This window comes from Cupressus sempervirens, chromosome 4 (assembly GCF_028749045.1).
Source record: "Cupressus sempervirens isolate cs-2001-9-10 chromosome 4, ASM2874904v1, whole genome shotgun sequence".
Classification (NCBI taxonomy): Eukaryota; Viridiplantae; Streptophyta; class Pinopsida; order Cupressales; family Cupressaceae; genus Cupressus; species Cupressus sempervirens.
The window spans coordinates 10100748-10172836 of NC_143121.1; the positions used below are offsets into that span (position 1 = coordinate 10100748).

Sequence of the window (72089 nt, forward strand, 5' to 3'; positions counted from 1 at the left end):
ATTAGAGGATGATCCTTTAGGAGTGTTTTCAATGTTCCACATAGTGTATTGTATGTAGAAGACATTAGAGTGTACATACATTACAAGTTTGAGAGCGTTTGAGACAATGACATACATAAAGACATAGACATAGTATGTAATAGTGACCTATAATTGAAGAAAAAATTTGCACGTTTGAATGATTTGAACATCATTAAGCATATGTTTATGGACTTTGACAATCATGAATGGAGTAGAATCATTTTGAGCAAAATTCATGAAGGAATGTTCTAGGTGAGAGACATCCATGTGAAGATAGAAAATGACATGATCCATAAACTCACTATTTTGAGTAATGAATGTAGCAATCTAGTAGATGAGTAGAATGTAAAGAAGTTGGTTGAATCTAACTTGAAAATAAAGTCTGATGGAAGAAATATGAGGATTGACTTGATAACAGAAACTGATGTTAGGGTAATCAGTAAAATTATTGACTACAAAATGAACCATAGTTCCAGAGTAAACTCGGTACCTTCTAGATTCATCCATGCAACATACTTGATGACAATAAAGAAAGAAAAAGTTAATATGTGTGAAATTGTAAAGCAATACTTACTTGATAACATTGAAGATTGAAGAAAACAAAGAATGTTGTATTTAGATTTGAATGCCTTCTAACACATCTATTTTTTCAAGTGGCCGGACAATTCCTTGGTATGCTAGACTAGGAATGGGATATCAATTAGTTCATGATGAGATTGATAACTCATCATTATAGGAAGCAATCGAAAGAAAAGATAACAACAAACATCTCAAGAATGATGAAAAGTTTCCAGTCTAAAATGAAGCAAAGATTCAAAATTCCACCTACTCTAGTAGAGAAATATAAGAATGACATATGTTTCATGGTTGAAAGTGATGTCACTTGTATGGAAGCTGTAGAACCTAGAGTAAAGTTCATAGAATATGGGCTATGAAATGAGCAAAGAGATATTTGAGGGTTATGTGAAGATTTTCTTTGAATCAAAAAAAGATAAGGAATATCCTAGATAGGGGACATATGAAGAAAAAGTCCAGGAATTTTATAGTGAACTTTGCAACAAGGACATCAAGAAGAAATTTGAGAAGAAAATTGATACAATCCTTAAGGAGACAAACATGACAAGAGAAGAATACATAGAGGCAATGGGTATAACTATGGAAATGAGAGCAAGTGGACAAACTGAGATTTTAGTAGCCACACCTTTGGCAGTTGTAGGAGAAAAAAAAGGAGTCATAGTAGCTAGACTCTCCACTAATATATCGAGTTCACCTTATGCCACAGTAGCACAAGTACAACCCATCCTTGTACAACCTATTCAAAAGAAGAAGGATGACGAAGAAGTGAGGATAATAAGAGAAAAAATAATGACTCCTCCCAACATGAGGAAATTAGAAAGATTCACCAAAATGAAATGAGAAGCAACAAAGTCACCTTCCAAAAAAAGAATAAAGCAATTATTGAGTGGTTTGGACAAAAGGAGGAAAACATTGGAAATGATTGAGTCAAATGAATCTAAGGAAGAATCAGAGGATAGACCTATTGAGAAGGTTGTGATTGAAACAAAGAAAACTTCTAGTAAGAAGACTTGTATAATAGGTTGATTAATAGAAAAAGAAGAGTGGTACATGAGGATAAAGGAATAAGAGAAAATCAGATAAGGAAACTTTGTGAAGTGAACATTGATGAAGACATGAAAATAATAATGAAGGGTATTAAACCATTGTTGAGAAATAAAAGAAGAATAATTCTATTGATGGGTGGAAAGTATGAAGAGGTGAACAAAAAAACTGAATTGGCTATTGTCAAATTTATGACCTCTATACCCACTATTGCAAAATAAAGCAAGGACTTAGGGGGAGTAATCCCTATGACAAAAGAGAAGGCTACTTTACCATTAGACACATCAGCAACAAAGGTAGCCAAGGACACTGTGATGAGTGAATCATCACCATAGATTACAATTGGTACTAATACCATGCAAGTGGGTAGTACACATATAATGATTGATGATAAGGAAGATCCTTTTAAAATTTATGGTACAAACATTGTTGGCAATATTACTAGCTACTCTAGTTTAGAAGAGGAAGCAAATGAAGAAGAGGAGAAAAAGAAAGAAGAAGAGGAGAAAAGAAAGAGTGAGGAAGAAGAGAAAAGAAAGAAAGAAGAGAAGAAAAACAAGAAACAAGAGGAGAAGAATGCAGAAGAAAGGAAAAGAAGATGAGGAAAAGAAGAAGAAAGAAGAAGAGGAAAAGGAAGACAAAGAAGGAAAAAAGAGAAAGGAAGAAGAAAAGAGGAGGAAAGCTAAAGAAGAAAAAGATGAAAAAATAAAGCACAACTAGAAAGTTGTGATGCATGAATCAACATTCAAAGCCCAACTCAAACATGTCACAATAGGATATGACAAAGTTGAGTTCTAGCATGAGGCTAATATTCTATTGCCTACATTTGAGAAAGGAAAATCTCCCGTGATAACAACACTATCTATTGCATCAGATGATGATGATCATAAAGGAATTATATCATCACTGAGAAAGTTGTTGAAGAAGAACAAGAAAGTCAAAAATCTTGAGAACACCTTGGAAGATGTTCTTGATAAACGACAAAAAATAGTCATGATAAAGGTGATAGAGTAGGACCTACAATTGAAGGAAAAGGAGTTAGTGAAATTCTTTGATGTAGAATTCACTAATCTATCAAACATTGCATTGGTTCAAGCATCAAATCAATCATGATGCATAATTTTTTGGTACAACATGCAATAATGTAAGAAATTATTTGCAGACTCTTGAAACTAGCATCAAGGAGTTGCGAAAAGCTCTATAGGAAGGAAGGAAATTGTATGAACAATTCTCTATGTCATACACTTATTTGAAAGATATGAATGATGAAATCAGTTCAAAGGTAAGTAAAATTCAAACATTGACATCTACATTGCTGTAGGGAGACACCAATACATAGGATCTTGCGGCAACAATATCAAAAGTTCATGATGACATCAAAATTGTTGAGCTTAGAAAAGAAAGGGTGATAAAATGGTTCTCGCTACTCAAAGAACACCTAACACTGAAGGTTGGCAATGTGCAAAAGAAGCTAGAAGAATGTCTTGCAACCAAGGTATCTTATGAGAAATTTGCATATACAAATTTGAATGCAGTTGAAGTAGCCTCAGATTGACTATGTGCATTACTCAGCACAATAGAAGGTAGTAAGAGATACATAGAAAAAATAATTTGAGTTGTTAAAGAATTTTTTTGCAGATTTTCTATCTAGAATCTCAAATTTAGCTTGAGAAGAGGTAACAAATTTTGACTTGTACATAAATTTGTGCCACCTTTTTCATTGATGTCAAAACATAATGTAAGGGGGAGTAACAGTAACACAATTAGTATATGATGTATGTAGAAAGAGGTTTACGAGTAGTATTGTAATATGATATATAAGGAAATATGGTTATAAATGTAATGATCCACAAATTTTGAAGTTTTGTAAATTTTGCAAAGGCTAAGTTTTGAAGAAAGTTTTTGAGCAACAATTTGGGACTTAGCCAAGTTTACCATATGTTGTCATCAATGCCAAAGGGGGAGATTGTTGGGAATAAGGCTAAGTAGGACACCCTTAGTATTCCCTATTTCTAACATAATGAAATTTATTTTTCAATCAAGTTGAACACCTTGTTCCCCTCCCCATCTCTTCTTAATATATAGCACGCCCTTCATCCTTGAGTTCCACATTATTCATCTTTTTGCTAAAAGTTCTAGCTACAAGACTTCTAAGGAAAATTTGAAACATGGAACTTAGTGTTCACGTAGAATGTGACAAATGAGTTCTTTGCATCCAAAGAAATTATTACTAGAGCTTTACATTACATTTGGTGATCATTACTAGTTATTATGCTAAGAGTCATTTTATAATGGTAAGAAGACATTGAGTGTGTACATAAGAATCAAATTATAGTTCACAGAAATAAATTGAAACAATAGTCAATGTGATTAAATTAAAAAATTATAAAATAAAAGTATTAAAAAATTGCATATAAATATATGATATTTACTTCTGTTGTGAAATTATAGAAAACAGATTAATTACTGAAATGATGAATAGTGACTGTTAAAAAAAAGTTACATTAAGAAAAATCTTATATAAAATTAAAAAATTCAATTATTTATAATAAAATAAAATAAATACTAAAATATTGATTTTTTTTAATAATTTTGATGTGTTTAGGATGTTTAAATTCATGTACACCCCACACACACATTGGAAAGAGGCCTTAATCTCAGATAGTTTGGTGTTTCAGCCATGCACTATTCTGTTCTATGTCAGAAGAGGTCATAGTTCAATTACATTAAGAAATACAATAAAGACCAAGTTTTATTTGGGGCAGTCTCTTATCAGCTCAGCATAAGAGGTAGAATGCAGATAGTAACAAACCTACAGATGGTTCTTTGGCTTTTACTACCTCCAGTAAAATTTATGATTGCTCAAGGAAGAAACCTACATCAGATACGAAGCTCCATCAGCAGAGTTCTTGGCCATTATAGATAAGTGATATGGTACGTCCCTTTTTGCCATTTTCAAACATGATCATTTGCATTCCTCCAGAGAAATGCTTGCTTATATGAATTGTGGTAAATGTTTCTTGGGTTAGTCTTCAATGGCAAACAAGATTTCAGTGAAGGATTTTTTAATGGTGAACATATACTAAGTGAGGATACTTCCCAATCCTTAAATATTAGTTTCCAGATGATTTGTGGGTATCAACAGGCAGCACTCCTCCTGTTGAAACACCGAAGGGCAATGTGGATACCATCAATCATAGTGCAAAAACTTGACAAGTAAAACACACAATTACTGTTATCTTGATTTTATTTGGAGCTACTGTGTTCATTTATCTATGTATTCAGCCTATGAACTTCAGCTGCTAACCAAATTCCTCAGCAACTTGATAATCATACTCCTTGTGTTCTGCTTAGACTTGTTCAGTAGCTCGTATATTGGCTTTCCAGGTCTGTGACTATGGAGTTATAATTTGCTGTGTAATTTCATGTTCAGTTTAATCTATGTTTTCTTTCTTTATTTATGTTATTCTCTTTTCTTTTGAACAAATATACAACCTGAAACTATGTTATCTAAGGGTTTGTATCGAAATACTGGTACAAATCTTTTACATAAAACTTACTATCATGCAAGTTTGTTTGGAGTATGTGTGTGTATGTGTAAGCAAATAACTTATAGTGGGTCAGTTGTGGAAGATTCTGGTTTGTCCTATTGAATAAACACTAAAGCCTGGCAGTATAACTGGCTTCTTCGCTGAAATCCTCATTTGCGCTTTTTGGTTATCCCCATGTATTGATAATTTATATTCCCAATCTTAATTTGAAAGGATACTATTGGGTGTCTGGAGGGCAAGTGGTTCGTTGGTTTTCTTACCATAAATGGTTCCAAATCCAGCTGTCACGATTACCTGTGATGACTGATGTGCACATTAGATAGCTCTGACATCTAAAAAAATGTAGACAAACCTCTTTGGAAAATAAAAGAAAGAGCAAGCATTTGAGTAATCCATTTTTAAAACTGCAATGACATTGATGAATGGTTGAATTTTCTTGTGATAAAGTTTTCAGCTACAAGCGATTCTTGGCAGACTAAATGAAGCAGATTGCACTTTAAGATGGTGTTTGAACATAGACGACTAATGAGGCATGGTTATCATTTGAGCCTTGAGTCTGATTATGTGAAATTGTTACCTGCGTCAGTAGTCCACTTCTGCCCATGGTGTTTCTTTCATTACAGGATTGGTTGAACTGTGAAACCAAATCTCAGAGTCTTCATAATCAGTGGAATCATTAGTAACCTGATCAAAGAGGGCGAGGGAACATACTTGGTCACCAAACCTAGAGATTAGAGCACTTATATCATAATCTTCATCTGTCAGGTAGTTAGATTCATTTTCTTGGACACATTTTCTCAATTGACTATATGTAACTAAGTCTTCAAAATTCAATGGGCATTGAGATGCATGGAACTCATCTTTCTCAAGGAGAGAATTCATCATTTGAATTTCACTTTCAGATTCAGTTTCTTCAAGTTTCGGAACCAGAATTGGAACAGTTATTGGTGATGGATCTGATATAATTCCGAAGGGTTGAAGGTGAGAGGTATCATCCAGCACCCTGTATTCAAGCTTGTTCTGTTCAATTTTTGGGGCTGGCGTCGGATCCGTAATCAGTTCTGTATCTGAGAAACATGGAAAGTGAGGCAGGCAATCATTGCCAACATAACCAACTTCAGGCATTAGATAGGACTTGCAACCTTGTACCATTCTATAATTGGCATCTCTATATTGATCTTGAACTGCAATGCTATGTGAGTTGAAATGATCTTTTCTTATTTCCTTCTCAGTGCTTAGCATGTTTAGCCTTGGATCGCACTGCATAATTTTTTGATAATGCCTATTAAAAACTCCTTGAGCAAACTGCAAGCAATGTACCCTGCATGGAGACAGAATTCAATTTAGCCTGGAAAAATAATTGATGGACAATATCAAACTTATTAGGAGCAAATAATACAAAGTTGTTAATCTAGGCATTTTTTATTGTGACGGTAAAGACTTGGTTTACAAACAAGACTTCTTTTCAAAATAAAATTGTGAAAAGTAGTATAATGCTAAGTTCAAATTTCAAAGTACTGCCAAGGACATCACTGAACCCTGAATGCTATAAGTAGCAATTTATTGGTAAGTGTAGTATAATAGTAAATTTTATTTTCAAAGTACTGCTAAAAACATCAGTGAACCCTGAATTCTATAAGTTGGTCAATTCCATCTGCAGTTTGTTAGAGAAGAAATGTTTGAGTCAGTTTGCAAATTTTCCATGATTTTCACAATGTCTTTTTGCATGTGGATTCTGATTCAAAACCAGCATCTTTTGTTTAATTACAAGCAGTGCTTTTCAAGTACAGAATCTTTTAGAATAAGATGCAAATCTGTTTGAGCTTTGTTCACTTGTGAAAAACAGGTTCACAAAAAATCTGCAATTTTGAGTGGCTAAAATCATGAAGTCATTTATTTTAAGGGCAATCATTAAACAAGTCCTAAAGATTTGTCCTTCTGAGAAGGCAAAAAACAAAAGATACAATTTGTTATGTTAAAGGATACTTGGAGGTGGGCTTTAATATGTGGTTTGCTTGATTTTCTGCTTGACTTCAGTCATGAATTAAAAATATTAGAAAATCATTTTGTTATACTCATACAGTAAGTATTAACAGGGGATACTAAATCTAATTTCATTTTTCAACCACGTCATAAATCAAAGTCAACATAAATTTTAATATTCTTCCCTATGATAGAAATGATGGCCTTGATAAATTAGCTTACCAGTTAATGGTCATTGGAAACACAAATGCTTGAAAGGAAGTGAAAAGCTAGATAATCTTATTCGAATCTTGAGAAGTATTTAGAGTGACTATACAACTCAATAAAGGCAGTTAATTGGTAACCGCTAACAGTTAGGACACGTATAACCACAGTAATAGGCAGTAATAATGTGTTACGCCAACATTCTCAACGCCCTCCTCTTAATGCATTGATCCTAATAATATCAAATTTGCCTTGGGGACGACCTCCTTAAGGCTTGCATATCAAACTTGCTGATTTCATAATATAAATACACAAGTTTTGAAAAGATCTCATGAAGAAGAAAATCGTGAACCAAACAGGGCTCCATCAAGCTATCTCTTGACCCTCGGAAAGATGTAGCATTGAGCTGTGTTCTTAAGCTCTTAGTCTTGAACTCTCAAGTCACAGAGGCTTGATCCCTAATAGATAGGACATCTCTCTATTATAGTCAAAGGATTACGAGAGGGTATAATTCCTGATCATATGTTCATAACTTTTCTGGCAACAATCCATATTGAGCTCAACATCAAATCCCAAGCCTGCCTCTGAAACAAAACCTTCACAATATATGCATTCTTCAGATTTGTCAGCATCAACAAAGGAGGCAAAATAGAAAACAAAAACCAAACATGTCAAAAATGCTTCTCATGCTAAACATTTCAATGTGAGAAGCTGACTTGAGATGATGGACATTCCTCCATCCTCTGATTCCACAAGCCTCCAAAGACATATAAGGAACTAGTAAACGATTTTTCTTTGAAACACACTCGATCTCATTTATAAGATAGCTCGCAATTGTTTTAGTGATTTGAAATACACTTTCCCACACACTGGTAATAAAATGATAAAGCACTTGATTGGTACAACTCAGGAAAAATATATTGCCCGTTTTACATCTTAAATACTCATAAAACTAGTTTGAGTTACATTCACTCTCGAAAAATAACTTGCCTCTGATTTATCACTATGTTGGAAATGAATGATTGTCGGACTCTTTATTTCATCATCTAGTCCAAGAGACTCGATCTTATCCCAAGGTAGGAGTAAAGCCAAATTATTGCATTGCTTTCTCATAATGACTTGATTAGGAAATTGAGCAACAATGTGAACCTCCAAGTAAGAAATCACGTTGACCATCCAATCCATTTGATCTTTCTAGATAAAATTGTTCTCTATGATCTCTTTAGTGCCTTTTGCCTCCTCATTTCACCAAATAAAAGCTAAGCATAATCAAACATATAAAGAAAGAAAGGTGCCCAAAACAAACTTTATCATCAGTTATTAACAAAAATTTTACCTTTATTCCAAGATAAAAATCATGCAGAAGTGGATAAAAAAGTGTAGCATTGGATCAAATTATCACAAATTTCACAAGAAATCATTCTGCTTTCCAATGCCCTTGCAAACATGAAAACACCTCAGAATACAACCTCTCTCATATCACACTTCTGTTATGTATCAATTGCACTTCTAACACCTATATACCAATGGTTTCTATCACTGTATACATGTGTTATTAGAATGCACAAGCATTTTCATTCCAAACAGATTAATTGCCATGCCTTATTTCTCATCTTTTGATGAAAAAAGTCTCCAAATTGATTACTATTCTCCCATCCATGAGTGGCTCTGATACCAAATAAAGGTGGTGAAAAGCTAGATAATCTTATTTGATTGTTGAGGAGTATTTGTACAATGCAATGAAGGCAGTTAATTGGTTAAACAAGTAACAGTTAGTACAGATGTAACCGCAGTAGCAGGCAGTAATATGCCATAACAAATGTAATACACCAATATGTTTTACCACATTCCACTAGAGTAAACAAAGTTATTTTATTTTTTTCACAAAAGTAAACCTTTAGGGAGAGTAGAAATGAGGAATACAACCAATCTTCCAATATACTCACATGACTGAAGGACAAATCATGGATGCAGTTAAATGAAGTACTAACACGGTACACCCCATTCTAGAATACATTGAATTCGTGAAGAATGGATGAAACTGAAAAGCAAGGATATTGACAATGAGGTAATCTTAGAGACAATACATCACTTTCATATGTTAACAAAGAAAAAATAGAAAAAACTGACAGGCAATAATGTTTTTGACAGCAACTCGCAGGAAAAAATGCAAGATGTCACACCATGAGAACCAAAACTTAGCGTCCAACTCATCCGAGCAAATGAAAATTAGTTTAATACTAAACCAACACCTATGTCCTCGTGATCTCTACAAAAGAATATTTGGTTTTCTCATTCATCATTTGCTAATACAGGATCACCAATAACATAAGAAGTGTCAAGAAGTTCAAGAAATAAATGAGTTCACAGTACAAGAAGAGAATGATAGAACATTTAAAGAAGCATAAATTCATGCAAATGATAATTTATTTTAAGTGGTTAAAAGTAAACCAGATAATGTGGAACTCCTTTTTCCTGTTAGGATATGTTTGATTTATGACTAATGAATGCATAACATAATGATTCAGAAAAGAATACTATATTTTAAATCTACTATTGACCAGTTATTCTTGAAGACAAAACCATGTTTGTAGTCCAACCCACTAGGTTGGAAGGGAATTGGTACATTTCAACCAAGTTGTAGAGACATACTTCCTTTTATTTGCCTGAGGGACCTAGGTGTTACATTCCAAATTTTGACCTAATTTAAATTATTATAGCCATTGAGTTGAATGAACTTTTCTTTCCTATTTATGTGAAAAGGGTAGTTAAATATAACCGTTGTATCCTATGGAATTGGTTGTCATCAATTATTTTGTATAACTATTTAATGATGATGGTTGTTATCTGTTATTTGTCATATGATGGTGATACTAGTTAGTAGTTGCTTGGTTTCAGAATTATGGTTATTAACTGATTTCCTTTTTAATATCTATGTTAATTGTTATTATGGATTTACTATGGAACTTGTTATTATTGTGGAAACTATTGCACGAGTGATTGCAGGAGCAGACGAAGGGGAGAAGCATTGCTTAATGGGATCTACGGAATGGGGTACTACCTTAGTCCATTTATCTGATAGACAGGTATGACCTCTAACTACCTTGGTAAGGATGTAGTGACTTGTATAACATTATACAATCATTGGACACGCATGAGCTATTGGATAAACATTAAAACATTAAACATTTTAACTTAATTAAAGTACATACCTTTAATGGCTTATAGTTGACATTCTCATCACTTCAATATAATACATATTTATGTACGTGCACATAGATATAAAAATAAGGTGACATCATAGTATTAATTTATACAAAATTATATCTATTAAAATATGTATATTTAAATGTGTGTACACCATGAGAAGATAAGGAGATAAAATTAATCTTCCAAGTGAAACATGTATTTAGATATACATAGCTTAGTAGGTACAACCTTGGATAAATATTAAATATGATGGCATCATAATAAAATATATATGTGTGTGTGTGTGTGTGCAAGTATATATATATAACTAACTAACTTTATAAATTATCCTTTTGATTATGTTAACCTTCAAGTTCTCTTGCATATTTATTTTTTTCCTTATAAGAGGCAAGAATGCAAGAATGTACACTTGGCATTTTTTATTGGTGATTCAAGAAGATGATTCTTCTTCTTTTCTTATAACCGATCATAGAGTCACTACTTCTCGGAAAGCCTTTCTTATTTCAAATGCCTCCTATATTTATACAAGTCGGGAGAACCAAAAACAGATATTTGCATGTTATACCTCTACTCTCCTACATTTTTTCTTATTTCTATTTTGCTACGAGTGATTAAGGACAAGTCTAATTCATTGTTACCTTGAACTCTGCACTTTGGATTGCTCACGTCAAGAAGAGTCGGCTGCATAGAGTCAAGCCAAGCCCACATCTTCCAGACCAGGTTATGTGGTCAGATTTTCCAATTATAATTATTTATATATATATATATATATAATTAATTAATTGCATTCGAATTCACAGCAGTAAGAAATGTGTCCATGAATTCCATACATTAATATTTAATTGCAATATCGAATAGATATTTGATGAGTCCATTCTTTCCATGTTGAGTCAAGATCAGATGTATTTGGTATGTTTAGATGTCTCTATTACTGATGGATTTCATAATCAAACTATATTCTTTGTAAGTCCATTAAGAGAAGTTCTCGGGTTATAAAGATTGTGTTATGACATACTGAAAATATATAATATCTTTTACACTAGTTGAGGTTTAGCAACAAGAGTTGGATTACTCTAGGATTTGAACACCTAGGACTCACTAGGCTGTATGGCCAAGGAAGAGGGTGAAGAGGTGAGAGAAAAATATGCAAGAACATGAAACAAAATCAGATGTGATACAATAAATATATTATTTTAAAAGAATCATTTAACAGCTCATGCATGTCCATTTATATTGTTTTCCTATTGTCAAGTTGAGCGGTGGTGATCGGGTATTAGAAACCCATCCAAAAACCTTGGCCAAAGTCGTTAAAGGTTTGCTTGCCTTCTAAAGATCACATGATGATGGTAGCGTCAATTATTCAGACATGTCCGTTCATAACTCTGCGGTCATTCTAAACACCGATTTTGCTTGGATGGCTGGACTAGTAGTACCCCAAGCCTAGCCCCGGGGTAGGGAGGGCCTTTCTTTTCAAAAGATTGTGTGGGGATGGATATGGTCCATGGTTGGGAAGTTAAGCCTAAGTCAATGCTTCTCCTCTTACCTGAAAGTTGAGGCTTGCACAACCAGTTAAAGACTCACTAGTTACTTTTTGTATGTTCTTTCTATATCCCTTCTATGCATTTGTTTCCTCTTGTATCATAGTAAAAATGATAGTAATTTACTTTACTTGTATACAAAGAATGTTAGGAAATGGTTATTTCAGTTAGTAGTTATTCCAGTTGAATGATATTTGAGATAATCGTTATTTCAGTGAATATCTCATGAAATGGATTATAAGATGTTATGTTTTGGAAATTAGTTGAAGAATTACTTTTATTTCTACTTGAAATCATATATTAGTTCCATTCTTTTTATTTAAGAAAATTTGTTTGTTACACTATGTTTGTATGCCAAATGATAGTAAATAAATGTCAATTATGTGGCCTTTTGTTAAGTATGCCTTATTGGTATAGAAGGAAAGCAAAACATGTCAAATTCAACAACAATTTTTCTGAAGGAGGGGTAAACACTTTTGCCTCAGAGCTATGAATCGGTGAGGTCACAAATGGGACCTCATCTAACGCAATACAAGGTAGGAGTATCCCCAAAGGAGATGTCGTAGCCCCCAACAAATAACCACACAACGGAAACACACACAAGATACAAGATTTGATACCAATTCACAACACTTTATTCATGAAATAACTAATTACATGCAATGTGTTGGGTTGTAAAGCCTTCCCGATTACGACCAAATACAAAGCAAGTAATAGTTCTGCAAGATCACTCAAGATCCAATCCAAACCTTAGCTAGTCCGAATCCACACTCTGGTAGAAACCTCCAAGGAAGATTTAAACTTGTGTTAGCAAACCCACCAAGCAATCTCCTTATTTTCCAAGCCTTAACTACTAGCTCTTCAAAGTTTTCTCTTCTGCCATAGCCTCAAGCTGGATGATACGACTAAAGACTCCACAAGACCCCTTACTTATACCCAACTAAGCCACAAATTGGCCTAGTATGTTACAAATTAAATAAACCCTTGTGTTAAATGCACATTTAAGCCACAAGTCGGCTTACAACACACTAAATACAACCAAATAAATTGCCAAATTTGACTCACACTAGAAATTGAACATAGACAACTTAGGCAAAGCTGGAACTGAGATACGATCGAGCATCAAAAAACCAATTCTGAGTATCAGCAACTATTAGGTTCGCTTGGCACATGAAGGAACACCCGATTAACACTACAAACTCGGTTAACATTGAACTTGGTTAACACGACAAGTTAATACTCGATTAACACTGCATCCAAACTGCTCAGTAATGACTGATCCACACATCTTTCTTGGACCGAGTTCCCTACCTCCAAGGCCAAAACACTCCAACATGCAGGATTGCCAACTCCCCTGGGATGCTCTTGCATCAGGCACCCCAAGCGCGAAAAGATGTTCTTAGTAGTTGGAAGAACATCTTCTAGGATTCACCACATAAATCCAAAATTGGTTCTTCACATACATATTCTCCAAGTCTTCAATTGGCACACTCTTTCCCTTGTCCCACTTTTGCTTCTTCACATTCATCCTCAGTGTTCCATAGGTTTGCTGTCCACACTGATCTTTAACCCTTTCAGAATCCTTCAACTCAACTCGACTACCAATACTCAAGTTCCTCCTACTGAGTTCTTCATTCTATGGAGGAATTGGGGAATGCTTCCTACCACCCTTCTCAATAGTAATCACATTGTTGACACAATCATGCATAGCCCTGCAATCATATTGCTAGGGTCTACCAAGCAATATGTGACAACTACTCATGTTTACAATATCACGTAATACTTGATCCTTATACTGCCCTGTTGGCGCTCAAAATTGCATGGTCAATTTTGAGCACTATTGAAAAATTCAGGCCTATAAATGCTTTGTGAAGCCTATGTACCTCGCCATTGAGTTAATGCATAAATGGTGTTTAATGTTTCTAACACCTTCCATTCAGCCTGTCTACCTGTTCCATGAAGATAAATCATCATTCTGAGCTGTTTGGCGAAGTCCTGTTTTAAGCAATTGCCAAATCTGCAATTTTCACCTAAGTGTCAAATAGTGACAAGAGGCTATGTTTGCACCTGAATATCTCGCACCCAGAATTGTGTCATGACTTGCCACTTTGGGAGTGTCTAGTATCCATACCTGAGAACCTATGTTTCAGATTCCGAGTTGTTTCGAGTCCGTTTGATTAGGTTTTGAATCCCTCAAAGTTGGTCAGTTACTGTTTTCGTGCTTTTCCACTTTGCACCTAATTCTGGGAAGCCCTGTTTGACCCGTAATAAATTTTGACTAGTTGACCCGAATGCTAAAATTCCTTTTGTGTTGCATTGTAGACGTCAAAAAATTATTATGTTTCAAGTTTTAGCTTATGACGAATCCGTTTGATCAGTTTTCAAACGTGATTCCAAACGCAATTTGTAACTTTTTACTGGTGTCAGCATTTGCAGATTTGTCAGTACCCCTGTTCGTGGCGTTATAACTTGAAATCCGTGATTGGCAAGATCGAATGAATTATACCACTGTGTTATCCTCTGAAAATATTACAAGTGTGCCAGTTTTTAGAACTCGACGAATCCGTCTTCACACTTTACCAGGTCAATTCCATTCGCAAAAAATGCTTTCTGTCAATGTTTCTAGTTTGCAAAAATCCAATAGTCCACTTTGAACGTCCGCCATTTGCGCCCAGTTATTCGTCATGAACCCAAATCACATTTTCATATTCACCTCATGACATAGAATCAGTGTCCCAATTTTCATCTTTCCAAGTGTCCGTTTGCTCAGTTTTCCAAGCCAATTTTGAACCCAGTTTATTGCTTTTTGACGTGTTTATCTTGCAAGTAATTCTGAGAAGGCAACTTTGACGGCGAATATCTTTTGACTCCAAATTCGTCATGAGACGAGATTCGACGGGGTAGAAGTGTGTAGAACAGAGAATCAATATGCTAGGTTTCAATGCCTAGTCAATTGTCCAGGTCAGTTTTTTAAAGGCAGTCAATGGACCTCCTGGCGCAAAATTGACAAGTTGCAAATTAATGAAAAATAAGTTTCAAATGCTGATTCAGTGATCAAATTTGTTTCAAATCAGTATCAAGTAGTCAGTAGGCCAGTTATAAGATTCAGTTGTCCGAAAACGAAATTTTTTTAGGCCAGACCCACTTTGGGATCCGACTGGTTCTGTCAGGCTGATAGATCATTGAATGGTCTAATAAACGTTAAAGTTATCATAAATAATTTCAAGCATGAACAACCATCTTTAACTCCCCCAAGATCCCATCTTGATAACAACAAAATTTATCATTATAAAGATGGGGCAAAAGGTTTTGAACCCTGGATAGATGGGCTAATCTGTACTTGCAAGTTTATATTTGGTAGAAGTGGGCTGCATTCTAAAAGTTAAATAGCAACTTGAAAAATTGATTAAAAAATATAATCAAATGCCAAAATTATGGTTCCAAATAATACTCCTTGGCACTATTGCTTTGTCCATTTTCACATGTTACGTTTCACACCTTGATGGAGAAAGTCATTTGTTCAATCTAGCAAGAAGACTAGGAGCTCACACGAATCAAAGGGAGAAGTGGTAGTTGAAGCCTAGTAATGAAAAGGAGCCACAATGCTGATCAAAGTGTAAGCCAATTACCAAAAATAGGCAAACTCATATGAAGCGGCTTGGTCTGCTAGCAAAATGGAAGACAGCTGAAGAAGTAGCTGCATTGGTAAGGTTATTACCTGTTGAGGAGCAACCAAAACAGATAGTTGTTACGCATAAGGGAATGCTTGATCCTTTGGAAGTTCACTTGCTTGATTTTCCCAACCTTGTCACCAAAGGCAGTGAGTTTCAATTGGCCTTTCAAGTACGCTTAAAAATTGAAAAGTTTGGTGATCTATCTACGTAAAGCAAGGAACAAAAATGCCTTCATAAAGGGGTATCCACGCATTCGATCCGCCAGTCAATGCCAATAAAAGTCACCCATAAATCTGAGTTGCTAGCAAACAAAGGACCCTCATGCCATCAGGAAGGAGGAGTTCTAGCGCTAAAAAATCACATGCAGGGAGAAAGGCTGGAGAAAGCCATGTAGAAAGATAAAGGGCAAATGCGTGAAAGAAGATACAAGCCACGACTGCCTTGCATGGTAAAATGGAGCTGCCTCAAGTAAAAAAAAAAATATTATTAAGAACCAAAAGTTTCAAAGAAAGCCGCCCAATATAAAACGCATTCACAAGATCAGGGCAACGTCAGTAATAGAGCAGAATAGCAGCCGCTGTCCAGATAGAGGTATTTAGGAAAGACTGCGCCCATATTTTCACCTACAATCCACGCTTAGAGGAACATTGACGTGCAGATGATGAAAAAGGCCAAGTGCAGAGGAAAGCGTAGGAGAAGTGGCGACAAGCATTTAAAAAGAGATCCACCGCAGGTCTGAGGAAAAAACGCAAACAGAGGCAATAACCATAACAGTCATCACATGGAGCTCTCACCAGGCCACGGCACAGAGCTTTCAATGCTAAAGCGATAAAGAAGCATCAAATAAAAACACCCATGCAGTGTCTAAAGAGATGAAGCTGTGGCACAAATAAAAGGAGATCACGTTTTTAAAGAGAGAGAATTCGCTACCTTCATCCAGTCCAAACAAAAGGGAAAGGAGTAGACCAAATTTGAAGCCCCAGTTGATCCATTCACGCAGCAGACAAGCAAGAAATGGCAGACAGCAAAAAGGGTTTCTAAAAACATTTATCCCACATTGTGTGTATGGGGAGTATTTTCATCTTTAAATACAATTGCACTCAGATTGTATTGTGAATTGAAGTGGAAGGCTTTTGAAAGCCAATGTGCATGTTGTGGTCCCCACAGATGACATCAGCAGGAAGGAGGAAACGCAAAATTTTAAACCAAGATAAATCCACGTTGATGTGGCACCAAAATATGGAGGTTGCACGAGATTGCGACACGCCTCTTGATCTTGCGGCCATCGTTACCTCGCCATGCGAAGATGCTCGCTAGTTAACTATACCGAGATAGCGGGGCTGACGTGGCAGCAAGTCGTCTAGGAGATGATGATGTGGCACGAGTTCTAAGGTAGATGAGGTGGCAGAGGATGACACATGTCGTTTTGTCGCTATGTCGCCAATGACATGGAGGTTGTTGAGTCAGATAGCGACATAGCGAGGGAGAATCAAGAAATGACATGTGGCAAGTGGTCTCGGACCAGTTGGTGACATGGCGGATGATACAGATCAAGTAGCCAATCAGGAAGCATCCCGTGATGCTAGTCAAAACAGTTTGACCCCAAGTTCTGTGGGGTGAAGGGAAATTTGAAAATAATAAAAATTTCTTTTTTATTATTCATTTTCAGACTAGATGTGCATGATTTGTTTTAAAATCAAAAGGGCATTTTATAAAGTTTGAACCTTAACATATTTTAAATTTTTCGAAATTTAAAATCAAACAGGTTGCAAGTCTGAATTTTCAGCCAGAGGAGTGTTTTTCAAATTGAGATTCTGGGCGTTTCTGGAAGGCAAAGTATGCCTTATCATATACCGCCGGAATCGTGAGAATCCAAATTTTCCATTTCTGAAGTCAGTTTTTGCACAGGTGCTTCCTGGTTTGAGCTGTAGCCAGAAACGTGAATTTTGGGGCTTTCTCAATGGAATGTGTAAAAACTGAAAACCCAGTTAGAGGATCAGTAAAACTTGGTAAGAATGCGGTTGGAGTTCACTTTTCTTACATTCACTAAATTTAACCCAATTTTTGCCAAGCATTTCAACGGCTTTTCAGATATTTTGATGACTCAGCAAGGTTTCATCATTTCAACGGAGATATTTCTCAGATCAATAACAATAATGATGAAACCAAAATCAGATCAAGATGGGAGAAGGAAGGAAGAAGTTTTCAGTTGCCAAGAGATGGATTTCTAAGTCGACAGATGGCAGTCGCATGTGAGATCCGGGAATTCATCTATCCTATATTATTCTTTCTTTCTTCCATTTGAAGGGTTCCAATTTTTGTTACTGAGAAACCAGTAGGTTCCAGTTTTGGGGAGAAAATTTGCACATTACTGTGAGACCATATTTTTGTTCCAGTTTTGATGTTTTTCCTTGACTGTGATACCATACTTCAGCATATTTCTCTCATGTGAACAGCAAGTGTAAAGATAATACAGATAGTTCTGAGATGTTAGGTTGTTTCATGTTTTGATTTCATGCATCTGAATGTATATTTTCAAAGAAGATGAATACATATGAGCAGTAATTTCACTAGCTTCATTCTATTTCTTGTCTCCTGTCTCAGCAATCTATAAGTCTTATGTGGTTTTGGAACAAAGATTTGAAACCCATTTGCATCCCTTTCAGGTCGTATGTTTGATGTATTTTGCTGTTGGACCAAAGGCACAAGTAAATGCTTGATATGTTTAAACAAGGTTACTGGTTATTTGAGAAGGATATATTTGTGAGAATGAGACTTGAATGAACACTGATGTCTGAATCACAAGGTGGTTAGATAGATCTGATGTTTGGGTATACAAAATATGTCCTGATGTCACAGATGTATGTTTTCAATTCATGGAATTGCCCAATGGATTAGGCACTGATTAGAGATAGGATCATTAGGTTTTGCTGCATGTTTGAGGATTTGTTGAACATCAACATCAATAATCAACGCTTTTCCCTTTCATGTTGAAGAGCTATAATAGAATGCCCTCACTCAGCTTATGAATATCCTAGATCTACATTTAGCTACTGTAGATTGATGTTATTTCATGAGTTATCAGGAGAAATAAGGGTTTTATCTACTTCATAATAGATTCAGTGTATGCTTTGACAACTGGTACCATATAAAGAATCTATAGGTCTACCCACCTAGGTTTTGCAGAGCCTGAAGAAGAAGAAGGGTCTAGCCTTATAGTTGGCTTGGTGTCTGAATGGGCATGTTGAAAATGGGAGTTAGCTGCCCCTAGATGTGCTTTGTTCTCATCAGGGTAATTGGAAACAGGTAACATTTTCAAACACCAACATGCCCAATCTGAAAATCAATAAGACATTGCTCCCTCACCTTTAAAGCATGTTCATTTTGCAACCAACCAATCCTATAAGGACAAGGATGTCTTACTCTTCTCAAACCAAGTTTCTGAACCATCTCCTCAGCAACAAGGTTTTCAGTACTACCACTATCCACAATCACATTGCAGACTTTACCATTAGACTTACAACAAGTCCTAAACAAATTACTCTTTTGACTGACTAGTACTTGCCAAGCCAGTAAATTTTCTCCGTACTCAAGTTCACTAATATGGTTTTCAGCTTCAAGATTCAACCACACATGCACTATATTCTTCTAGTTTTCTTACAAATATCAGTAAAGCTTGAAATCTGCACTCTGATATGTATTCATTGAAAACATCTTCGATTTGTCCTAAAGACGAACATGTTAGAGTTTCTTTTATCCTTCCATGATGTCCAAAATCCTAAGGACTCCTAAAAAGTATGTAGATTGGTCAATTGGAAAGGATGAATCAATATATTTTGCTTTTGGATATTTGTTCATCATAACTAACTATGGAGTAGGAAATAATGCACCAACCTAGAGATCATTAAGAGCCTTAAAGGATACACGGTTCCATTCTAACCACCTCATTTAGCCGACTAGGAGTGTCAGGGGAGTAGAAGAGTGTTGTATAGTGTTGGAGATGTAAGACTTGTTTAGTGTTCCAAATAAGAAAATAGGAGTGCATGTGTGTGTAGTATTATTGTCCAAGTATGCGATTAATTCAATTAAACAATGTGAAGATCGATTAATTGATGATTAGAATGTTTAAGAAGACTGTGAATGGGGTTTTAGGTGTATTTGAAGTGTATAAATGTGAACTCAAGGCACTATGAGACAAATACGGATATACTAATCATAGAGGCCAAAAGACTAAGCCAAAGAGATAGAACTTTGAGACCGATTAGCTCATTGTTTCAAACAATTGTGCACATTTAGAGGACTACAACATATCTGAGGGATGGTGGCACAATGCGATAACATCCTGTACATACAGAGTGACAAAGTCACGAGTTTTGATAGACAGTGGTTGGGACAAGGTCCAAAATGCAAAAAGGACTATAATGGGCTAATGATGAAATTATTAGAATGAAATGAAACTACTATAACTTCTTGTAAATGATATGTGATTATAGAAGATAAAATGGACTTATTGAAATAATGGAGTATGCGATGAAAAGAAGAAGAAGAAATGGCGATCTAGATACTGATTCAATGGTTGATAATATAGTCCTCACAAAACATCACGAAGCTACAAACCTACACACAAAGGAAGGAAGAAAAGTCTTGGGCTATTTGAGAGGCTTGCCTCAATGTCAAACCCCCACTTTGGTGTCTTCACTTCTACGGAAGGCCAATAGATGTGATATGATAATCAATGATAGATAATTGGAAAACTTGAAGTAGCAATAATGATAATAGAAATTGGAATAGATGAATGCTCAAAAGACAAGAGAATAGGGAAGAAGAAGACTCCCCAAGTACGATAAAAGTGTTCCAATATGAGTAATATAGCTACATGAGCAAGTTTGAGACTGCAAAAATGGTGAAAACCATGCAATAAAGCGGAGATATGGATGCAAAATAGATGTAGACAGCTGTATATAGAAAACTGAGTATGAGATCTTGAGAATTCAAAAAAGAGTGTTGACAGAGCCTCAATGGCATACAAAGGGGGGTTTCTTAACAAACCCGGATGGAATCCATGCAGGGGAAGCCATCATTTGGGCATTATAATTGCAGACTGGCAGGTTTGTAATGCTCAAATGACTCTCTACACGTCTGCAGATTTGTGGACGTGAGAGCACCGCACAAATGTTAGGGCTTCCTTATGTGAAATTTTTGCCAAAAGATATGTTAGTAAGTGACATAAAGGGATGAAAGTGGTGGAATTGTGCCTTAGGCTAAAGGGAGGCAAAGTGTGCAAATGGCCTTCCTATGGGGGTGTAAATTTTGGCCCATTACACTAACTATATGCAAAAAATGACCACATTAAAGGATTTGAGAAAATAAGAAAATAATTGGATCTCAATTGAATTTTACATCATTTGTATATATTGCAATTACAAACAGGGTGCAAAAAGTGGACAACTTCACATCAAATAACATGAATTTCACAACATCAGTTGGAGATGCTTTTTCCAAGTTCTTAAGTGTGATGGAGAAACACATATTTAGTGTTAACAAATTGATATAAATTTGTGCTGTTCACGAGGTCAGGGACGCTAGTTAGAAATATGCCTAGCATTGCTGTCAAATTAAAAAAACTTAAATCCAAGAAGTAACCAATGCAAATTGAGTCAAAATTTAATGATAGGTTTTAGTTTTTCTTCTATAGTTCATTCAGACATGCACAATGATACAAGTGCTTCAGGAATACAAAATCCTTCTACAGAAAACCTAGTCCAGGTTAAAGAATATTAGTTAATCAAAATATTTTTCATTAAAAAATATACTCTTTAAACTTCATTACTGGGCTCAGTTCTCTTCATGTGGCTCTTTTTCAACTTCCTTGACATGCTCTGTTTTTCCATGTTCTGATGGAGAAACACATATTTAGTGTTAACAAATTGATATAAATTTGTGCTGTTCATGAGGTCAGAGACACTAGTTAGAAATATGCCTAGCATTGCTGTCAAATTAAAAAAACTTAAATCCAAGAAGTAACCAATGCAAATTGAGTCAAAATTTAATGATAGGTTTTAGTTTTTCTTCTATAGTTGATTCAGACATGCACAGATGATACGAGTGCTTCAGGAATACAAAATCCTTCTATAGAGAACCTAGTCCAGGTTAAAGAATATTAGTTAGATCTATTAGATTTCCACAATCCATGAAAATGAGATTTTTAATTTCTGGATTTTTTGTTCTTAATGTTCTCTTGCATCCTGATGATGGATCATGTAGTATGATCTGAAACGTTGATGGTAAAAAAAATATACTCTTCAAACTTCATTACTGGGCTCAGTTCTCTTCATGTGACTCTTTTTCAACTTCCTTTACATGCTCTGTTTTTCCATGTTCTGCAAATTATCTTCCGTTCAGTTTGCTAAAGCATAAAACTGTCACATGCAACATTCCGTTTCTTCTTTGAAATTGATATCCTCCTGTCTTGAGCACATGGTCTAAACTCTCTTTTTGTCAATCTCTATCCTTCTTCATAACACAAAACTAAGAAAGTATTAATATCCCTTGCAAGAACCAGATGCCAAAGTCCTTAGGGCTACTACACTTAGCCGACATTGAAGGATTGATGCCATAGTGATTTCAACGGCTAAGAACTACCAAAGCACCAACACAGCCAAGGAACATCAACAGTAAAGCATCTAAAGGAATAATAGATCAAACAACATAAAAAAATGCTGCGAGCATAGGGAGAATTAAGGGATGCACCCAGAAAGGTAAATGTTTTGGCCAAATCGATAAAAACAGATAATTTCTGCCACCCTTGTTAAAATTGCCATAAACCAAGAGATGAATCTCTGACAAGAACACATAGATTGTCTTTGAAAAAAGTGATGGTGTGACAAGCTTGGCTAAGATGGAAAGGAAAAGAAGAAAAAGGCCTTCTAAATCAGAAAATAAAGCTGGTAATCTTTAATAGCTAAATACATTTTCTGATTTGAGTGACATTTTACTCTCGGTCAAAGCCTGTCGTAGCAGTAGAAAAAGGTGAAACAACAATATCCACACTCTTCCAATTGTTATGGACTAAGATGAAGCATTTTGCAAGACAAATATTTGGTCTAGGGTACAAAACAGCTCCTATTGCCATTTCATAGCATCTTGTATTCCGAAAAATATTCTTGCAGAAACTTGGTTTGGTTTGTGAAATAGCATTATAATGCTGCAAACACTTCTACAGAAGGACTGAAACAATGAAAAAGCCTAGAATCTTCTTGTAACCCAGTCAAGGAAGAGAAAATAACACAAACTACAAAGAGAAAGTCCACATAAAATGAAACATTAACTGGAAACAGAACTTCACCGGTGTTTATGGCAGTGTAGGATTTTATATGAGTCCGTATGCTCCTGCATCAATTGGTACCTTAAACTTTTTGAAATGACATATTATACACCTGAGCAACAAAAATAAATTGACGAAAATGTACTTCAACATTAAAAAAAAAATTGGAAGAAAATTGAAGCGCTTGTTTAAAAGATCTTAAAAGGATTCTGGCTTGTCTTAATTTTATTACATCTTATTAAGATTTTGAGAAAATTTAACAAGACTTTCGTGTGCATATCAAATGCATCAATTTTCTTTTCATTTTTCAGATGCAATTCTTTTATTAAGAATTCTAGAGTGCATACTGTCGGTACTGTGCACGTGGACAGGGGTGCCACCACCTTCCTCAAGTCAGTGGGGGTTGATAGATAGGATTGATGTTATACCGCAGCAGGGTGCCCTATCTCTATATCAGGTCCGGTTGGGTGCCTTATTAGAAATAGTAGGGGGATTAGTTGTTTCCAAAAGCATGCTCCTTAACCCCCGGCATTAGTCATCCGAGGGTCTATATTATGTATATGAGCATTCTTATTAAATTGCCCGAGCTGCCATAGCCCTATTGTTTCTTTAGGCTAGGGCCAGATCCACCAGCCATTGAATCAGCACAGACAGGAGCAATGGGAAAGCCAGCAAGATCCCTTCGCCCAGTTCCAAATCCAATCGATGATCCGGTAGCCTATAGATCCTATAAAATGGTAGGGGGGGCACCTCGCCCAGCACCTCTTTTATTAGTTTCAGTTCCATAGCCTGTTTAAGATCAAGACCCATTGCCTATAACATGGTAGGCAAGCAGCACTAAGAGCAAAGGTATAAAAGGTAGAGCCTGTTTACTAAGTAGCCTGTTTAATCTGCTCTGTCTTACTGTGAAGGACTGAGGGCTTTGTTTAATACTATTTTTCATATTACTACTTTGATACACATATTATGTCATGCTTGAATTGAGAAAATAACTACACTTACATTTTTGAAGCAAGTTCGGTACAGACTGTTTTGAACAATCTGAATCCTTAGAGTAAATCTGAAGCCTATGATTTACTGGTTATTTCTTTATTTCTCACGAAATGGTCTAAATCCTTGTCAAAATGAGGTCCAATAAAAAATCGAAATCAAAACGTTCACAGTTGTTTTTTGTTAATACAATCTTCAACCTTATGCAAGTATAATTTGCTTTCATGTTTGGGAAATGCATCGATGGTAAATGCTTAAGATTACGCCACAATGCATCTGTAATGGAAATTTTTTTAATATTTAAATTCAGCTCACAAAAGCATCTGATTTACTTACTTAGATATAGTTGCCTGTCCTGCAGTGAAGTCAGAAGTAGCCTGCCACGCCGTATGCTTTCTTGGTTGAGGACTAGTCTCTCTGAAGAATAAGGGAGGCCTGGACACCTGAACAAGACAAGGATTGGAGAAAATATCTGGTTAAGTCCTTCGTCATTCTATACTGTGTAATGTGTTGTATCATTTAAGAAACACATCTTACCTCAATTTCTAAGGTGCTTGGTCCACTATCTGGACAGCTTGCATTCATAGCTGTAATTTCTGACCAATGAATCTCTATCTTGTTCTTAAGACCACCTTCTAAGACCTCCCAAACAAATTTATGCTTTGCATAAAGGCATTTCATGATCAAGTCTCCTTCATATCTTGATATGCACTGGCAATTTTGAATGCCTTATGATGAATAAGTAAGTTATCATTTAAAAACCAAAAACCTAAGCCTAAGAAAGAAGAGACACAAAAGAATTTGTTACTTAAAGTAAATTTTCTTTCAGAAAGTTTTGTACATGAAAATAAATGAGCCAAAACCAACTATTTTAAAATTTAGTGAATTCAGATATGTTATTCCCTACTATAATGAATCTAACTTGGACTTATTGCAGCAGCATGACTATTTTGTTGGATATAAACAAGGTCATTACCTCCCATGTGCCAATTTTCAAAGCTAAGGCTGGGAAATTTGATGCCTTTGTCTTGTCACAAATAGCCTGTGCAGCCATCTCATTCCCTTCCCCTGTTTTATTGTTTACACTTTCTGAACTTCCAGTATCCGCTTCTGATAACTTTGTTTGAATCAGATTTAGCAAGGAATTTGACTTTCTCAATGTTAAACCCAATGGGCTAGGCTGATCTAGCGGAAATACGAACAGACTCTGTTCATTACTCCTTGTAGGACTCCATTGCTGCGAAAATAAAAAAATGCATAAAATAACTAATTTTTTAAGGTGAAATATGTTACATCAGTAAAACTTATACAGCAGGATGTCAAATCTATGAAAACCTCATAGTCTAATGTGCAATATTATCGGGGGTACTTGTTAACTGGTGTGGACTTGTTCTAGTTGAACTACAAATTTACAATGTTTTGTACACAATATCCCATAGGTGCATACATACCTCTTCTGATGAATTTGTTCAATCCTATGGTAAATTTAGTAGTACTTAACTGTTCTTTCCAGAAGTAATGGAAATTTGAACAAGCCAATGGACACTTGCATCTTAATTTTTGAGATTGGCGTCTGTTCACACTTATTATGTTATATTTGAAAATGATGATGTGTCCACTGAAGGCCCAATCGAAGTCTGAAGTTCAGGAATAGTAAGGGTTGAAAATAGTATCCAAAAATTAGTAATTACTTGTAAAGAACAAATGTTTTGACAAAAGTGGGACTGTAGGGTTGAGCAATCTGCTAGAAGTATGGAGTATACTTTGGTGATCCTTAGAGAGAGGACATGCTGTCTACAGTCTTGGACACTTTAGGCATGCTAGGAATGTAGATCAAAGTTCAAAGACTGGCATCAGATCTAGAGTCAGCCAAAATTTAATCTAGTAAGCTGGCATCAGATCGAAGGTCAGTCACAAATTCATTCTAGCAATAAATTGGCAACTATAAGCGAAATAACTGTTGGAGGTAGCCTAAATATCATGGATGAATCAATAAGCACTAAGGTAAAAATCAATTCAGCAAACTAGTAAACGGGATACAAACTTGCAGAAGCTAAAACACATAAAATACACTGAACATAAAAAACTAAATTTACCCTAGTGAAAACTCTAGCATCCTGATGATGGATCACGTAGTATGATCTGAACTGTTGAAGATAAGAAAACTCTACTCAATAAAATTCAGAAATTGAAATAGCATTAGCATGGATTGTGGAAATCCAGGAGATCTAGTGGAAACTTGTTACAAGGCTAAATCTCTTCTGAAACCCTATAGTGATTGCAATGTTGTACACGATGACATTGTCCCGTTAGCTATTAGTAAACTACTACATACTAGGATGATTAACCTAGTACGGCATATTTACTGTATCCTGTCAAGTACAGTACCTAAGATGGATTGATACGGCTTGATCTGCCATTAGCCTTTTCAAAGAGATTAACTTTTAATCCAAAGAGGTACGAATTTGAACAATAAGTATAGGGTGTAATGTTCCTTTGTACTCACAAAGGATCTCATATGCCCATGAAACATGCTGAATGTGCTGTAACCTAAATAATTACCCTACCTTGTCCTCAGACCATGAGTTTTTACACGCCAACCGTCACTCAGCATCCAGGCTGCACATTTTCCAACACCATAATTATATTTAAAAATTGAAAACATTCCAACATTCCCTAAACTGGGTAAAATTGCAGACGTAATGTAATCTGCAACAGGTCTCCTATTAGGAAAATAGCTTTCCGTGAAGCTGCACGAAAAGATTCAAATGTTCTTTGCTCAAAAAATTTCATGAAATTTCTCCTGTAGCCCTTTCCCCTGGTATGGATAGGGAAATGCGAAATCTTTTAGACTGCACTATCAAAGCTTCACAAGAAGCCCAATGACCAAACTTATACAAATCAGAGCAATTACAACTGTAAACAAGAAAAAAGTTTTTGATATTAAACATCTGAATTTTCAATCACCCTAATTGAATCCATCATATGATGAACATTTGATACACAAACATGTATGTTTAATATCAATATCTCAGATCTTTTCCATAATACACACCTCTTGTTGGCAATCCTCCATCTTAGCACGCTTGCAATATGAAAGGCAATCCTCATCTTCTTCCCATTCTGATTGACGAAGTTCTTTTTGGGTACTACTAATCATTGATCTAAACATCATTGAAGAAATACTTTTTTCCTCACAAAGAACTGTCGATAAAAATTAATGCGGACCAAGCTTCATCTCAGAAACTTTTTCAGTAGGTGCAAAAACTTGAGAGATTTAAGTCCATAGAAACATCAGTGCGAAGAATCTGCTTACATATGGCAATGGCACGTGAAAAAAGCTGATGCAATCTGCGCATTTCCTTGACTTCTTATAGGCTCCAAAAAAATTGTCCCTTATATACATCAATCATCTTTTCATTTTCCATCCATTGGTTGTATTTGTTTGATGGGTAATTATTTGGTGTAGACCATTAAAAAACCATGCATATTCTTCTATCATATATGCATTTGCTCCCGACTTTTTTCAGGAGAAAATAATTATTGATTAAGAGATAGACATAGGAAATGATTTGACAGACTTTAATCTTTGGAACACACACTGCTTATTAAAGAGAAACAAATTAGTTGACAAATCTATAATAATTAGTATTAAATAGCATTAAATGGATACTAATAAAGATCATAAAATTGAGAAGTCTAAATAGTATTGTACAAAGTTTATTTTCTAAATATTTAAATCAAATTATACAATTCATCTATTTTATTTTCTTATTTTGTTCATGTTTTAAAAAAAAAATGAATAGTCCCTTTTCTATTAAGAATTTTTACACATTAACTCATTTAATTAATTCTGAATTAACTTGAGGCAAAAGCCTACGCATCGGTAAATTGTGAACATCTCATTAGGAAGGTCTTGGGTTCAAATCTACTCGTGATGTGATTGACACATAATAATAATTAATCTTAGTAATCATAAATAATCTAAGCTTTGGCCGTTTACCTATCTAGAATAATAATTAACTTTTAAACTAATAATTTAAAATAGTAATGCTTCTTCCATAAACTTTTTCATCACTCATCTTTTTTTTTTTTTGGAAAAGCATGAGATCATGCAATATTATTTATGGTATTGCTCAAATTAATGCATTCACTTTTGTTCCATTTGTTTACAGCCTAAACTATTTATTTACACTGAAGCCAACACTAGTGTTCCCCAGGCCCACAGTTTACTAAGATTGAACTGTTCATGTTTCATGTGTGGGCATACTCAGCTAATAAGCATATCCCACATCATTCGAATTCTTTAATAAAGTGAAAAGACAAGAATATACCATCACTGAAACCTGTAACCCATACAATCAACATAATGACATGGGTATTATGTTGCAATAGATACTTCAGTGGGGCACTATATTCCTCCATTTTACTTTTTCTTTAGGTTCTTATTCTGGACGTCCACCTTTCACCTAGTCCATATTCCATAGATTTTGTTTTACATCAAATACATCAGCACTTAAATATGTATGACGTATTATTTGTTATTATTCAGTAATAAAATAGTTATATAAAATAATTTAATTTTAAAGTAAGTTTATAATAATTAATATATTTTTTAACATATAGATATACAAAATATTGAATTTAAGGGAGAGGGCTGTAGTAGGTATTAGGTTATAAGATTCAATATTTCTTCATCTATTTGTCATCTCTATATCACAAAAAAAAATCATATTTTTACAAACTATAATAAAACAATTTCTTCTTTTTTCTTTTACACAAAACATTTTTCTTAAAACTTAATATTTTATTTCTTTCCATTTTAATCACCTCTTTAAAATTTAATTATTATTATCTCTTATTTTCCTCCTCTTATAGAATATGAGAATAAATTTAGTACCAAAATATATTGAGTGATATGCTTGAATATACTTCTATCTTTTAGATTGATTTAAGAAGATGAGTAGATTGGAAGCTGAGAAATTTATATTTAATGCAATGCTAATAAATTGTAAACAATTTTGATAATTAAATACAATACAATCACATATATTCAAATGGATTTGTTCACAAGCACCGTGGTGGAATGGCTAGAATGAGGTGGCCACCTCAATCTTTATTAGCAAAAGCAAGTGCTTATATAGGTGGAAAATCATTAATGAAATATAATTTTATAGAATAGAGCTTAAAATCAAAATCAAACTAGATTGAATCCATTATAAGAACGGTCAATAGACATATTTAATGGAGATGAATGCTTTTAGTATATTATTAGATTGCCGGACAAATATTGACCAACTTTAATGCACTACCTCTTTCCAATCGCTTTCAAGCTCATTCATGAAAGGTACTGCAATTAAAACATTGATTTCCTAACTTTCATGTTGCGCCAACGTACATGATTTTTTTTTAATAAATAAACTATAATGAATGTGACAATTCACTCATTTAACTTACTAATTATATGATGGATGATTCATAATATGTTTTTTTAATGAATATCATTTATTAATACAAATTAAGTAGTATATATTCAAAGTAAAAAATATAAAATATGAAAATGAATAAAAATAAATAAATAAATCGATTTTGGTGATCGTTGGAAAATTATTTTTTATTTTAAATATATTTTGAAATATCATATAATATTATACAATTCTTGCTATTTGGGTTTTGTGCAAGGACATGTTTGAGGCGAGAGTTCTTGAAAACAAGGATTAATTTCCTTCCAATGGACAATTGGGGAAAGAGAGGCATGGTTTTATATGCATACTAAATTGAGGTACTCTTATCCCAATACTAAGAATTGTCAACCTCAAGGTGTTTGACATATTTGGAGCATTTTGCATGTTGGTTCTAACAGAGTCTTTAAATAGCTTGATCATGACACAATATTATTTCTCTTTTGCTTCTTCCCAAGATCTATCAATCCAACTTCTCCTTGAGGTCAAGTTCTATTAGACCACTTCCCCATCAAGTTCAACATTAATTGGAAATAGGCCATGTTCAACCACCTATGACCCAATTCACTAAATGAATGATTCAATGTTGAGTCATCAACCAACAATGCCCTTATTCAACAAGTTTGGAACCTTGATGTTGTCCAACTTAGCAATTTGTTTGGATTTCTTGGTTGGATCATGTTATTGCACCTTTGGATTTATGGTCACCAGTTGGTCATGTTTCATTGGTGGTCATATGAGGCTACCACTACGAATCTCTATCATGCCACATAGGTTCTTTCTTCCAACCCTTTATTCTATAGTTTTTAAGATATGGTTTCTTAGCTTTGCAACTAGAAGCAAATTGTAGAAAACTACACATCCCATAATACCCAAGTCAAAGCCATGCTTCAATGGATTAAGATAAAGGGTTATGGTTCCAAAGAGTTCCTTTATTGCTCTCTATGCTCCTCATTCTTCACCTAGTATTGTAAGAATTAATGATGATTATATAGTGCTTTTTTGAGCTAGTTTGTATTCCCAAGTGTTGGTTTGACACTATGAGTGTTAGTTTTGTTAGCTTGGACAGCTATTTGTCCATATGCTATTATTTAGTATCTAATTGTTTTTGCTAACAAATTGGTTAGAGCAAGGACAATTATTTATTAAATAATTGACTTCTTTTAGAAGCAACTAGAAACCAATTTTGTTAGGGTTGGTAAGTTGTTTTATATCTCCACCGTCGATTGTAAATCAATCTCGGCCGTTGGTTTACCAATGAGAGTAGTATAAAAGGAGGTCAGGGGGGCATTTGGAGAACATGAAGTTTGGAGGAACGTTTACAATGTTAGCAAACAGTCTTGCAGTGTTAGCAAGGGCGCAGTGTTAGTGTGGAATAGTAGTGGGGAATATCAGCGGGATAAATTAGGAGGTTGTTGAAGTTCTGCCAGTAAGAGGGAAGAAATTTTTGTATCTCTTGATTTGCTGAAGTTTAATATAATTTCTCATCTATAAAACTGGTTTTCCCTTAGGGGTTTTTCCAGGGACAATTTGTCCGAAAATATTGTGTTCATTATGTTGCGCATTTCTTTCCGTATTCTATAACTAAAGTTGCAGTTGTGTTATTTTTTGATATTAGCTGAGAATTTATTTTTAGCAGTTTAATTATCGTTTGTGATAGGAGATTAATAATCAGTGACTACAATAGTTAAATTTTTCACATGGTATCAGAGCGTTGTTAAGGGTAGAAGAGTTTTGCCCTAGGAAAGAAATTTTGATCTCGTTAGATTTATTATTGCTTTAAACCCTTGAGATGGCTTCAGCTGGTTTGAGAGATCAGGATAGATTGGATGGTGCCTCAAATTTTGGTGTCTGGAAGGCCAGAATTTCTTTATTGTTGGAAGAGAATGGTATCAAGGATTATGCTACTAGCGTTGTACCTGTACCAACGGATGCAACGTAGCTTGCAGCATATAGGAAGGATGATGCCAAAGCGAGGAGGATTATCCTTGATGGTGTCAAGGATCATATTGTTCCACATATCGCAAAGCTAGATATGACGAAGAAGATGTGGGACGCCATTCTGAATCTATACTAGAATGCTACCACGAATAGGAAGTTGATTCTCAGAGAGAAGCTAAAGAATACCCAAATGAATCAGGGTGAAGACATCACAAGTTACCTCACCGGGCTCAGATTTGTCAAAGATGAGTTAGTAGCTGTTGGAGATAGCCCTAGTGATGATGAGCTAGTGAGAATAGCCCTAAATGGGTTTACTAAACAATGGAGTGTCTTTGTTCAAGTTGTCAGTGGACGAGATACTTTACTGAGTTAGGATCGACTATGGACTGATTTCACTCAAGAGGAGTTTAGACTAAGTCTTGTCAATGGGGCCAACAAGAGTCAGAAAAATGAGGTGGAACAAGAAAATGTTGCCCTAGCGGGTAAAGGGAAAGCAAAGAAGGGATCTAGCAAAGGATCAAATTCACAAAGTGAGAAGAAGAAGAAGGACCTTTCTAAGGTCAAGTGCTTTGGATGTCATGAGTTTGGCCACTATGTCAGTGATTGCTCAGAGAGGAAGAAGGGTAAGAAGTAGGGAGCAGCTTCAGCAAGTGCAGAAGAACTCTCCAGTAGAATGGAAGATGAGTTTGCACTCATAGCTTGTATGGTTAGCTCAACCTCACAGTGTGTTTGGTATATAGATAGTGGGGCATCATTTCATATGACAGGAGTTAGAGAGTACTTCTCCAATTACAAGGAGGAGGACACCAACATCCAGATTTCTATGGGAAACTTGTCCAAACTCAACCCTATTGGGAAATGGACTGTTTAGTTTCAGAGGGAGAATGGAAAGATAATCCCACTTCATGATGTGTTATATGTGTCAGGCTTAGGTATGAATTTGATTTCTGTATCTGTTCTTCAGGATAGGGGGTATAATGTACTCTTTAGAGGGACAAATGTGTTGATTAAGCACAAGGATTGGAAATCACCCATAACTATTGGAGTTAGGAGTGGTCGCCTTTATAGATTGCAGTTTGATACTCCTAAGGCACTTATGAGCAACAGTAATCCTAGAGATCTTGGAGAGCTATGGCATAGGAGGATGGGCCATATTCATCATGGAGCACTTAGATTGCTTTGTGAGATGGTGACAGGTGTTCCAGAGGTGAGCACAGAGCATGACGATGTATGTAAGAGATGTGTGTTGGGGAAGTTTGCAAAAGCATCTTTTCCAAGGAGTGACACCAGATCTAAGGGTGTTCTTGATCTAGTACATTTAGATGTTTGTGGACCGATGTCGACGAAATCTCTCAGAGGATATGAGTACTATGTTACTTTTATTGATGACTTCTCTAGAAAGACCTAGATATACTTCCTGAAGACTAAGGATGAGGTTTTTAGTCGATTCCAAGAGTTCAAGGCTCTTGTGGAGAACTCGACAAGAAAGAAGATAAAGGTTCTTTAGTCAGACAATGGAGGCGAGTACAAAGGAAATGTCTTCCAGGAGTTCTACACCAGAGAAGGAATCAAGAGAGAATGGATTGTTCCTTACAATCCACAATAGAATGGAGTTGCTGAGAGGAAGAATCGTTCTATATTGAAGGCAGCAAGAGCTATGCTACATGACCAGGACATGCCCTGTTACTTATGGGCAGAGGTGTGTAATACAATAGTCTACATTCAGAATAGAGTTCCACACAAGGTGCTAGGAAAGATAACACTAGAGGAGGCTTTCACAGGGAAGAAGCCAGATGTTAGTTACTTCAGGGTATTCGAGAGTTTGGCATATTGCCATATTCCTGGAGATACACATACAAAGTTAGATCAGACTGCAGAGAGGGGGTACTTTTTTGGGTACAGTGAGACCTCAAAGGCATACATGATTTTCATTCCAGGGACTAAAAGAATTATTGTCAGAAGGGATGTCAAGTTCATGGAGGACAAGGCATTCAAGAGATCTAGAGATTTGCCAGCAGATGATTAGAGTGAGCAGCCAACAGAAGCTCCAAGACCAAGTCAAGAGCAACAAAGCTCAAGTATAGTTACCAGTACGGAAGTAGACTCAGTTAGTGAAGATTCATAGAGTATGGAGCAACAGGAAATGCATCTAGAAGACTTAGAGGTTGACATTTCATCCTCTATAGTTGGCAGCAGGAACCATGTGGTTCCAGATACACAAAGGGATACTCAAGAGTTTGTGGGAGCTCCTAGGAAGAGTACTAGACAGCGAAGACAACCAGCCAAGTTCAATGACTATGTGGCATTAGTTAGTCAGTTGGTAGATAGTGAGCCTTTTAGCTATCAGGAAGCTGCAGAACATCAGGTATGGTGAGATGCTATGGTTGAGGAATATTCTTCAATAATGCAGAATGATGTGTGAGAGATAGTACCTAGACCAACAGATAGGGCTATAGTTGGATCACACTGGATCTATAAGATAAAACACGGTGCAGATGGTAGCATCGAGAAATACAAGGCGAGGTTTGTGGCAAAGGGGTTCTCTCAAAAGGAGGGAATAGACTATGAGGAGACATTTGCTCCAGTTGCCAGGTATACTTCTATACGAGCTGTAATCTCACTTGCACCATAGATGGGATGGAAAATCCATCAAATGGATGTCAAGACAACATTCCTTAATGGTGAGTTGAAGGAGGAGGTATACATAGAACAACCATAACGCTTTGTAGCACACAACAAAGAGACCCACGTGTGCAAATTGAAGAAAGCATTATACAGACTCAAGCAAGCTCCTAGAGCGTGGTATGAGTGCATTGATACATACTTGCAGAAAATGGGCTTTGTGAAGAGTGAAGCAGATGCTAACCTCTACTACTTGATGGTTGGGGGTGAGATTCTCATTCTTGTTCTTTATGTGGACGACCTGTTTCTTACAGGTTCACCAGGGCTCATAGTGGATTGCAAGAGGAACCTTGTAGAAGAGTTCGAGATGAAGGATTTAGGACTTATGCACTACTTTTTAAGAATGGAAGTGTGGCAGACAGATGGGGAGATTTTCCTTGGTCAAGGGAAATATTGCATTGAAATCTTGAAGAAATTTGGGATGGAGGATTGCAAAGCCATGTCTACACCCATGATCATGAATTGGAGGAAGGTAGATACATCGAAGGAGAAAGATGTAGATCCCACTTTATATAGACAATTGATTGGTTTGCTTATGTATATGGTCAACACTAGGCCAGATATAGAATTTGCAGTAAACTCTCTTAGTCAGTTCATGGTTGAACCAAAGAGAATGCATCGGATAGCAGCTAAGCATGTGCTACATTACTTGCATGGTATAGTCGAGTACGGGATCAGATATGTTCGAGGTGAAGGTATCAGGTTGATAGGCTATACTGATGCAAATTGGGCAAGAAGTACAACATACAAAAGGAGCACTTTAGGGTGTTGTTTCAGCTTGGGATCAGGAGTTGTATCTTGGTTCAGCAGGAAGTAGAAGTCTGTGGCTCTAAGTTTAGCAGAAGCAGAATACATAGTAGCTAGCATGGCAACATGTGAAGCTATATGGCTTCGAAAGTTGTTAGTAGCCTTGTTTGGTCAGAAGGTTTAGACTATTGTGATACATTGTGATAATCAGAGTTGCATCAAGTTGTTTGAGAATCTAGTGTTTCATGATAGGTCTAAACATATTGATATCAGATATCACTTCATCAGAGATTATGTACAAAGGGGAGTTGTTCAGCTACAATACATACCTATAGAGGAGCAGGTAGCAAACATTCTAACTAAGGCATTGGGGAAGGCAAAATTTATCTTCTTCAGAGATAATTTAGGTGTCCTGTAGAACAACTTCCTCGCTAAGAGGGAGTGTTAGTTTTGTTAGCTTGGACATCTATTTGTCCATATGCTATTATTTATTATCTAATTGTTTTTGCTAACAAATTGGTTAGAGCAAGGACAATTATTTATTAAATAATTGACTTCTTTTAGAAGCAACTAGAAATCAATTTTGTTAGGGTTGGTAAGTTGTTTTATATCTCCACCGTCGATTGTAAATCAATCTCGGCCATTGGTTTACCAATGAGAGTAGTATAAAAGGAGGTCAAGGGGGCATTTGGAGAACATGAAGTTTGGAGAAATGTTTGCAGTGTTAGCAAGGGCGCAGTGTTAGCGTGGAATAGCAGTGGGGAATATTAGCAGGATAAATTAGGAGGTTGTCGAAGTTCTGCCAGTAAGAGGCAAGGAATTTTGTATCTCTTGATTTTCTGAAGTTTAATATAATTTCTCATCTGTAGAACTGGTTTTCCCTTAGGGTTTTTTCCAGGGACAATTTGTCCGAAAATATTGTGTTCATTGTGTTGTGCATTTCTTTCTGTATTTTATAAGTGAAGTTGCAGTTGTGTTATTTTTCAATATTAGCTGAGAATTTGTTTTCAGCAGTTTAATAATCATTTATGATAGGAGATTAATAATCAGTGACTGCAATAGTTAAATTTTTCGCAATGAGAAAAGTGACAATAATGGAACACTTAATGCATTTAGTGAAACTCACAAAGGTGAAGCACTGGGATTTCTTGAGAGGTCAGCAATCCTAATACTACTCCAACTCAAGTGTGCTTAGCCATAATTTTTCCTCCAAGGTTAGACCCTCTTTTCTTGCAATCACATGTGCAAAACCTTCAATAACTATTGTTCCTTATGAACCATTTATTCGATGCCCTCTTGAGCTCATCAATTCATAATTAGGAGATATTTTTCACAAGTAAAATTATGATATTGGTATCATGATTCAACTCTATAGTTTTTTGAAAGGAGCTTATTGACACACTTCATGAGTAGTGGTCCTAAGAACCATATCTCATGAGAATGAATGAAACACTTCACACTCATTGCATCTAGGTGATGCTAACAGAATTGAAGCACTAAGACTTGTAGGGAGGTCATCCATCCCAATACTACTCGAGTTCAAGTATGCTTGGCCATATAATTTCCTCCAAGGTTAGGTGATCTCCCAAATAGTCCTAGTTCTTGACCTCTATGAGAATCACCAAGATGAAATGAGTGCTAAGTGTCACATTCACTCTCATAAGATATGATTTCTTGGGAATCACTACTCATGAAACATGAATCAATGAGTTTGACTCAAAAAACTACATAGTTGAATCCTAATAGAAATATCACAATATGATTTGTTGAGTAAAATATTGCCTAATTATCAATTGATAATATCAAGAGAATTTCTAATGAATATTTCATAAGGACCAACACTACCGAAGGTCTTGCAGATGAGGTTGCAAGAAAAGTGGGTTTAACCTTGGAGGAAACTTTATGGTTAAGAATAGTTGAGTTAGAGCAGTACTAGGGTGTGTGACCTCATGGAAATACAAAATGCTTCACCTTTATGACCATCAGCTAGATGCAATGAGTGCTAAATGTCCCATTCATTTTCATAAGGGATGGGTTGTTGGGAACCACTACTCGTGAAAGATGGGTTAATAAGTTTGACTCAAAATACAACATTATTGAGCCCTACTAGCAATATCACACCATAAGAAAGGTTTTACTTCTTGGGAGGCTTAAATTGAATAAGATAAAGCATTTGAAGCATGAAAGGATTTTTGTGAGAAATTTTTCTATCAAAAAAACCAACCCCCCTCCTTAAGTGCAACTTATGGGAATGCATTTAAACTCACACTACTTAATAAAAATGCAAGATGGATCCTAACTAGTAGCCCATGTTAGGTACATGTACCATCTTAAATTGGAAGCACTTTAATATAGTGATGGTTTAGAACCTATTTAATGTGAGATCATCATCTCCTTGCATCTCTTCCCATCTCTTCCCTTTTCTTCTCCTTTCTCCTTGGTGGAACTGGGATAAGGCCTAATTGATCCTCTTTAAAGATCTTATTTTTATGGTGTAAAGATCAAGGTAGGATTTGACCACCTAGATCCTCCCTTTCCTTCATCCAATCACTTAGAATCTATTATCTGCACTGAAACAACTATATCTTGAATTCTACAACTAATTTCTAGGATTTGAGACCTATTTTAGGATCCCAAAGGAATCTTGAGGGTTCTAGGCCCTGATTGGATGATTGCAGTGCACCTTTGCTAATGAGGGATGCACTACGCCCTTTTTGGACCAATCAAGGATGTAGTATGCCCTTTCTTGGGCCTTATTTTAGGTCTATTTCTTGAGTCTTGTGTCCAAATTATTCTGGGGTTTTAACTTCTTGGTAAGTCAACTCGCGGGAGTTAGTCAATTATGAGCCCTTTATAAACCCATCCATTTTCTCTATTTCTCATCTATTATCCATCCACCAAGTTTATGATCAAGAAATCCCATGCACTAGTGTTCAAGCACTCAAGTTTCTAAACATTCAAGTCTTCAAGCATCCTTCAAGCAATTCCTTCATTTAAGTTTAAGGATTCAAGAATTCAAGAAATTGAAGGAGTTTATCTTTAAGATCTCCTTCAATCCACTCAAGGTCCTTTGTTACATCTTTTACATCCATTCACATTCTTGATCAAAGTCAATTGGTAAAGATAGCTCATTGCATTCAATTTGAGAGATCCTATTATTATAAGGTGAATTCATATGTATTTACTTTACATTTCTACAATTCAGTTATTTTAGTTCAAGATTAATTCCTAAATTGGGGTTTGACTAAGGAAAACGTCCCATCAGTAACAAAAACCCCTTTTATTGTTGGTTTTGGTTCTCAGACTAGTGAACATGTTGCAGATTCAAATACCCTTTTTGGCTTTCTTCAAAACTATGAAATCAGAATCAATGTTAGATATATTATATTTTAGCAAGGTCACAAAGCTCACCCTTGCAAGGAAGGTTGCAGAGGTCACCCATGTGGATAGAAGTCACCCTTGCTAGATCACCTAACAAATTATGGGTTTTGCAGACTTCAACATTTTAGGCCTAGATCAGATGTTATTTCCTAGTTTTTGAGCAACACAACAAGCACAAAATCAAATCTAAAAGGTGTGTCTTCTATCCTCTTTATCATTTCAACATATCTACTTATTACATTTCAATATCTCTCCCTAGCCCACATCATTTCATAGGGTTTTTTGAGGACTTTTGCATCTTTTCCCCTATTCTACGACACTAGATCTAGCTTGCATTAGTGCTCCTTTTTCACTTGGTCGACACTAATCTTTCTAGATTTAGTCTTTTAGAATTGGGATTGAAAGGATCCATTTCCTTGACCCATTCTTTGAGTTGTGTAAGTGTGGTTATGTAATGAATTGAGGGTTTCATATCCTTGATTCATATTTCCTCCTCAACATCTTTGGTGAACCTAACTTCCAACACTTCCTCTTTTGATTTTGGAGTTAGATTATTGCAATTTTTAGTGTGTTTAAATTTTTTTAATGGACCCTACTTTCAACATTTCCTCTTTTGATTGTGGAGTTATATTATTGCATTTTGTTGTGTGTTCACCATCATTGGTGAGCTTGACTTGTCAACTCTTAATTTTGTGGTGTTAGATTTATCTTTGCATGCTTTAAATTTGTACTAGATTATATTTTGTTATTTATGATTTAGTCCATACTATAAGGTTAGAATTATTTTGTGTCTTCTTCCCCTGTTTGGTGTATGAGCTTTATTACCTCAATTCCTACTCATAGTATTGCTATTAGGAGAAGTCATAGACTCTTGGCTCACTTTGATTCAAATTCCTCTTCTCCTCTCTTTAGGAACCTTAGTGATCCTATTGGTTCTAGTGATACTAATCCTTAGATATGGAGCATGATCCTTCTCACTCATCCCATGATAAAGATGAGGCTTTAAGAGTTCCTCTTGACAATTTGATAAGCTTGCTACTGATATTGATAAAATGCACGATTGGCTTCTTCAAGAGAATCACTATATTGATAATATTGCTTCTTTTGATGCTCTTAAGAAAGGGATCTATAATGATGAACATGGTGTTAATATTTTTCATGGTCTTATTCAATTTGTCCATTCTAATATTAAGTCTTTGGATCACATTGTACCTAAAATAGGAATGGCTCCACTAGTCACTAGTATTAAACCTTCCTTAACTATTTCCACTCCTATCTCTAGCATTCATACTTATGTTGCTCATATTTTGACTACTTCTATTCAACCATCTAATCCTCTTATTATTATTCCTATTTCTTCTTTTCTTATGAGTGTTCCACCTACTTCATTTCCCACCTCATAACCTTCATACAGTAGTGTTCCTTTCAGTTATCCTAATCCTTCTACTATGGTTCCTAGTGTCCCACTCATAAAGCCTTCTATTCTAGTGAATTGATACCCTCTTCCTAGTGTATTGAATGTGTTAGTACCACCTAATTTCTCTAATGATTCTACTATCATTATTCTTTATCAAATTATTTCTTCTTTGCAACAACAACTTGCTTCCTTTAATCAATCTAAGTTTAATGTGCCTACATGTGATATCACAAGCAGTACTTTGTCTTTTGACATTATTAGTATTTTTGCTCCTCAACAAGTTGTTATGCCTTGCCTTGACACTTAAAATAGTAAATGTGATCTTGTGATTCATCTTAAAACTTTCTAAGTTCTATGTAGTGATTATGCTCATGATCATAGGATTTTAGCTAAGTTGTTTTCTCAAACTTTCCATGAAAAATCTTCACAATGGTATTTCTCTTTGCCACCTTACTCTATTGATTCCCTTCATAAACTTTCCAATTCCTTTATCCAACAATTTCATAATAACATTGGCCCTTCAATGTCTTTGACTGATTTGATGCATTGCAAACAAGGTCCTAAGGAAAATGTGATTGATTTTATTGGTAGATTTAAGCATTTGCATGCTTAGATTTCTTATCATGTTCTTGATATTGATATGCAACATATACTTATTGTGAATTAATAAAAATACATTAGAGATAAGATTCTTCTTGCCAAGTTTACTTCCTTTTCATAAATTTATGTAGCACTTCATTATTATCAAATATAAGTGAATGAGTTTGAGAGCACCACTCCAATGGCTCTTGTACCCATTGATAATATTGATGTCACATCCAATCATAATAAATTCTAGAAACCTAAAAACTATGTCAAGATTAACAAAGCCATGCATATAATAGATGAACAAGTAGTTTTTGCATCCATAGGTATTGCAACTTCTTCCTCTATTTTTTAGATGAATTGTAAGTTTACTCCTCTTTTCGAGTCTTTACATTCTATTATGGGAAGGTTTGTTAGTGCTAATATTATTACACTCCCTCCTGTTAGACTAATTCTTCCTTCAACTACATCAAATTTGTACTTTGATCTTAAAGCCTTTTGTCAATATCATCATCAACTTGACCATGATACTTAGGCGTGTTATACTCTAAAACATAAGATTCAAGATTTGATTGATTCTAATGATTTATTTGTTGATAGTCATAATAATGGAAATAAATATTTGGCACCTCCTAATCAAAACCTTCAAGTCTATACTGATCTCTTAACTCAACACACTGCTAATGTCATTATTCAACCTCCTTCTTCTCCTTCTCTAAATGTTCCTTATGATACTTTGTAGGAAGAGAATGATTGTACTATTAACACTATAGAACGTGTAGCTCAACCTCCACCTCCACATAGATAGAACATTCCATCTACATCTAATGATCAACCTAAGCCTAAACCTATCAGTAAGCACACTTGAGTCCTTGCTATTTCATTTAATGAATCTGATATTTGCAAGGCTCCTAATAGTCCTATTTATATTGCCACTTGGATTGTTAAGTATCCTTATTATGGGTGTCTTATTGATCTTATTTCCATGATCAATGTTATCATTGAGGAATATTTATATGTTGAACAAAAACATTGTGATTTTAATGATTCAACTGATACTTTGATTCATACTTGTAATAGTTTCTTGTATCCCCCTCAAGCTTCAATTTATTTGTCCATTGAGCTATGTAGTAAAGTGGTGAATATTACCTTTGTTGTATTTCCTATTTTTGATCAATTCTAAGTAAATCTTGGTTTATCTTGGTTGACTTCCATGCAATCTATTTCTTCTTCGATTCATTGGTGCATTAAATTTCCTTATTATGGTGAGATTAAGATGATCAATCATATTCTTTATCATGCTTATAGGCCTCAACATTGTGCTTCCCATGATTTATTTCGGCCTTCTATTCCTAGAAGACCTCTTACTCATCCTAATTATATTTTTCAATCTTGTCAAGCTCATAAATGTTGAAAGATTTTTGAGTTGAGTATGCCTAGGGATATCTCTCATGGTCTTTTCCCTATACCTTCTACACCTATTTCTTTTGATTCTTCTATTTCTAATGGTTAACCACCTCTTGCATCTACCAACCCTTCTATTTTGGTTCCTCCTTCTAGTGTGGTTCCTCCTTTTAGTTCTCAACCTGTTATTATTGTTGAAGTTGATAAAAGATCAACCCCGCAGCTCCCAAGAATCACTTGCATTAAAACACCTATCATAGAAAGAGGGAAGAAAAAGCTATGGAGGTTAGAATTCCCAGATCCATAGATGAGACATTCTTGATGAGAAAAAAAGAGATTGTTATTATCAAATGTGAATGAATAAATTAAAGAGAGATTAATCCTTATAAAAGGAGATCAAAACTATAATAGGTAAAACCTAGGTTGCATGATAATAATTAATAAAGGAATTAATTATTATATTACCAAATTTTAGCTTAAGTAAGCTAGAGATAATAAGTGACTTAATAATTAAATCAATATGATTTAATTAATAAGAAAAAAAATTACTCTAACGATCCCCTTAAGATAAACTTAGGGAGTAATTAAAAACTTAGAAATTACTGCTAAAGGGAAAAACAAATGGGTCTTGACAAAAAAGGCCTAGTCAGGTACCCAAGCACAACCAAATCCCTAAAAAGAGGAAAAATAAAGAAAACCACATGGAAAAAACCCTACTCCAAAAATAGATGAAAATAATGCTAAAAGAAACTAGTGAAGGACTGAAGAAGCCTCCACACTAGGGAAGGTACCAGAAGATAGGAACAAAAGATGATCATGTAGAACACCACTGAAGAATGAAGTTGCAAACATTTCCAAACTACTAATTTGAAGAACCTCCACTATATAGAACATGACTAGGTAGAGAAAACTGAGTCTGAAGAGCTGATCAATTGAAGATGGAAGGTATCTTCATGGACTCCAAAAATAAGAATGAAAGAATTTCTATATGGTAAATGATCTAGCTCACCAAAATTCTTTGGTATCCAACCACTACAATTGCCTAGTACATAGGATCAAATACTAAATACATAGCTCACTCCATCAAACCAAGAAATAAATATAACCAACATAACCCCCCTATAATGCTAAGAGGTAAGGCATACAAACTGAAATTGAATGCAACATCTCTTGTAGAAAGAAGAACCAGGAACATCAAGAGTGCAAAAGAGGTACAAACATCTATAATTGCATGTTTCATCAATACATCATGAGGCTAATGTCATGGAAGGAACACTCACTTGACAAAGGAAGATGGAGAATATGTCCAAAATAAAACTCCCCAAGGCATGTTATAATGTAGTGTGAGTACAAAAAAACACAAAGAATGACAAGATCCTGAAAATGCAATAGAGTGACACTTTATCTCAGTGTGTTTACATAAATGCTACAAAAGGATGTCAACAAGAATAAAAAAATGCATAAGGCTCATACAAAAAATAGGACAACCCATGATGTATCATCTTGAGAAACAAAATTGATCTCTGGACCTAAAACAACCAAGATATCCAACAGAATGTGAAAAAGAAAAAGAAATGAATGGGATGTGCCTGGAGTAGAATATGGAAAATATAATGTCTCAAGATATGTCTCCTAACATGAAAAATAGAACTTCTAACTTTGACTACATCAAAAATCTAAATAAACTGCACCATCACAATGGGCTCATAATCCACTTTTTAATGATATGTCATTTGTGAAAATTGGAGTCTGGATGAGCAAGTTATGACCAAAAAATCACATGCAGGTCAAAAAAGAGATGGAAGGGTAGGTTAAAAAAAATTATTGCCTCAAAATCCACACCAAATATCTCAAAAAGCATGCTTGCCAGTATAGAAATCACTTCGAGAAATGTGACAATTTTGTACCAAAATTGTCTTAAGAAGTGTGCAAGCTTGTACCAAAAATTACCTTGATTTATGTGCAAAATATTGATTTTTGTTTAAAAATTCTTGATTTGTGTGTGCCTAGAAATCTTAATTTTTTTGTCAAAAATCTTGATTTTCAAGTCAAAAAATCTTGATTTCACTGCCAAAAATCATAAAATCATCACCTTAGAAAATGTACCCAATATGGGAGTAATATTTTTTGTCTTAGATTCCAACTATGTCCAAGTTGGTAAAATTTTATATGAAAATAGGGTTTTCTGGATGCTTTGATCTCATGAGGTCTGTTTGGGCTCAAAGTGCACCAAAAAAGGTGACCCCTAGATCTAATACAAAAAAATCTGAAAAATGGAACCCTCTAAAAGAAAAAGCATAGATCTAAAAGCCAGGCCAAACCTCTCATAAATAGAATAGGGGCATGACAATCTGGAGATCTGATACCATGTTAAAGTTGATGAAAGATCAACTCCACAACTCCCAAGAATCAACTATATGCAAACACCTATCACAAAAAGAGAGAAGCAAAATCTATGGAGGCTAGAATTCTCAGATCCATAGATGAGACATTCTTGATGAGCAAAAAAGAAATTTCTATTATCAACTGTGAATAATTAAATTACAAAGAGATAAATCCTTATAAATGAAGATCAAAACCCTAACAAGTAAAACCTAGGTTACATGATAATAATTAATAAAAGAATTAATTATTATATTCCCAAAGTTTGGCTTAAGTAACTAGAGATAATAAGTGACTTAATAATTAAATCAATATGATTTAATTAATAAGAAAAAATGCTATTATTCTAAAAATTATTCCTCATGTCTATAGATGATAAGGAACCTATGGTTAATGATTGTTCCTCTTCTCAAAAAAATTATGGTAAGACTAAGCATAATCAACATACTTGTGAACATTGAAAGAATCGTTAGGCTCTGTTGAAACTAAAATTGAAATAATTGTTGTATTATCATTGATGTCAAATCTATTGGTGAGACATTTTGCTATCTGATCTATATGTCATATCTATTTGATTAATGAAAAGGATTTGAGATATTGCTCATAACAAAAAGAACCTAAAGGAAAGGTTGAGTTATGAAAATAAAGCTACAATGGATATTTGATTAGTTAGACTTTGACAAGACAAGGTGATTATTTAAATCATGTTGATGTTCAAGTCTTTATAGTACAAGTCAAGATATATCACTTATTTAAAGCTTGACCAAGCAATAGAGTGAAAGAGTAAGGATTGTCGAGTGATGTTAGTGTTAACTAAGCCACAATAAGTGCCAAGAAAAATTCAGTGTTGACCAAGCATCAGTATCGACTGAGAAAACAAGTTGATGCTGAGCTAGAAGTTCTATAGTGACCAACTAATTTAGTGATGATTGAGTGTCAAAACTTAGTAATGATTGAGTAACAGTATTTTGAATGTGTATGAGGAATCATGATTTGTTGCTGACTCTAGTTTAATTCTTGGAATATGGAAACCGTGATGAAGATAAGATTGATGAGTTTGATCATTAATTCAAGGTCAGGATTGGATAAGATATCTAATGAATGAATTCGATGAGAATTTTCTAGAAAAGAAGTAGATGGACATATACAATGAACCTGATGAATTAGATTATAAACCCTAAGATCTATGTGTTACAAGATAGAATTTTTGCTACACCAAAAGATCAACTTGTTAATGCCTGATACAACCACTAGAATTATAGAACATAGAAGGTGGTTAAGCCATGTCACAAATATCAAAGGGGACCATTGGCAGTTAGTCCAACAATTCCCCCCTCAACATTACCCAAGGATATTCAAAACTGTGACCAAGCTCTGATACCACTTATTACAAGATAGAGTTATCATTGCACCATCAACTTGTTAATGCTTAATACAACCACTAGACTTATAGAACATAGGAGGTGGTTAAGCAATGTCACAAATCTCAAAGGGGAATGATGGTGGTTAGTCCAACACTATGGTGATCATGAAAATGGTAAAGGACCAGAATTACCTACTTAAGAATGTGTAGAGTCAAACTCTGAAGGATGAGAAGAGAGAAGAGGCACACAAGGGTGAATGCAAAAGAACATAAAGTGAAGAGTGTAGAAAGAGGTGATATAAGAATGAAGTGTGAGACTCAAAGTGATAGAACAAAGAGTCTTTGTGTGTTTCTAGTTAGATGGAACAAAGCTAATAAGGTTGATAGGAGAATCTAAATAACAAGATTAAGTATTTTGTGAAGAAAAGGATGATTTCTTGAAGGGTTGACAAGAAAATCAAGGATAGAGATGAAAGGTCTTGCTCATGTAGAAACCAAACATATTCTTACTCAATTTTTTTCAAATGAATCCCTACCAAGTCTAGGTTTTGAACTTTGAACCTTGAACTCTTTCGAGTTCAATGTTCAAATTCACTAGTTCTTGTTTCTGTCGGGCCTACGATGTGAACCTTTTCATAACCTTGAACTTGAACTCTGAATTGATTAAGTTCAAAGTTCAAGGTTCAACCCACTTGTCCAAGTGGTAGTCAAGCTTAGTGTTAAAATATAGTCTATTAAATATTGGGCACATTTTGAAACCTAACTTTGAATTGATTTTCTTTTCAAACTCCAAATTTTGTCACTCTTTTCCCATTTTGATGAAGTTTATGATGATTTCATATGCACAAATTCTATATATTCATGGATTTGAACTTGAACTTAAACTTCTAAATAGTTTAGAGTTCACATCACAAGCCCATAACATTCAAGAAGATCGACATGTGGTAGTATGAAGATAAACTAAGATCATTTTGTTTAAAGGCTGAAGTGCCACCTTGCAATAAAAGATTGTTATGAAGTGTGGCAGAAATATTTGTTACATGCAAAGGGAAATACTCTCATCAATGAATTTAGTGTCCCTGTAAAATCAATACTTTTCATGTAAAATCATGATGCAAGTATCCATTTAAAGAATTTTTTAGGATGCTTTCCTTTTCATTATGATATTAGCAAAAAGGTAAAAACTCACCCTTGTATGGAGTCGTAGGTAGTTTGCAACTAGATTGATCATGGAATTACATTGTTGTTTCTCCTATGTGGTGAGTTTGTTCTATCTTTCTTAATGGTTTTTATTGCTTCATTGTTGGGTTTTATTCCCATGGATAGCTCCTGCCCCAAGTTACCAAAAGAAAAGTTTGTTTCTGCCCTTGCCCATTTCTTGCCTACATCAAAGGATACCTACCTTGTTGATGAAGATATGAATAAGTTGATAGCTAGGTTCTCCAAGCCAAATCATGATTCTATTACTAAAAATATTGTCAATAGAAGATTGCTACAAGTTGCTAGTTTCCTAGAGTTAGTTCATTGCCAAGAACTAGTTTTGGAATGTAAGAATTGATACGATGTCACCTAGAGATGCATATGAATGTATCTAGGAGAAGTTCTAGTCTAAATAAATAGGGTCACAATCATGGATGCTCTGAGGATTCCTCCACACAAGATATATGAAGCTTGGTCAATTGGCCTCTTAGATATCAAATTTTTAGCAGACCCAAAGACATTCAACAATGCCATTCACAAGAAACATTTACTTAGACTAGAGAAATGGGGTTCTTGCCTTCCTCACCCACTAACAAGAGATCACATGATCCTTGAGATCAAATATGTGATTATTATCCTAAACCAAATGAAAGGAAATCCACATGCCTTTCACTGGGAGAACTCGATGTATTTCTTCGTCCAAATAATTTCGAGTGACAAGAACAAGAACATTAATTGGGAAAAAATCATAACTGATAGACTACATGAAGAACTTTCTCAAGTATCTAGGGTGTCTAATTTTTATATGAGTTCATATATATTTTATGTCTTAGCATGTTATAAAGAATGTGTTCGACTTCCACATACTAATTGGGTAAATAATATGCCTATTTGTGAATATATCCCCTATTTGCAAATGAAAAAGAATGGAGAATAATTCAAAAGAGTGCAAGATACATTTCTTGGTATGTTGTTCTTTTAACTACAAGGGAAAGAGAAGAGAAGGCTATAAGAGGAAGCAACACATTTTGTATCAATCTACAATAGTTTCTTCACCTAGTTCACTAAGTTCACCTACATACAAATTGATAGATATGAAGAAAGGCCACTAAAACTACCAAGGCATTGCCTAGACAAATATGTTTTGATGGAGGTCTATAGATGGGTAGCTAAAGTGGGTGGGAGTTGCAAGGCTAGGAATTTTTTTGGTTCTAGATCCCTTATAGAACTTGGTCACTATAGATGCAAAAGTATACAAAATGTCATAGCTCTCAAACATGAACTAAGTTTGATGAACTTAGAGGCCCACACTCTTCACCTTGATTTTGATAATAAAAACTTTTCATATCCCTTATTTGAATTGTGACTAGAATTCTCACATATTCCTTAGTTAGAAGACTTTTGGACTGATTGTGATGATGACTATGAAGTCAAGAAGAGGTGGTGGTCTAGGTTAACCTTGAAATAAATAAGAGAATTCATATTGCAAATGAATGTGAAAGGTATACAAGAAAAAAAGGCGAATGAGTCATTGATTTCTTTTATATAAAATAGGTTGAAACCTTTCCCTTCCCAGAGATAGATTGGGATTCACCTAAAGAAGATGATTTGTAGTTCTAGACTGGCCTAGTCATAGTGATGAATAAAAACTGCTTAAAGGAAAAAAGGCAATAAAAAATGAAAAATGTAGAGTAGGCAATTCATGATACTAATACTTATAAAGATGTCACCTTTTCCTCTGCATGTATTTTGAACCCTGAAGTTGAAGTTCTGTCTAAAGTTCAAAGTTCAATTCAATAGGCCAAACCAACAAGATAGACTAGATCTCAACCAATGAAAGGTGATGCTAATTCCTTTGGATCAAAAATTGCCAATTATGTTTCTCCTACATTACAAATACCCCCATCCAAAAGTACCTTTTTAACACCAAATTGGTTTGATAAAGAAAAAAAAGAGTTTGGTGCCTGCAGGTGTAGAACAAGATTTATTATGCAAAGAACATTAACAATAAAGTAAACATTCACAAACTAAAACTAAATTCACATATATTCTTAGAAAAAGAAAGCAAACAAGAAATGCAAACCTCAAAAGAGAAAACACTCCATGCTTCCTTGATTTTGTAGATGTGTCCTTTGATGTGGATGTATGCTCAATTGCTTGCCCAATTGCTTCAATGGTGGAGATGGGTAATGGCAAATTGGTAGCTTTGTGAGATCTCAATTTGGCATTATAAAGGTATGGGTATGGATTTTGGCTCTCAAAAGGGCATGATAACTTTAGCTCAAAGATTGTTGATGAATGGCTTGGGAGGGGATTCAATTTATAGGCCAAGGGGTAGAGGGATGGAGGGCTTAGATGCAAGGATGGGGAGATGGTTAAGGAGGGCTAAGATGCACTCAAAGGGGAGCACATGGATTGTGCTTGTTTAGAGGAAGGTGACACTTGTCACAAGGAGGATGAGTGTGAGAGGGTAGGGTAAAGGGTTGGTTAAAGGCATGATGAGTGGGGTTGAGTATGTAAGAGAGATGTAAGAGGAATGAGTGTGGAAGAGGGAAGAGTGTGGAAGATGGATGTAAGAGTCATGAGTGGGCTTGTAAGAGTCTTTTATGGTTTGTAAGAGCACTCATGACTTGGTGGTTGGGATTTTTGAGGGAGGACTTTGGTTTGGTTTAGGAAAGTCTTAAACTTGTTTAGGGAATGTGACAACATTAAGGGGTGGATTAGGCTTGGGTTTAGGATTAGATTAGGAATGTTAGAGATGTGCAAATGGATGGAATTAATGAGGGTGGGTGAGTTAGTGGCTAAGCTTGGTTAGTATGGGTGGATGGGGTGGATTAGGCTAAATGGAGGTTTAGGGATAGGTTAGGGGTTTTTAGATTTGAGGATTTTATTTATCAAATAGATTTATTTAATAAATGGAGATTTTTGGAATTAGATAGAAGAATAGGATTTAATTGATAAATAATAGGATATTTGATTTATCAATTAGGACTATAGATGATTAATTAAATTAATCGGCTAGGGGATGGCAAAGGATTAATTAAATAGGAATTTAATTAATGATGCCTTTAGAGATGGCTAAATTAGATTACCAAAGCGGTGTAATCAAATTTAGGTGTCTACAGTAGGTGTTTCAATTGAAGATATAGTTGGGAAATGTCTAGGAAGATCATCAAATATCAAAAAGCCAAAAGTAGAGGCTATACTCGAAGTTGATGAAAAAAAGGGGATTGGGTGGCTGATGTATTCAAGCTAGCCAAGGGAAAAACTCTTGAGGACATCACTCCTTAGGACTACACGATAGAGAAAAAAGTTATCAAACTAGCCTCTAGAGCCACAAATACAAAAATCCTCAATGTAGGACATGCAGGGGTCACCAGTCATATATGGAAGGAGAAGATGCAACTAAAACAATCTATTCACATTGTTGGCTTCTGAATTGATAACTTTTGAATAACCTAGTGGTGAGAACATTTACACCTAGGGACAACTAATTCTCATTCTCAATGCATCTATTTAGACACTAAGGAAAACTATAAGGCTTTTTAACTCTCCTTTTTCTTCTTCAAGTTCTACAAGACTTAGGTGGGTGGACCTTAGATTCTTTATAAAGTACCAGTGTAAAGACATACAACTAAATCTAGATAATAGATAAAAACTTTTAATCTTCTATGTTTATGCAACCAATCACATAGATGAAATAGCTATTGACATGACGTATGAACATGATAAACTAAGTGAGGGAAACTTCCTTTTAACTCTTAAACTAAAAGGGAAAAGATATTCGATTAAAGGTTTGAATCAACATAACCTAGGTATGCAACAACAAGAACATGCAATCTCCAAGTTGACCAGTCCCTTATCCATTGGGCATTAACAAAGTTAGAACATACACATGGATACCTAAATATACCTATATATCCAGATACCAGATCTATCTATTCACCTTGCAAATAAACATCAATCTTCAAACAAAGTTTGTACTTATCAAATCCTCCTATGATCCCTACAGTTCTATCAATGCAATATCAAGAAAATTACTTAGGTCCTTGCCCCAATAGAAAGACACACAATGAAATACAACTTCAATAACAAGATGCAACTGGATAGTATGCACTTTCGACATAGTAAACACACCCACCAAAAGGGGATAAACTTCAGAATGAAATTGCCAATGAAACTCTATATTGATTTCTTGAAATCAATACATCATATGTAGGAAAAACTCAAAGGGTACACTAGGAACGATAGTATAATTGTATGCTTCAAAACACTACAATATTGTTGTTCAATATAGAGGAAAATATGCTAAGAATGGTATTATAGTAACTAGGAAAATTCTCTAGAACTAGAAACTTATGGTCTCACACTAAAAAACTAGAACACATACAATGAGAATAGAAGAAAGATTTATAGAGAAGAAGAAGGTCACATTAGAAATCTAATTCTAACATGCGTTATGCTAAAAACCCTTCATTTTATTATTGTTAAAACTGATCTTCTTCCTTTATAGCAAACCAAATCTCATTTACTACTGTAATAGAATATCTGATATATCTCCTAAAGAAATTAGAAAAGCATCTTTTGAAGGAAAATTTGATATAGGCTAAGATGTGCATAAGTCTCAAATCTGATCTTAGTTTTTCCTATTCTGTCTTTGCAGTGAAACTCCAACTATTCTTGCTGACAAAACACTATCCTCTATATTTTCTATTAAAACATTCAATACTATTCTGTAAAGTTACTTAGTGCATCAAATCTTATCTCCATGTGATCAAATCTGATCTTATTTCAATTGAAAACATCAAATATAAACTATCACTAAGGATGCCTCAAAAATTATAAAACCTCCTACAACTTCTTCTAATGAATACTTGTGCAAAATCTACCCTCAAAAATGAAAAAAATATCTTCTCCCAGCTCCGATGATATATTATATGGTATATTTTGGGTAAAAATGGTGCCTCTAAGGTTGATTTGAAATTTCCAAGCTTGTTCTATGAACAAAGAAAATAAATTTAAAAAATTTAAAAAAGTATATAGTATAAACTATATAACATCCCAAATTTAATTTGAATTGTCACTTTACCAAAATGCATGCTTAGATTGAAAAAAATAATTTGAATATTTGATTTTATCCTTTATCCATTTTCTCTAATCCTCAAGCACCACATGATAGAATCTCATTGGTCAAACAACCAGGCAGAAGTCACACACTCAATGCAACATTTGAAATTTGAATTTTATGCCTCTCGATCATACACGGTATTTTAAGCTTGGTTTGAATGGTCAAAATTTTGCTTTGTATCTCCTAGGTTGGCCACAACCCCACCATGTGCCACTCCTTCATGTCTTCACAAGACACTTTTCTTAATGGCATTTTAATACAATATCCCTACCTATAAAAATATTAAAATATTTCCCCCCACCATCAATGTGGGATTAAGGTCCTACTATGGCTACTTGCTCTTACCATGCAAGACACACATTAATCATGCCATTTCAAACTTCCTCTTCAAATGTTGCATGATTTGAGGAAACCTCCCTGTGCAAAAATATAATCAAACATGTGATAGTCTCCACTTGTGTGCTTGCTAATCACCATCTGCAAAGGCATCTTTGGTAGTGGGTGGAGGTGCAACTTGTGCATCTACACTGGAGTTTGGTGAAAAAATGCCTCCAACAAAGGGTTTGCATCACCTTACAAGTCTACAACCAAACCTCAGATAGATATAATGTGAATAAGTAAGGGAACTTGAGAAGACATAGAAATGTAAGCCATGTTTGATGTCAATGAGACCAAATTGAATTTGGCTTCATTGCAATCTTCATCCCCCTCATAGGTTTATTATTTCACTTAAAGTAGCTAACCAAGAATCATCAATAATCATTGGTATGTGCTTCAGAGTGTCCTTAAAAAGAAGAAGAAGGCTATGAATTTCCTTATTTCTATGGATCCCCTCCATTGTGTGGATCTCAACATTCCACTCACCATCTCATTACACATGGATACCCTACCATTGTTCATGGAATGCTCTCCCCTAGCTAGGCACATTAGAGCCTCCTCCTACCAGAGCCCAATGGAATAATCTAGTGAGACTTTGATCTCAAGTGTTATTAAATGGGAAATGAAGCGCCTCAATAAGAAACATCATGTGGGTTACCGAAAACTATTTTCTATGTATGTTATAAATCTCCATCATAGCCTAGATCAAAAGAAGTTGCACTGCAATATGACATTTGTTATTGTAGATTGCTTGTTCTAACTTTCTATGCCTATGTTCTTCCTATTTTATTTGTAGTAATTTATGCATCAAATGAAGCTCCATAAGTTGGTGTAAGAGATTCTAAAAAGAACTTTCCCAAAATTTGGAGCATCCTAACAATCTGATGAAATTAGTCGAGCCCCAAAGTGGGTCTGGCTAATTTTCTTTTGAACTGAAACACCTGATACCTTGAATTGATCCACTAAACCTCTAATAATATTAAAATTGAATTCAATCACTAAAACATCATTAAAAATTGTGTTTTGAACTTTCTACAAATTGTAACTTGCTGAAAGGAAGGCCTATAGGCTGGCCTTAAAAATTGGCCTAAACAGATAAGCAGGCTCTGAAAATTGACACTCTAATACTTTGTTCTGCATTCCTTTACCCTATTAGATTTCATCTTATGTCAAATTTGGGGTCAAATGATATTGAATGTCAAATTTTTCTCCGTGAAACTATATGTAAACAAACATGTTAGAAAACAATGAAATGCATTTGGTTTTGGCTTTGAAAACTGGTCAAATAGATACTTGGGGGCTTGAAAATTGGAGAATTAGTTCATTTCCATGAGGAGAATATAGATCTATGATTTGGACTCATGATGAGTAATAAGATGTATTTGGAAAGCATGCAAAATGAGGTACTCAAAATTGTAGGACTAAAAACATAAGCAAAATAGTGGTTTTCAAAAAAGGAATGGACCTGGGAAAGTATGTCGATGGATTCATAAAGACATGAAAACTGAAATACTTGAAGTATTTTTAGAGTAGAAAATAGTGGTATAAACTATTTGATATCATCTATTATGGATTCATAGTTATGACATCCCAAATAGGGGTACTAATCAATCTGCATTTCATGACACTAGTAAAAAGTTATAAATTGCATTTAGAATTGCATTTGAAAACTAACCAAATAGATTTGTCATAGGCTCAAATATGGAAAATAGAAAGTGTGTTACCTCTAGAATAAAATGAAAAAGGAATTTTATCAGTATGGTCAATGGGATCAAAATTACAATCTTTCAAATAATGCCTTCTGGAATTTAGGGCATTTTGCATCAGCATGATAGAGATAAGTAACCAACTTTGAGGGATTCCAAAAACCTAGTCAAAACATATTGAAATGACTTGAAAATTAAAATATAGATTCAATTGTATGCATAAATAATACTCCCAAAGTGGCATGTCATGAAACATTACCAGGTGTGAGATATTCAAATGCAAATTAGGCTTCCTGTTGTTGTTTGACACTTAGGCAAAAATACGAAATTGAACACTTCTCAAAACAAAACTTCATAGAATGACTTGGAATGATAGTTTATCATTATAGGACACATATACATACTGAATGCAAGGTACTAGAAACATAAAACACCTCTTAGACCTCACATAGATAGCCATGTAATAATGTATTAAAATACACTTATAGGGTTCAAAATGACTCAAAATTTTGGAATGGTACTCAAAATGGGAATGCAATTTTGAGTCTTATTAGTGGCTCTATCTAGGGATGCATGCCCCTTTTAGGCATGCCAATGATTTAGATCTTTGGAGGAAGAAGATCAATCTGAAAAATTTCTCTGAACAACTTATTGAAAGTGGGAAATCTACTCTAATCATACATGATGGTGGCCCCAGGCCACCCAAACTTCTCAAAAATTCTTACCCCTATCAAAAACATTATTCTCATTTACATATCTCTTAGATAAACTATAAGTGTCATTTCCATCAGTTTCACCACACACATCAAAATTTATCATTAGCAGATTAGGTGAAACAAAATCATTCTCATAGTGCATATAAAAACTTGAATCACTTTCTTCATCTTGCTCACTATGAAAATGTATATCAACATGCTCTTGAATAAAAAAATCAAATTGAGAACCATCATGAACATATGGAAGATGCATGCTATCAAGAGGAAATACAAAGTATTCATATTCCACTTTGTTCACCAAGTTGCACATGTAAAGAAAATGCAACTCACCTTGTGTAATCAGGTGTGAAGAGTATGTGAAATATGATCCTTGCCTACTTGCAGTCATGTTATTCATCAATCAGGTTTACCATTCACTAAAACTTCTTCACATTGAAAAATCTAATCAGTCACCAGCTTGAAAACTATTTTGAAAATGCTGATAAAAATATATTGATCAAAATCATTATCTTCATCTAACAAATTGTTAGAGGGATGCTTAAAATCATCAAATTGATCATTACAAGACTTATCAACATAGAAGAAAAACTCAAAATCAGCAATACAACTACCATTATTTTTATCTTCATCTCCTGAAATATCAAAACATATTGCAGTACAATCACCTACATGAGAAAAAACTAAGATAGAAGAAAACTTCCCTTCAATGACATCCCCTGCATCTAACAAGTCATCATGTGCACAAACATTTGAGGTAGTGTCATATGCACCTCCAAAGTTTGAAAAAGATGATTCACATTCTATATATTTTTCCACATCAAACTTTGGGCAAGTGACATGGATAAATGAAGAAAAATTATAAGGGTTAATACAAGAATCCTTAGAAGTAGTTACATATTTTTCAATATCATGAGCCAAAAAATCTGAATTTTCATTAGGGCTCAAGAAGATTGCCTCACAAATCTTCTCCTAGCTATGATTATTATCTGGATGACATGAAGAATTCATAGCAACAAAAACATTAGTATAACAATCTAAAAAATCAGAATCATTACAACATTCATTCTCATTATGGAAAGAACTACTTCTACTGCTGTTATACACCTCTTCAACTTCATATTTATTGTCACAAAACTCATTCTCAGTTATATATTTGTCTTCCTTATGCTGGTTGCAATCATATGATTTACTAAAAGTTGAATCCATCTCTTCACACTTAGAAGAAATATTATCATTATATATGGATTCATTAAATTCATTACTACCTTGACTTTCAACACACCCATCATCATTAGAAGACATAATATGAATGCTATTGTTATCAATTTCCATCTTCTTAATGAATGCTTTAGCTTGCAAAATCTCTTCTAATCTTATAGGTGCTGGCCAATCAATTGAATTAGGCATAAGAATATCAAGGAAAACACTAGGTAGGGAAGATTCCTTTGTTCTAGAATGAAAAGGCATCATACTGATTACTAATTTAAACTTTATATAAACTTGTTCAACATTTAGACCCCAAGTACTTCTTACTACCCCTTTTACTATATTGACAATCAAATTGTGGGTTTTCTTGTTCAAAATAGCAATGTTATTAACCACAGTTTCCAAACTTTTGAAACTTGGTAGACTAACCTCAGATCTGATATTTGACTCCATTTTAAAATAAAACTTTCACCTCTCTCACCTAGTGTTGAAAATCCACTAAATAGTGGTACTACTTTCTAACATTCAACTTTCATGAAAATGAAACTCATGAAAATTAAAATACCTTTTAGTGCTGAGGCAAAAATTCATCTACTGATGCTTGGCATAGGTGTAAACATGAAACTCTTTCACATCATTGATCAAAACCTTGTAGAGCCACCACCTCCTTTAAGAGGATAAACAAAACACTTTTGTGATTTACTTTCAAACATTCAAAATCTTATAATAGCAAAAGCAACAAAACTCAACACTATCAAGAAACACTTATTGTCCAAGAAATTATCAAGAGCTTCAAATCTTCTCATACAATTTGAAAGTCCTTCAAAATATTACAATGAAATCAACTAGGGTACATTGGTATAGAGATACAAAGTTGCCACTCACAAATATGATAAATGTTACATAATTTGTCACTTGACAAAATCTGATCCAGACTTTTGATTGCAATAAAATACAAATCATCAAACCACTCTTATAGATTTACAATCTTGAAAAAGAGAACAAACCATGTTGTTCATTCTTTACTCTAAACACTATAGCACTTTGAAATCACTTCTTAGCTGAACTAACTGATGATAGAAACACTAGTAACAATGCAATCTTCATTAAACCTTCAAAGCTACTATTGTCCTAGATAAAACACTAATGGGGTGCATGACATTGAGTAAGAAATTGAAAAACACATCAGAGACTCACTAATATAACTTGTTTCATGCATTACCTTCTATGGTATTGAATCACCTTCAGATTGAATACATCCCTAGTAGAGTCACCATTTTTTTGGTGATCCAGATGGGAAAAACCATAGTGAATTACTTCACATAGTCCCTAGAAAAGTTGCCATATTGTTGGCTTTTGAATTAATAGCTTTTGAATAACCCAGTGGTAAGAAAATTTACACCTAGGGGAAGCTAACTCCCATCCTCAATGCATCTATTTAGAACTAGGGCCAACTATAAGGCTTTTTAACTCTACTTCTTATTCTTTAGGATATGCAAGACCTAGGCGAGTGGACCTTAGATTCTCTATATGGTACTAGTGTAAAGGCATACAACTGAATCTAGATAATGGATACAACCCCTTAATCTTCTATGTTTATTCAACCAATCATAGACATGAAATAAATACTGACATGACCTATGAACGTGATAAACTAAGTGAGGGAAAGTTCCTTTTAACTCTAAAAATAAAAGGGAAAAGATATTCAATTAAAGGTTTGAATCAACACAATCCATATATGCAACATCAAGAACATGTAATCTCTAAGCTAACTAGTCCCTTATTTATTGGGCATTAACTGAGTTAGAACATACACATGGATACCTAAATATACTCGTATATCTAGATATCAAATCTATCTATTCACCTTGCAAATAGACATCAATTTTCAAATGAAGTTTGTACTTATCAAACCCTCCTATGATCCCTATAGTTCTATCAATGCAATATCAATAAAATTACTCAAGTTCTTGCCCCAACAACAAGACACACAATGATATACAACTTCAATAACAAGCTGCAAGTAGACAATACACACTTTTAGCATAGTAAACAAAAAACTACAAACACACAAAAAGGAGATAAACTTCAGAATGAAACTATCAATGGAACTCTATATTGATTTCTTGAAATCAATACATCATATGTAAGGAAAAAACTTAGAGAATACACCAAGGATGACTATATAATTTTATGCTAAAAAAAAAATACAATACTTCTATTCAATACAGAGGAAAACATGCTGAAAATGGTATCATAGTAATTGGAAAAATTCTCCAGAACTGCAATTCTTATAGCCTCATAGTGAAAAACTAGAACTCGTACAATGAGAAGAGAAGAAATATTTATAGAGGAGAAGAAGCTCAGATCATAGATCTGATTCTGACATGCGTCATGCTAAAAATTCATCTTGTTGCTGTTAAAACTAATCTTCTTCCTTTATCAACAAATCAAATCTCATTTACTGTTGTAATAGAATATCTGATATATCTCCTTAAATAAATCATAAGAACATCTTCTGAAGGAAAATCTGATATTGGATAAGATGTGCATAATTTTCAAAATTGATCTTAGTTTGTCCTATTCTTCCTTTGCCATGAAACTCCAACCATTCTTGGTGACAAAACACTATCCTCTAAACATTCAATACTATTCTTTAAATTTGTTCAGTGTGGATAAGGGGGGATAAGCTCACATCACATAAGTTTAGGAATATAGGGTGGATAAGTTCTTAGCTAAGAAGTAGAATTTTGGAGTGGGTGCAGATTTATTATATGTCTCTAGGGACTAACCTAGAATGGAGGAATATGGTCATCAAACAATGCCAGGATGAATGCTCAAAATTGGTCAAAGAACTTAATTGCCTAAAGGAAATCCTTAAGAACAATGTTAAATGCATCAATCTTGAAATCCTAGGCAACAAAGATCAATCTAACAAAGACTTAAAGAGGGTAGAAGGTGAGTGCTAAGACAAACTACAAGCTCTCAAAGAAGCTAAAGAAATATCAATTACCAACCTAGCAATTGTCTCCCTAATGGGTCCATGATGATTCTTAGTGATGATCATCTAATGATGTAGATCAAGAAGATGGAATAAGCCCACATAGTCATTATCATCTGGTAGATAAGGAAAAAACAACTAGGATTCCCACAACAAAAGGAAATCATGGATTTTGAAGTCACCTACATTGACTAGAAAAGTGTAGGTGGCAATGAAGCCATGGAGCAAGAACACTTGGAAGATGTAGCTAATATTTCAATTACTTATTTTAGAATGAAGGCTTCAGCGATTAGTCTTTTTGGTCCTTAGCATAGTTGTTTTATAGTTTTAAGTTTAGTATATGCAACTTCACCTGGGAGTCAGTCTTATAACTATTTTATGGGCCTTGTAAAACTATATATTGTGAAACTTTAAATGATTTTGGTATTGATACTTTGGTATTTTTCTACAATAGTAACTAAGTTGTTAAAGTAGGTTTAGACTAAACGAAATTCATTATGCTATTTTCATGAACAAGGAATATATACATGAATTTCTTGATACTAATTATGTGCTATTGATCACTTATAGTTATGCGTATTAGTCTTTTGGATTCATTTCATATGGAGTGTTTTTGTTGTTATGGTCAATAGTGATATGCTCTAATCTATGAATGGTTTTGATCTTATTGTTCAGAAGTCAAGCATCTTTATTTTTAGCTATTCTTTGACATACCTTTAAATAAGGCTTTAGGCTTATTTTTTTTGAATCAATATTATCCTTGCAATACTTTTTCATAAGAGAAGGAAAATTAATTCTAAAAGCCTTAGTTCTTTCTAGTTAAAAGATTTCTCTTGAAAAATTCTTTTGAAATGAAATTAATTTATGTTTATCTTTTAAGGAGGGAGATCTTCCTCAAAACATAGAGAATTCAATTAAAAGAACTCAATTATTGTGAGAGTTTTACTTGTTCATTAACTTGCATTACCGAAGGGCAAAATTGTTGACTAATAGTTTTTGGTGACTATGCATGGAAATCCAGTAGTGTTCAACATTGTCATAAGGAATGGTCTTGCCTCATGCAAATATTTTCCTTGTTCTTCAACTAGAATTAGGTTTTGACAATACCCAAGAAGATATCATTTCAGATTTAAATGCCCAAGCTTGGAAACTCAAAATAAGTGTTGAGCAATTCTTGAAAGTCAACTAAGATCTTAAGATAGAAGAAGAATGAGTAGAACTCATTAGATGAATACCTATTTCTCAAGAAGAAGTTGTGGTTGAAAAATTAGCCCAAAAACCTCTTTGAATATTAGTAACTAAAAATCCTTCATTCTAGCAAACTGGCTGACAATAAATATACCTAGACTGAAGAGAGAAGGATTTTTGGATTGATCATAAAAATTTATAAGAAGTTAGAACTTTTCCCCTAATCTCACCTAAAGATGAAGGAAGTCTATCTAAATTAAAAGTAGACCTACTTTCCCTAAAAAATTAACCCCAACCATTGTGAGTTTGCAAGATTTGATTTTACCTGGGACATTAATGCCTACTTGTTTCAACACCCAACCTCTAAACCTCATTTTACCATGAATGACTACTAAACCTTAGGGTGCCTAGGTTGGTCCACTTTCTTTAGGTCCTAATCTAGATCCTCTTCCAAAGGGAGCCTAGGATATCTTGTCTAACTTTAGTGTGGATCGGAGGAAGTCCATTGATGAACACTTGAATGCCTTTAACACTGCTCCTAGAGTTCTTACTATTCCTACAGAAAATGTGACCATTAGGTTGTTTGTTCAAACCCTAACTGATGCTGCCACAACTCAATTTCACCATCTTTGGAATGGGTCAATCATAGATTTGGCTTCAATGTGAATTTTTTTTGAGGATAAGTTCAAATCAGCAAACAATGAACATACCCTTTTGTTACAATTGAAATAACTCAAGAAAGAGGTATAAGATCCTATGCATGATTTTGTAGTGAAGTTCAACAAAATACTTCATAAAATCCTTACTACTAAATGACCCAATGTTGAAAGCTACAAAGGATTTTTTATGAATGCAATGCCCCCAAACATCAAATTTCATCTGAGGAGAGACACAATGGCTAATATTTCTACTCTGCAAGGGCTAGCAATAAGTTGGAAGATGATCTTCTAACCACTGGTAAATGGAGAAGGAGATGCAAGCTTCACATTCACAACCATATACCTCATGTCAAACTAACCCCCTAGTTCAAAGATTATTGAATCATGTAATGATAATGAAGAGGGAAATGCCAAAATCAATGCTACATACCAAGATAACCCTAGGAAATTCCATAATGTAGGGGTGGGAGGAAGACAACCTAACATGCTACCAACAAATCATTTTTTTAAAATTGAAGGTAGTTCAATCAATAAAATAAATCATTGTATCTTCCACTCTACTAATGATCATGATGGTGTTGCATATCCGAAGATGATCCATTCAAATAAATTAAATGCAAATAAGGAGCCAATAGAAGAGATTCCTATTGAAGAAGACTTAGGAGATCCTAGAAACTCTGTAAATTATTTCCTCAAATATGAGTCAAATTTAGAAAGAGGAGGTGATGTTTACATCACCATTGAATGACCTTCATGCACAATACTCATAAGAAGTCAACAAGGGAGAAAAGTTCCTGAAGATCCCTCTACCTCAAACCCAAAAAAAAAGTGGAAGATTCTGACTAACCAATTAAAGAAGGTTCTTGATGCTCCAAAGGATGTAGTTCCAAAGGTACAGATTTTAAAAAGAAATGATTTTGAAATTGCCTTTGATATAGTTGAATTTTGTAAGTCTTCTAGAATTTGAATTTCATCAGATGATTATCTACATTCAAATCCTAGTGAATTTGATAAGTTGATAGAATTTGTTAAAGGTCCTAATCAGGTACAAATGCCTCCACTGAAAAATGTGGTGTCTAGTACTAAACCACCCGTGGATAGAAAAGATAAAATGCTAACTGAGGATAGTCCCATCATGCTTAAGCTCTCCTTATTCTATGTGTCATTATTTATCCATGGTTTGACATAGTGCAAGGTAGGAGTATCCTCAATGGAGATGTCCTAGCCCCTAGCTATACAAAAATAGAGTAGAAACACAATAGTAGGAAACAAGAATGAAAGATCTGATACAAAATTACAATACTTGATTTATAAATAGATAACTGATTATAGGCAATATGCCCAGCTGTATGACCTTCCAGGTTAGGGCCAAATACAAAAATAAAATTAAAAAAATAGTTCTACAAGATCCAACATGATCCAACTTACAACCAATCTCAGCTAGTCCAGATACACAACTAGATAAGAACACCAAGAAGAATCCACACTTGTACCCACAGGTCCACCAAGAGATCCTCTAGTTCCTAAGCCATCGCTCTAGCTTTGCAAATTCACATCCATCCTTCCTTCCATCCCAAATTCATAATGTCTAAAAGAATACCCAAGACCCCTACTTATACTAATCTAAGCCTAAATTTGGCCCATAACACAAATTAAATACAAATACATAAATTAAATGCCACAAGTTGACCTGCAACAATAATAAAATGTCCAAAAATTGATATCCGATTAAAATCACAATATCTCCTCACTTCGATTGAATTAGAACTCATGATTCAAACCATAGGTAGAAATATAGGTCCTGTACAACCCCTTAAATGAAAAAAGTTTGATTCCCCAAGGAAAAGTGCATATCCATCCTAAAAGTCACCCACAACAAACTGTCATGCAAAATTGCCCTGAGAGAATTGCCATATCTCCTAACCTATAATGAATTAGGATTTGTGCTCTTGATATAAGGAATTAATCTAGGCCTTCTTCAATCCTTGAAGTGTGGAGCCTCTCATTCATTAAGGATAATTAGTTATATCCTCTGAAATATGCACCCATAAACCAAAAAAAACATAGTTCCAACAGTAAGGTTTAAATAGTTCTAACTTCAACTCAATCCATCCAATCTCTATGAAATAATGAGGAAAGTTGCTCTAATATGTTTTCAATACATCTCTAACCATGAAAAAATAACCTCACCAAAATCTAAGCTTGATGCTTCTCAACACTCAACCAAAATTCTTTCAAACATGCAGGATTGCAGGAAAGCCTAGGATGCTCTTGCATCAAACACCCCAGGTTCGAAAAGATGTTCTAGTAACTAGAAGAACATATTTTAGGATTCAACACATAAATCCCAAACTAGTTCTTCATATACACATCCTCCAATTCTTCAACTTGTACATTCTTTCCTTTGATTTTATTTTTCTTCTTCACATCCACCATAGGTGTTCCAAAAGTCTACTTTCCATGTTGATCCCCAACCTTCTCAGAATCTACCAACTCAACTTAGCTACAAATACTCAGCTTCCTCCTACCAAGTTCTTCATTCTACAAAGAAATTAGGGAAAAATTTCTACCACCTTTCGCAATAGTAAACACATTCTTAACACAATCATGTACATCCCTGCAATCATATTGCCAAGGTCTGCCAAGTAACACATGACAATTTTTCATATCCATAATATCACATAACACTTGATCCTTAAATTGCCCAATCTAAAAATCAACAAGGCATTGCTCCCTCACTTCCAAAGCATGCTTACCTTGTAACCAGCCAATCCTATAAGGATAAGGATGTCTCATTGTCTTCAAACAAAGTTTTTGAAACATCTCTTCAATAACAAGGTTGTCAATACTACCACCATCCACAATCACCTTGTAGAATTTACCACCAGACTTACAAAAAGTTTTTAACAAGCTAGTCCTTTGACAAGAATACAATGTCCTCTCACCAACTAGTACTTGTCGAGCCAACAAAGACTCTCCTTGCTTCGACTAACTACCTTGGACTTCAACATCATTTACAACAATAGCTGTCCTACCAATCAGACATTCAAAAGGTCTATGCCCTTCTTGAACACACTTGAAATAATTACCTCTAAACCTACCTCCACCTACCCTCTTTTTCTAATTAGTAGGTTTCGGTTCACCTTTTTCTTTTGGTTTAGCTTGTGTTGAACTATCTTGCTTCTCCTTCCGTCAGGAAATACCTTGATTCTTCCTCTTTAGCCTCTCTTCTTCTCTCTAAGCATACTGATAAGTATCCTCAACTAAAGAAATATTCAGCATACCAACCTCATCTTGAATATGTAAGGAAACTTGGCAACAAAGAATATAAATATTTCCACATAACCCATAATAGATTTGAAATAAAGACAAAATTAAAATCCATAGGCAAGAGAATAGAAAACATACCCACAAAATTGTGACACAAGATATACCCTGGGAAACTCTCATTGAGGGAAAAACCCAGCCTCCAAAAGCATCCATCACCATGTATTATTTAGCAAAAAATACCATTGCAATACAACCATGGAAGCCTTCATGGCCATAGCCACAACCAAGCAAACTATGTGAACAAGCATGAATCCACACATCCCATGCCATGCTTCCAACCTTCACAAATGCTCCCTTGGCTAGCCTGTCAAGCCTTGTCCTACTCAACTCTTTCCTTTCTCACTCTTACTCTCTCTACAACAACTACCCTTGTGGCTACTTATATAGTAGCAAGTCCCACAACACCACCAAGTGGTATTACATAAACCATGTGCTAAAACTATGTGCTACCTAACCCACTAACCCCACATTTAATATTGGGCATTTAATTCTTTTCCCCAATATTAAATAATTAAATGAAATATTATCACAATGTTACAATACAACTCATCAAGAATATTCTATGAGAATATTTACATGTTGCATATCCATCTAGGCACAACATTACATAATAAAATATAACAATATTATGCAATGTGTGCAACACCCATTATCTCAAAAATCTCCCACTTGTTGTATACATTGAATAGGGTCAATCCGTAGCCACATAAATGAACAAGGGAACAATCCCTCCCAGCACATCCACCGTCATGGATCAAAATACACCAAGTGCTCCATCCTGGTACCCGCAACAAAATCAAAGTATCCAACATCTCAAACATGAATGATCTCACCTCCTATTATGCCACTGCCACTAGACATACATAGAAGCCATCCAAAGAGAAAGCCACCCAACCTAATCCAAAGGTAATCACATGTATCTGTAGTTGTCAAAATATCCATAGCTGAAATAGCACCCATAGCAAGTGCCAAACCCATCCAACTATCCATACCTCCAAAAGGTATAACAAATGAATCTCATATCACCAACATATCCAATCTATAACCTGAAATCACAAGCCTCAAGAGCAATACCTGCCACATATATACCAAGAAGTTCCCACTACAAAAGATAATTTCAAATTTATAACCAATCCACTCACAACATCTCAAAGAAGTGAATCCATGTAGTATCAAGGACATACATAAACTGATATCCTACAAGAACAACTCTCATAACAAGTCTCCAATGCTCTCCCAAGTTCTCCACAACCAACAGAGGAAAGAGATAAAGAAATAACCATGTCATCTCTCACATGACATACATGAACACAAACTAGTGAGCACAATCTCTAACCAATCTCAAATCCGATGTAGGCAAAATTGAACATCCAAGAAGATAACCAAGACTAGAGAAACCATGCAAATCATAAACTGTATCATGTCCTTCTACATGCACCTCTAGATGTAAATTGTGCAAGTATGATCTCCTCCATAAAACCCCAAAAAGAAGCCACAACAACACCCAAACCATACCATATAACTAATCATGGATGTAAGCCTCTCACAAGAAGATCAAACTCAATAAACCATTCCTAAACCAAGGAATAACCATTCCTAATCCAAGGAATATGGCCAATATGAAACTATCTCTCAAATGAACCCCCTAGAACTAACTCATGTACCATAGCTCAAGATCCATATCCATGAAAGAAAAGCATAAATATAATGCAATTGAGAAAAATAATGGGCTATACCTCTCAATTACCAAACTTCTGAGTAGACCACGAGTGGGGAATGAGAATGCTCATCAAGATACCCAAGTCTCCAACCAAGACTCATCTAAGAACAATCTCCTCTCAAGTCCATATCAGGTGACTGCCCCTCAGACTTCCTATTGAAACCATCAACCATCCCAACAAATACTTCTCTAATCCAAGAGAAATCAGCATCACCACCATCTCTAAGTATCCATGAGCACCTGTAACCAATCAATCCATGCCAACTCCAAATGCAACATAGCAATATCATGAAGTATCCAACTTATGATCAATGTACTCAATACAAGGAAACTAAACCAAGATCAATGTCAAAGTTCCAACCATGGCCTTAGGAATATGACAACATGATCTAACCATCTCAACCAAAGAGATAACATGCTCCATATGAACATACCATAACATGTCACAACTCTAAATGCATATCAAGAGTATACCATGACATAGTAATGAAACCATCCTCATACCAATGATAACATGCCAAATAAAAGCATAAACCATACCTTTTTTAAGAACCCTATAAGTCCTCAAGATGCAACCATCTCCACACACCATGAAGAAAACCATCTCCACATACCATGAAGAACCATCTCCACACACCATGAAGATAACCAAGAACTCCATGAGTCCTCAAGATCTAACCATCTTCACACACCATGAAGATAACAAGTGCACCATGCAAATTTCAAAGATGCTTCTACAGCAAGAGGGTCTAAGACAAAACTCCAACATCTGCAAACACTCAATAAATATATCAATGCCAATAACTCCCACTCAACTATGGTACCAAGTCTCCCATGGCATCATAAAATCCATCTCCTATATGAAGATCCAAACCAAACTAGGAACTAATCCTGCACTATCACCCCATCATTTTCACAAGCTCCCACTAAACAGTGTATCCAAACTATCCATGACATCATGATGAAAAACCATCCTCTAACTATGAGAATCAACCAAGGCATCAAACCATCAAAGAACTCAAAGTACACATCATGAGATCCTCAAAATAAACCAGATAACCATGATTCTCAACCAAGAAGATATACCACCATAACTGAATTAGAAGTCAATGCTAATGAACATCAAGGATGTACCTATATATCCAATCATGTCATGCAAAAATCCATGACACCATGATCACATCCATGAACCGAGCATCTGGTTCTCAAAGTATCCAACCTGTCAGCATAAAATAGTCAACCACAGTCCTCCACCATCACTATACCTGGTAACAACATCTCATCCCTTCTGCATGAAGAAAAATTAGCAAATCATGTGACTTAGGGCATAGAAAACCCAAATCCAAGCCACCAATCTGAATATGCATCAATAATGAAAGATAAATGGGCAAAGACAACCCATAACCAAGCTATAAATGTAGTCTATAAGTATAGACTACTTACAACACTACACAACTTGTAGATCGAACAAGTCATCATACATATCCAAAACCAAACACTGATAATCATATCATCATGAGACCAATCTTGAGTATGAACTGAGTATACAATGACATCAAATCTTAAATCTCCAATGCCATAAACTCATAACGTTACCATAGTCAAAATATATTTATAAATTTTTTAGATCAATATATCACAAAATAAACCATGCCAAACCTAACCAGATCTAAACCAATGTTTAGAGCTCTCCAAGAGCTTTTCATTGACTACTCGAAGTCCAAAATCTGACTCCGTATGCCCAAGTTATGCCCTAATCCGTGCTCAAAATAAACAACATCCAACTTTAGGGCTCTTCAAACCTAAAAAAAATCAAAATCATAGAACTAAACCTATACCATGTTGTATTTCTCTAAATTAGCTTTCCAACGCCTATAAGAACTCTAAAATCTGATATTCTGAGAGAAAGTTATGGCCGTTTTACTAAGATAGTCTTTTTACCAATTTCACTGTGATTTTTTATTTTTTATATTTTTTCTATGACGAAAATTCTGATGGGATTAAATTTGACGGCCATCATGGGCTGAAATCAAAAAACTCTTTCATTTCCTCTTAACATGGCCAAACTAGAGCATATTATATATCAAAATTTATGGAAATATCAACTCGGATCCAGTGGCGAGGCTTGTTTTTACCCAAGAGGTCATTTTTGCATGCTACCCCCCCAAAACTCTCATTTTAAATGAAACATCTGAAAAAAATCCTTTTGTCCAACAATTTCACATGCCCAAATCTTTTAACATCCCATCATAATAGCAAATCCAAAACCCTTAGATCTGCAATAAATCACTCATATATCTTGCCCTTTTCTTTTATCCTCTCATGCATTCCCATGGATTCAATCTAGGGTTACAATAATAAAAACCATAGCTCTGATACCACTTGTAAGGAAACTTGGCAACAAAAAATATAATTATTTCCAGATAACCCATAATAAATTTGAAATAAACACGAAATTAAAATCCATAGGCAAGAGAATAGACAATATAACCACAAAATTGTGACACAAGATATACCCTGGGAAACCCTCATTGAGGGAAAAACCTAGCCTCCAAAAAAATCCATCACCATCTATTATTTTGTAAAAAATACCATTGCAATACAACCATGGAAGCCTTCATGGCCATAGCCACAACCGAGAAAACAATGTGAACAAGCATGAATCCACACATCCCATGCCATGCTTCCAACCTTCACAAATGCTCCCTTGGCTAACCTGTCAAGCCTTGTCCTGCTTGACTCTTGCCTTTCTCACTCTTACTCTCTCTGCAACAACTACCCTTGTGGCTGCTTATATAGTAGCAAGTCCCACAAAACCACCAAGTGGTATTACATAAATCATGTGCTAAAACTATGTGCTACCTAACCCATTGACCCCACATTTGATATTGGGCATTTAATTCTTTTCCCTAATATTAAATAATTACATAAAATATTATCACAATGTTACAATACAACTCATCAAGAATATTCCATGGGAATCTTTACATATTGCATATCCATCTAGGCACAACATTACATAATAAAATATAACAATATTATGCAATGTGTGCAACACCCATTATCTCAATAGAGTATTGAATCTCAAACCATTAATATATCGAGCTACCTTCTCTTTTGACAATTCTCTATGCCCAGAACAAATAGTCAAGTTGTAGAACTCCTCTATATAATCTTTTATAGTCATATTCTTTTGTTTTAGATTCTGAAACCTTTTAAACAACTCAAGTTCATTGTCAACATAAATAAACTTAGCCTTCGATTTACTCACCATTAATTTCCATCTAGTGATCTTCATTTCACCTTCCTCTTCTGTATCTCTTTGTAGTTATTTCCACCAAAGAGCAGCATGTCCCTTCAACTTAGTTTGTTCCAACCTTACTTTGAGTGGATCTTCAATATCATCAAGCTCAAATTAGTCTTCTAATTCACCAATATAATCAATCAAATCTTCAGGATTCAAAGTACCTAAAATTTTAGAAACCTCCATCTTATGATTCAGCTTCAACTGAGATCTAGGTCAAGCAAATTGACTGACCCTATTGCCCATAGGTCTCTACATACAATCAGTTCTAGCTTCACCACTTGATTCAAAAAATTCAAATTTTTCAATAGCTTCCTCATAACCATCTTTAGCACCCACATGTCTAGTTACACCACCTAAAGCACTTAAAATTTCAACAATCATGTCACTCATCATCAATGCAATCTTAGATTTGAATTCTAGTCTCATCTTCTCTGAGATCCATTCTTCTATAGTATCACTGAGATTAGAAATTTCCCTAGGGTCCAATATTCTTGGAGGCATCTTCCAAAATTTAGGAAACCCTAAGAAACAAATCCACCAATCAAGAAGATCAATCAGATGCAAGATCAACCTTGTTCAACCCAAGTCTTGGTGCAAACTACCTCAGCTTTGGTGATCTGTCTACACACTCAAGAAAAAACTTCACTTTGATACCACCTAACATAGTGCAAGGTAGGAGTATCCCCAATGGAGATTTCCTAGCCCCCAACTATACAACCACACAACAAAAACACAACAGAAAGAAACAATAATGCAAGATTTTATACCAAATTACAATACTTGATTTATAAATAGATAACTAATTACATGCAATATGCCTAGTTGTAAGGCCTTCTAGGTTAGGGCCAAATACAAATGGCAATTATAAAATCAAATTTTCAAGATCCAACCCAAACATCTGATGCAGGAGCATCTTAGGTTTTCCTGCAATCCTCCATGTTTGGAAGGATTTTGGTTGAGTGTTGAGGAACATCAAGCTTGGATTTTGATGAAGTTATGATTTTATGGTTAGGATTGTGTTGGAAACACATTGGGGAACCTTTTCTCATGATTTCATATAGATTGGATGGATTGAGTTGAAGTTTGAATTGTTTGAACCTTGCTATTGGAATTGTGTTTTTTTTTGGTTTCTGGGTGTCTGTTGTAGAGAATATAACTAATTATCCTTAATTTATGAGAGGTTGTTAACTTTAGTGATTAAAGAGGGCCTATATTAATTCCTTGTATCAAGAGCACAAGTTGTAATTCATTATAGGTTAGGAGATATGAAAATTCTCTTGGAGTATCAATTTCTAGTAGTTTTGCATGATAGTCTATTGTGTGTGACTTTTAGGATGAATGTGCACTTTTCCTTGGGGAATCAACCTTTACACATTTAAAGGTTTTTAGAGGACCTATATTATTACATATGGTTCAAAGAATGAGTTCTAATTCATTTTGAAGAGGAGTGAGTGTGGGAGCAGTTGAAGGGAAAATTTTCTTGAGTCTGTGAGCAGAGCGTCGAATGTGAGGTAGTTTACAATAGGATTGTGATGAAGTTGTGAATGTGTGAACAAAGTGCCAAATGTGAGGTAGTCTACACTTGAATCTTGGATAAGTTGTGTTAGAGTTAGGGTTGTGGTTGGAAAACAATGAGATTTCTTGGTAGGCTTGCGAGCACAAGTTTAGATTTCCTTGGTGGTTTTCTTCCAGATTGCTATTATGTTATAGATCTGGGCTAGTTGGGATAGTGTTTGGGTTGGATCTTGAGGGATCTTGTAGAATTGATTTTGTAATTGCTAGTTGTATTTGGCCCTAACCCTGAAGGCCTTACAACTGGGCATATTGCATGTAATTAGTTATCTATTTATTAATCAAGTATTGTAATTTGGTATTAGATTTTGCATTATTGTTTCTTGCTATTATATTTCCACTATGTGGTTGTATAGCTAGGGGCTAAGACATCTCCATTGGGGATACTCCTACCTTGCACTGTATCATGATTATAGAATAATAATTTTATTATAGACTCTAGAGCTTCAGATAGTATCATGCCATCCTCAGTAGAAAAATCCTTAGATCTTCCAATCTAGACCTTAGGAAAATTCTAGGCCATGGATTCCAAGAAAGTTCCTTTGATAGGCCATATCAAAGATGCCCAGGTTGCTCTAGCTAAGTTTCCTAAGAAAAGAGTCATGTTAACCATCTTGGTCAATGACATTCCTACTAGTTATGGAATTCTCTTGAGCCGAGCCCTTTGTAAAAACCTAGGAGGAGAAGTGAAGTTAGACTGGTCGCAAGTGGCTATACCAATTGACAACAAAAAGGTGGTCGTAAACCTTGAGCCTAAGGCCAAATACATAGTTTTTACCTTTGATGATCATAGGTCCCACATCCTATATCAAGAAACTAAATTTTCTAATTATATCATCCTATTATAAGAACAGGTGCCTCAACTAGAAGACTCATCTAACCAAGACATGTGGACTCTAGAATTTGATGGCAGTTGTGCTTCGGTTGGCTCAGGAGAAAGAATAGTTCTTGTTTCTCATACTAGTGAGATCAATCCCTGCACTTTCAAACTTGAATTTGATAATATAAAAAATTCTATAGAATACGAGGCCCTACAACTCAAAATAGAAGTGAAAAAGAAGGGCATTAAGATATTGAAGGTGAAAGGAGATGTAGATCTAGTGGTTAAAGAAGTGCGAAACATTTTTGATATTAAAAATCCTAGACTAAAGAACTATAGAAATAGATTATGGGATGAGCTAGAAGGATTTAAAGCCTTCTCTATTAAGGCTATGCCACAAGAGTTGAACACTAGAGCTGATGTAGTGACCGGATCAACATCTTTGTTAATTTCCCACTTAGATTTCAAAGATGATCTCTATACTATAGAAATCATATATCATCCCATTTTACTTGATAATGTAGGCTCATGGTATATTTTGAATAATAATGCTCACATCAATACTTTCTTGCATGGAAAAGAAAGTTTAGGAAAGTGTTCTTTGAAGGCTCCTCGTCAAAATGCCATGAATTCTACTTAGAAGGGGACCAAAATGAAGATTTTGAAGTGCTAAAATTGA

General features: G+C 34.9%; 1 protein-coding gene across 1 annotated transcript; it reads right to left on the minus strand.

The window, feature by feature from the left end:
* Nucleotides 1-5587: 5587 nt before the first annotated feature.
* On the minus strand, nt 5588-27458 carry LOC149559685 (uncharacterized). Its single transcript, XM_089824251.1, has 5 exons — nt 27171-27458; nt 25092-25352; nt 24653-24826; nt 24452-24558; nt 5588-6513 (listed from the first exon to the last, which is right to left on the minus strand). Exons 1-5 carry the CDS (start codon nt 27288-27290, stop codon nt 5775-5777), a joined length of 1401 nt encoding a protein of 466 aa, XP_089680377.1. The 5' UTR covers nt 27291-27458; the 3' UTR covers nt 5588-5774.
* Between the last annotated feature and the right edge of the window lie 44631 nt (nt 27459-72089).

Coding starts and splice junctions, on each gene's coding strand:
- LOC149559685 (XM_089824251.1), bottom strand. CDS start 27,290: ATGATGTTTAGATCAATGATTAGTAGTACCCAAAAAGAACTTCGTCAA. Junction 25,353..27,170: donor TGGAGGATTGCCAACAAGAG/GTGTGTATTATG, acceptor TTATTTTCGCAG/CAATGGAGTCCTACAAGGAG. Junction 6,514..24,451: donor GGACAGGCAACTATATCTAA/GTAAGTAAATCA, acceptor GTCTCCATGCAG/GGTACATTGCTTGCAGTTTG.